General features: G+C 45.0%; 1 protein-coding gene across 1 annotated transcript; it reads right to left on the reverse strand.

Annotated features, from left to right (window-relative positions):
• Positions 1-32,722: 32,722 nt before the first annotated feature.
• LOC148477470 (matrix metalloproteinase-18-like) lies at positions 32,723-46,629 on the reverse strand. The gene is made up of 10 exons (XM_088456749.1): positions 46,471-46,629; positions 44,140-44,369; positions 43,907-44,055; positions 43,693-43,818; positions 41,666-41,827; positions 41,403-41,538; positions 38,637-38,770; positions 36,588-36,747; positions 34,920-35,023; positions 32,723-33,438 (listed from the first exon to the last, which is right to left on the reverse strand). The coding sequence occupies exons 1-10, from the start codon at positions 46,573-46,575 to the stop codon at positions 33,311-33,313; spliced, it is 1,434 nt and encodes a 477-aa protein (XP_088312875.1). The 5' UTR covers positions 46,576-46,629; the 3' UTR covers positions 32,723-33,310.
• Positions 46,630-72,089: the final 25,460 nt, after the last annotated feature.

The following is a 72,089-nucleotide window of genomic DNA, read 5'->3' on the forward strand; positions in this document are numbered from 1 at the left end:
TGGTTAAGCGAACAGTGGGTACAATGGCACTTTAGAGGCCACTAACTATGTTTTTTTATGTCCCTGTACAGGTTGGGAAATGCTTTTCAAGTGGAATACAACGGCAGTTTGGAGTGGACAGTGGGAACAATGGCAGTTTGAAAGCCACTAACTATGTTTTTTTTACTATCCCTGTACAGGTTGGGAAATGCTTTTCAAGTGGACTCTTTGCAAATGATTATTGTTTTAGAAAGGACTACTAGTAGTCTTCCTGGTCCCCTTCTGGGATGAAAATCCACTCCCAGCAGCAGAAGCAAGCATGGTGCTCAAGGATTCTCAAGAAAGACACAATGTAAGACTTAAACCTCAGATCTTAAATCTTGCATTTGCTCTGTTTGGCATGTCCACATATATATATATGTGGTTAAGTGGACAGTGGGTATAATGAAATTTTGGAGGCCACTGATTATGTTTTTTTGAATGTTCCTGTACTGGTTGGGAAATGCTTTTCAAGTGGAATCTTTGTTAAGGATTATTTAACAGTCAATTGTTTTGGAAAGCACTGCTAGTAGTCTTCCTGGTTCTTCAGGAATGAAAATTCACTTCCAGCAGCAGCAGGCATTGCCCTCAAGGCTTCTTTTGTGGCAAGGACTGATGTGAATGAGTAAAAACATTTTTTTTAAATGCCTCCCCCTCCCCTTCTCCCTCATAAATTTATTTCAGAATCAAAAAATGAAATTAAATTTACTACCAACCATTCCTGTCCCTGCCTTCAACTACATACATACTGAAACTCCCTCAGGCCTCTTGAATAATACAAACATTTGTTTCCTGATGTGCCATGTTGAAAGTTGAACTGCCACATGTTTGTGCCACCCAATGCTGCCGCTTATCTTAGTCAACCAGCTCGCTTGGTGCAAATTTTGTGCCTAAACTGGATGAAAACAGCATTTTGAGATGTGAGGTGGTAAAAATTTACTTGAAATGAGTGTAAATTAACGTTATTGAGGTTAATAATACTGTAGGGACAAAAAAAAACAAATGATGTGATTTTAGCAGATTTTATACATTTTTGAAAAAAAAATACAGATCCAAAACCAAAACACGCAAGGGGCGGTTTTGGAAAACCAAGGGCCTGATTCAGACCCGCTCGCGAGCGCATAGCGCTCACAAGCAGGTTGATGGTCAGGCAGTGCGCACGCGTGAGCCCCGGAGCAAATAAGAACTTCACTCACTCATGGCTCGCAGCAAAACGGGGCGGCTGTCGATGTTGATCGACAACTCACCCCGTTTTGTAGGCAGGTCGGGGGGGTGGCTGCACAAACGGAAGCATTCCAGAAGGAACGCCTGCTGTTTGTGGGAGGCCCTACTGACATCACACGTGATGTCAGTAGTGAATTTCCTGCTCTATTAGAGCAGGAAGTTCGCTGGGGCTTGTGGTGGACGAGACCCTACCACAAGGGTCTTGTCACAAGCCCGATGGTCGCGATAATCACGACCATCGCCAGGCCACCCGCACAAGCTGTGGGTGGTCACCCACAGCTATGGGAGCTGCCTGGAGGTGGATTTTAATTTTTTTTTAATCCACCCTGATTCAGAGCGAGCGCTCGCAAATAGCGAGCGCTTCTGAATCAGGCCCCAAATCAGATTCAAAACACAAGGAGATACAGATTCAAAACCAAAACACGAGGGTCGGCACACATCTCTAATTTTGTTGAGCGTTGCTCTGTAGGACTTATTCACAACAGAGTCATTTTAATGCGGAAGGCCAGTCTGTCCACTGTTTTTCCATCTGTAGCCATACCTTTAGTATCGGGACTATCCCAGTTTGAATTAGTGTGGAAATGCGCACACACTCTCAACACACTTCCATGACAGTCCTATGAGAATTAGTTCTGTGTCATCACATGTTGGCTGCCCAGTTACCGCCCAAAAACGTTGCATTTCATGGAAAAAGTGCAACGGACCATCCATGTCCCTATGCATGGTGCTTTGCATGCGCAGTCAGCAATTGCTTTCTACGGCACTTGTGCAGTTTGCAGAAATTTACAAAACCCGTCCGCATTTCCACTTGCATCCAGCTCAGAATCAGGCCCTTTATGTGCTATGAAAAAAAAAAGGCACAGCACTAAATAGTGGAGATTAACAGATATATTCGCAGGATTTGTCAACCTCACATAAAAACGAAAATAAATAAATTGATCGCGCTTAAAATACCTATACCGGGACATGGAAACCAATACACCAGTAAGAAGTAATTATTTAATCAATTGTAGATACTCTAAGGGGCATATTCAATAGGCTGCGAGAAAAGTAAAAAACCCACACCTGCAAGGTTTTTCCTGCAGGTGCGGGTTTTTTGCTATTCTATTAGGTACATGTTTTGTTTTAAAACACGCGTCGGGAGGTTATTTTTGCGCACCTCCTGAGCAAGTGTGATTTTTCCTAAAATTGATAATTTCAGGAGAAATCACCGGGACTTGCTCTGACACCCCCGCGGCACCCCCCCTGAGGACTAATTGAGCAATTGGAAGTATCAGTATCAGGGCACCGCAGGCAGGGGGCGCTGTTCTCGCCTGTCAATTTTCTGTTTATTATCATTCTCAATTGTAGCTTCTTTTATCACCTGCATCTCCTGGCCACCCCTATCTCCTCCCTGGCCCTTCCCCATGAGGCCATGGCCCTTTTTCGGGTCTTATGTCCCTATTTGAAAATGGGGGAGGGGCGCCAATGCTCTTTCTGGCACAGGGCACCAAAAAGTCTAGTTACAGCTCTGAAATCACATCTCCTATATAAAGCTGGTTTAGGCCTTTCCTCCTTTCCAGAACTTTGTCTTTGCTGATTGCAGTCAGGCTCATCTTGGTTCCCTGAGTAAGACATGGCAGGTCTCCAGACATGCAGAGGCTCCTGCTGCGAGCAAGAATGCAGTGGCTAATTTATTGGTGCCCAGAAAACAGTGTTTAGATGGTCTGACATGCCTGCGTATGTCTAGCTACCCCCCTCCCCCCCGATACTGCCCCCCAGGGCTATTAGTACACATCTATATTGATTCTCTATGTTAATGTATCTTTTTCTGGGGTACAGACTGATTTCCCCAATTCTTTCAGTACTTTTCACCTGTTCCGCATTCGCCTATTTCCGTTTTCGCCTGTTTTGCAATTGAATTAGGCAAAAAGCGGGGACGAGCACGGAATAAATTCGCCTCTGAAAGAGGCGTTGTCCTGGATAGTGGCTTGACACTTAAACATCAGGTATCAGCCACAATCAAATCCCCATTCTTTCATCTGAGGAACATTGGCCCTCATTCAGAGCCGTACGCTCTGAGCAGAGCGCACTCTCTGAATGAGGGCCGGCCTCCATGAAAATGGAGCGTCCTTCTGGACGCTCGTATAGCTGTGGGTCACCACCCACAGGCTATACGAGCGTGCATTTTGATGGCCGCGATGGTCGAGACCATCGCGACCATCGAAATTGCGAGCCGGAGCCTGCGGTTGAGGTTTTCAACCGCAAGCTCCGGAGTGATTTTGGCTCTATCAGAGCCAAAATCACTCCCCCTGACATCACTAGTGATGTCAGTGGGCCGGCTTCTGACGGGAGGCGTTCCCGTGGGAACGCCCCCGTCAGGGAGGCACGCCCCCGGCACGCCTACCAAAGGGGGCGTGCTGTCAATCAACATTGACAGCACGCCCCCTTTGATCGGACACAACGAGCGAAGGACTTTCCTTCGCTCGTCGAGTCTGGCGCATGCGCACGACGGAGCTCCCTCCGTCGTGCGCATGCTCAGTGCACACCATCGACCCACTTGCGAGCGGACAGCCGCTCGCGAGTTTGTCTGAATCAGGCCCATTGTCAGAATCAAGCACTTAGGGCCTGATTCAGAGCCGCTCGTAAGCGGCCGCTCGTTCGTTCCGACCGATGTTCGCACAACTGTGCATGCGTACGGATTTTAATACGCATGAGCGAACCAGTCAGTGCGGCCGAAAATCGTGTGCTCGCTAAATAGCGAATGCGGCGTTTGTGGGTGGTAACAGGGGAAGGTGCTTGAAAACGGGGTGTGGAGATCCGAACGCAGGCGTGCCTAAAGGTCAAAATGGGCGTTTAAAGGGTGTGCATAATTACTAAAGCAGCGTCATCGACCACGTCACTTGGTTGTTTTATACTTAGAACTGCTTGCATGATTGTGGTAGGAAAAACCAACCACAAGAATAGCGAGCAGTTCATACGCCATCAGATGTACTCGATTAATCTAATAAATAGCGGACATGACGTATGATGCGAGCGGCCAGGGGGCGTTTTTTTCAAAATTATGTTTGCATGTTTTGTTCGCTCGTTCAGACATAGAGGCGTGAACAGACCGCAAAGAGCGAACGGTTAATTTAAATGACCAGCCCCTTTTTCTGGATGAGCGAGCGCAAATAGCATCCGGCTCTGAATCAGGCCCTTAATTCCCTCAGAAGATCTGCCTAAAGTCATACATGCATTTATATCATCACGCCTAGACTACTGCAACGCCCTCTACCTTGGACTCAGAGCAAAAGAATTGCAGATGGTACAAAAAGCAGCTGCCAGGCTATTAACCAACTAGCCCCGTTCCAGCCACATAACACCCACTCTCTACTCCCTTCACTGGCTGTCTGTCAGATGGCGAATTGTTTTCAAGATTGGCTTACTAACTTACAAAGCTCTACATGATCATGGCCCAAGGTACCTAAAGCAGCTTCTGATTCCTTACTGTCCCACTCGATTACTGCGATCCGTTGATGAAGGACTATTAACAGTACCTAGAATCTCCCGGAATTCGTCTGGGGGTCGAGCTTTCAGTTATGTGGCTCCAACCTTATGGAACTCACTTCCCCGCACAGTTCCAGAGGCCTCCACTCTAGAATCCTTCAAAAATAGACTCAGTACTAACCTCTTCACCCAAGCATTTCACTAATGTCCCTTGTTTAAGCTTATTTTGTGTTTTGTACTGTAAAGGCAAATGTAAAGCACTTTGAGTCCTTTAGGAGAAAAGCGCTATATAAATAAAATCATTATTATTAATTATTATACGGCAGATTGGTGCAAGATTTTTTTCTGTGCCTTTCCACACTGAAATCGTGACTGGTTGGTTCCCTTTTGTCACAGACGAATGGTTCATACAACTAAACCTTCCTTGAAATATGCTGTATATAATAGTGAAAACTCCATCAAAATCCGTGGTTGAAGAGATTAGCCCGAATGAACAGGCTGACCTGTAAACTGGGTACTTTATTATATATAAATATATATATATATATATATATATATGCTGTATTTATTCTGTGAAGGAGCTATAGCCACCCTGTGATAAATTACCCCACCGAGAACTCTCAATGACTCCAGTGTGCACCAGGTGCAGCAGACACTAATCCCTGCCACTAAAGATACAGGGATCTGTATTAGGGGTGTGCACCGGCCACTTTTCGTGTTTTGGTTTTGGATCTGGATCTATCTTCGTGTTTTGGATCTGGATTGGTTTTGCCAAAACCACCCTTCCGTGTTTTGGGTTCTGGGTTTTGTGTTTTGGATCTGTATTTTTTTGAAAAAAAAAGCATAAAAACAGCTAAAATCACAGTATTTGTGAGTTTTTCTGCTCCTATGCTATTATTAACCTCAATAACCTTAGTTTCCACTCATTTCCAGTCTATTCTGAACACCTCACACCTCACAATAGTGTTTTTATGTCCAAAAGGATGCACCGAGGTAGCTGGATGACTATGCTAAGCAATACAAGTGGGCAGCACAAACACGTGGCCCATCTAGGAGTGACACTGCAGTGGCAGACAGTATGGCAGTTTGAAAAACTAGGCCCCAAACAGTACATAATGCAAAGAAAAATAAGAGGTGCAAGATGGATTTGTCCTTGGGCCCTCCCACCCACCCTTATGTTGTATAAACAGGACATGCACACTTTAACAAACCAATCATTTCAGCGCCAGGGTCTGCCACACTACTGTGGCTGAAATGATTGGTTCGTTTGGGCCCCCACAAAACAAGCTGGCAATTAATCTGTCCCTGCACAAACTGAGTTCCTGCGGCAATGGTCATGGGCGCAGCCATCTCTGCTGAATCACCTGATAGATCCTTATCCAGTGGTAGCTGTGTCAGTTCTCAGCTGACTTGCTCATCCTATGGATAGCTACCTGGGGGTATAAACAGGACTCCAGGTGAACAGGAAATTGCCTGATCAACTTTGTTATTCCCAGATGGTTGCTGTTTGCTGCTTGCTTGTTCCAGGCTTCACATGCAATCTTCCAGAGACTCTTCACAGTGGTATTTCCAGTGTATACTCTGTACATCCCCTATGTACTGAGTCCTAGTGATTATTTCAAGTGCCTTAGCCTGTGTATTAATTACAAGTGCCATATCCTTGTGCAGCAGTGTGATAGAACACTTTTACCTGTGTACTATTTCAAGTGCCTGTCGAAGCTGGATAATTGGCTGAGACAAGATCAGTTTAAAATTGGATCACAGTGACACCATCTTGCGACTGGCCGCAAGACGCCATCTTGGAAATGAGATCGGACACCATTTTGTGAATGGCCGCCCAAGCGCCATTTTAGATAAACTCACACTTTAGTACATGTGGCGATATTACTATTAGCATCATGCAATTGCATCTTTCACCATTTCTCATACACACATTAATACGCACAATTGCGCTGTTAACTAGTCACATATTAGCGAATGCATAAGATCCTGTATGAAAAACGCTGAATATTAGCTCCATGCACACGCATCTGCCCCAAGTTACCTAGCGTTTTTACATCAAACCCCACATACTCACACATTACATATTCACATACAAGGTTCCATAAGCTTTAAGGTATAAGATTTAAGTATGCACATTTATTATAATTGCTAGGAAATAAAGATTATTTCATAACTAAGGTTTTATACGTGATAAGTAAGCCATGTTTGGTATTGTACTGATGAGTACTCTCTCAACAGTATTCCGGTAATAGCGATGGAGAGATCGCAACATGCATTCTCAACTTATGGACCGCAGAGACTTCAAGCAACAAAATGTACATTATATGACCAACTGTTAGGATTTGCATGAGGCGGGAAACCAGAGACCACCAGTTGTTAGAGGCTGGACTGTGTCTATTTGAACCAACCAGTTAAATGCCTTGTAACATATGCCCTCTCCTTTAGGACCAATGGTATTAGCAACAAACTTCTCTATTGTGCTGTTTATTTCTGGGGGGTATAAATATGTGTGCTCTGACCCTGGGTGCCTGGTCTTCGTGCTGAATGCTGATTGACGAGGGGTTTCTTGCTGATGCCTACATCTGGTCCAGAGCGCTGCGTATGTATAACTGTACTTGGGTCTGTATAATTCCTTTGCGCTAAATTGTACTTATAAGTAGCGTGTAACTGACTGTACTTTTACTTGAATAATACTTTGTGCTTTGGAACCACAGGTTCTAGGTCTGGAGTCTTTATTTACTGTATAACTGCGTACGCAAAATAGCGCCATCCTTAGAGGTTTATAGGCAGGATATCAGAAGGTATAGGCAGGGGTGTATAGAGGTTCAAAGGCAGTATCGTTATGCCTTTGCTGTCTATTATTTACAAGAGCCATATCCTGGTGCAGCAGTGTGACAGAACACCTTTGCCTGCGTACTATATATAAGTGCCTTATCTCTTGGTGCAGCAGCGTGTCAGAATACTTTTGCCACTGTACTCAGTACGCATAGTAGTGTACAAGTACGAATCCTCCTTCTCCTCTAGTCAGCACCATATCCTCATTCTCCAGTGTTAGCTGCAGAACATACTCCTCGGTGGATTTCCTTTCTCTGGTCTCCCACAGCACCTCTTCAGGATACATTTCTATTATGCTTACTCTGTACTATTGGTACAGATATTATAATTCCAGCGGGCCAAAGTAGTGTGTCTTTCTATATTCCCACTCGCATCGGATCCATGACCTGGGGACCGCGACCTGGTTACCGGGTGCAGCTGAAACCCATGTCCCGCTTGGAGGGGTCACTGGTGAACACCTCCCTGCAGGTTAGACTCCGCACCCTAGGTCAGGTCTCATCAACAACCGATGCTTGTGGATGGGGAGACTGGACATCCAAGCCCCTCGCTCCTGATTTCTTCCATAACCGGGGACCACAACTTCCAGCCCCTCGTTAGGGGACTCCATGACGCTAAGCATGACACTTTGGCTAAAAAAGTAACAACAAGCAGTCCAGCTTCAGCTAGCTCCCTTCACTCTACTGGATTCAAGCACCTGGCATCTTCACCACCAACACCTTCATCAACAATATCCTCAATCATGAAGTGATTGGTTTGTTTGGGCCCCCACAAAACAAGCTACCAATGGGCAGCTGATATTGTTGGCAATGATCTCTACATGAACAAACTGGCTTTACAGAGGTAAGATGTTTTCACCATCATCATCATCTGATTCCTCACCCTCATCAGTGTATACATCATCTTCACACAATATTAATTTGTCCCCGCTGGAATCCACCATTACAGGTGCCTCTGTAATTTTTGTACGTAAATGATCGTAAACGTCTTTCTCATAAAATTTGTAGTTCATTTTGATGGACATCATCTTTTTCACATTTTGGGGAAGTAGCCTCATAGGCCGATCACCGACAAGGTTCCCAGCTGTGCTGAAAACTCTTTCTGAGTACACACTGGAGAGTGGGCATCTCAAGTAAAGCAAAGCCAGTTTGTGCAAGGGCCTCCAAATTGCCTTTTTTTTCTTCCAGTAGTCGAATGGATGGTCTGACATGCCTATTTGGATGCTATAATTAAACATTTTTAAATAGTCCTCAACCATTCTTTGAATGGTGACCATATCAGATGGAGTCATGGTAGAGGTGTCGTTAATTGTAGGCAATTCGGACCCGACCAGATGTTAAAAGTTAAAACTTGATTGTGTTGACTCATCTGCATCACAGTGGGTGTTTTGAAAGTTTTGTTTTTTTCTCGGCAGATGCACTTGCTGGAGAAACTGAAGGGGAAGCCATAGCTGCCTCGCTTCACTTGCCACTTGAGCTGACATTTGCTTACCAACAGCTCTTTATATCTCTTCAGATCTGTGTCCATTGGGAAGAAAGACACAACGTCTTCATCCCTTCTGGGATGAAAATCCACTCCCAGCAGCAGCAGGCATGGTGCTCAAGAAAGACACAACATAAGACTTAAACTTTAAATCTTCAATCTTGCATTTGCTCTGTTCGGCTTGTCCATATATCTGTGGTTAAGCGAACAGTGGGTACAATGGCACTTTAGAGGCCACTAACTATGTTTTTTTATGTCCCTGTACAGGTTGGGAAATGCTTTTCAAGTGGAATACAACGGCAGTTTGGAGTGGACAGTGGGAACAATGGCAGTTTGAAAGCCACTAACTATGTTTTTTTTACTATCCCTGTACAGGTTGGGAAATGCTTTTCAAGTGGACTCTTTGCAAATGATTATTGTTTTAGAAAGGACTACTAGTAGTCTTCCTGGTCCCCTTCTGGGATGAAAATCCACTCCCAGCAGCAGAAGCAAGCATGGTGCTCAAGGATTCTCAAGAAAGACACAATGTAAGACTTAAACCTCAGATCTTAAATCTTGCATTTGCTCTGTTTGGCATGTCCACATATATATATATGTGGTTAAGTGGACAGTGGGTATAATGAAATTTTGGAGGCCACTGATTATGTTTTTTTGAATGTTCCTGTACTGGTTGGGAAATGCTTTTCAAGTGGAATCTTTGTTAAGGATTATTTAACAGTCAATTGTTTTGGAAAGCACTGCTAGTAGTCTTCCTGGTTCTTCAGGAATGAAAATTCACTTCCAGCAGCAGCAGGCATTGCCCTCAAGGCTTCTTTTGTGGCAAGGACTGATGTGAATGAGTAAAAACATTTTTTTTAAATGCCTCCCCCTCCCCTTCTCCCTCATAAATTTATTTCAGAATCAAAAAATGAAATTAAATTTACTACCAACCATTCCTGTCCCTGCCTTCAACTACATACATACTGAAACTCCCTCAGGCCTCTTGAATAATACAAACATTTGTTTCCTGATGTGCCATGTTGAAAGTTGAACTGCCACATGTTTGTGCCACCCAATGCTGCCGCTTATCTTAGTCAACCAGCTCGCTTGGTGCAAATTTTGTGCCTAAACTGGATGAAAACAGCATTTTGAGATGTGAGGTGGTAAAAATTTACTTGAAATGAGTGTAAATTAACGTTATTGAGGTTAATAATACTGTAGGGACAAAAAAAAACAAATGATGTGATTTTAGCAGATTTTATACATTTTTGAAAAAAAAATACAGATCCAAAACCAAAACACGCAAGGGGCGGTTTTGGAAAACCAAGGGCCTGATTCAGACCCGCTCGCGAGCGCATAGCGCTCACAAGCAGGTTGATGGTCAGGCAGTGCGCACGCGTGAGCCCCGGAGCAAATAAGAACTTCACTCACTCATGGCTCGCAGCAAAACGGGGCGGCTGTCGATGTTGATCGACAACTCACCCCGTTTTGTAGGCAGGTCGGGGGGGTGGCTGCACAAACGGAAGCGTTCCAGAAGGAACGCCTGCTGTTTGTGGGAGGCCCTACTGACATCACACGTGATGTCAGTAGTGAATTTCCTGCTCTATTAGAGCAGGAAGTTCGCTGGGGCTTGTGGTGGACGAGACCCTACCACAAGGGTCTTGTCACAAGCCCGATGGTCGCGATAATCACGACCATCGCCAGGCCACCCGCACAAGCTGTGGGTGGTCACCCACAGCTATGGGAGCTGCCTGGAGGTGGATTTTAATTTTTTTTTAATCCACCCTGATTCAGAGCGAGCGCTCGCAAATAGCGAGCGCTTCTGAATCAGGCCCCAAATCAGATTCAAAACACAAGGAGATACAGATTCAAAACCAAAACACGAGGGTCGGCACACATCTCTAATTTTGTTGAGCGTTGCTCTGTAGGACTTATTCACAACAGAGTCATTTTAATGCGGAAGGCCAGTCTGTCCACTGTTTTTCCATCTGTAGCCATACCTTTAGTATCGGGACTATCCCAGTTTGAATTAGTGTGGAAATGCGCACACACTCTCAACACACTTCCATGACAGTCCTATGAGAATTAGTTCTGTGTCATCACATGTTGGCTGCCCAGTTACCGCCCAAAAACGTTGCATTTCATGGAAAAAGTGCAACGGACCATCCATGTCCCTATGCATGGTGCTTTGCATGCGCAGTCAGCAATTGCTTTCTACGGCACTTGTGCAGTTTGCAGAAATTTACAAAACCCGTCCGCATTTCCACTTGCATCCAGCTCAGAATCAGGCCCTTTATGTGCTATGAAAAAAAAAAGGCACAGCACTAAATAGTGGAGATTAACAGATATATTCGCAGGATTTGTCAACCTCACATAAAAACGAAAATAAATAAATTGATCGCGCTTAAAATACCTATACCGGGACATGGAAACCAATACACCAGTAAGAAGTAATTATTTAATCAATTGTAGATACTCTAAGGGGCATATTCAATAGGCTGCGAGAAAAGTAAAAAACCCACACCTGCAAGGTTTTTCCTGCAGGTGCGGGTTTTTTGCTATTCTATTAGGTACATGTTTTGTTTTAAAACACGCGTCGGGAGGTTATTTTTGCGCACCTCCTGAGCAAGTGTGATTTTTCCTAAAATTGATAATTTCAGGAGAAATCACCGGGACTTGCTCTGACACCCCCGCGGCACCCCCCCTGAGGACTAATTGAGCAATTGGAAGTATCAGTATCAGGGCACCGCAGGCAGGGGGCGCTGTTCTCGCCTGTCAATTTTCTGTTTATTATCATTCTCAATTGTAGCTTCTTTTATCACCTGCATCTCCTGGCCACCCCTATCTCCTCCCTGGCCCTTCCCCATGAGGCCATGGCCCTTTTTCGGGTCTTATGTCCCTATTTGAAAATGGGGGAGGGGCGCCAATGCTCTTTCTGGCACAGGGCACCAAAAAGTCTAGTTACAGCTCTGAAATCACATCTCCTATATAAAGCTGGTTTAGGCCTTTCCTCATTTCCAGAACTTTGTCTTTGCTGATTGGAAGTATCCAATTAGCTTAATTAGTCCTTAATTACTTACCTTCTGCAGCACTGTCTTCTGCATCTTCTTCTGCATCCAGCGTCAGGAGCCGGCTCTTCTGCAGCAGCGGTGAGTATGTCAGTGTGTGTGGTGTATGTAAGTGTGTATATGTGTGTGTATCTGTGTGTGTGTGTGTGTGTCCCGGTGTCCGTGTGCCCCCCCCCCAGTGTCACTGTGGCCCCCCGTAATGGGCGCTGGGAGAACTACATCTCCCAGCAGCCCTTGCTCCACCCACCAGCGCCTGGGACTCCCAGCAGCCCCCTTTCCAGTAAGAAGAGAGCGTGGAGGCCGCCGGGAGCTGCGGAGACTACTAGAGACCTCCTTTAAGGTAATTGCTGGGTTTTTTCAGCAAAATATACGTGCCGTGATTTTGGAAATTGAATACCGCGGGTATCGGGAGTGCGCATACTCGCAGTATTCCTAAATTGGATGCGAGGGGCATGAGATTTTTGACTCGGTAAACCTCGCGCCCAATTGGATATGCCCCTAAGAGCATGAGATTATATGAAAGACTGTAACAAAAATATGTTACTACATGACATGTAAATAGCATCAGAAATGTATTAAAATGTTAATAGATTAAGAGCTGATCAGGCTCAATAAATAAAAACAAAGAAATACGAATAGATAAAAAAAGAAAGTCCAGCTTGTAAATGAAACAATATGTAGCAATATTAGCATAGCCTCCGGACTCCAAATTTTAATTCAGCACCCGACTGGCATATGTAGACTCAGTTACTAGACAACCTATTCATTCACTGGGGACCTATGTTGGATACTGTAGCTATCACCATAAACAGTGTAGTTCAAAGGATTGTCGCATTGTATAAAATCCACTGATTACACAGCAGTAAGTCGGCACCACATAGGACATTTCAAGCTGAACAGCGTGTAATATTCACCTGTATTTCACTGCAGGGATCCTGGGTTCAAATGCACACAGGGTTGATGCTAGATCCTATGTGGCTAAAGGACCTCTGTGACGTATCAACCACGTGACCGCTGCAGGAGGCTGGACCGCTCCTGTGTTACCATCCACTAGGGCATAGAGGAGGAATAAATATTTGTGACGAGTGTAGCGAGCCACCTTGCCCGAAGCGTGGCGAGCGTAGCGAGGGGCCACTTTTGGCCCCCCGTTCTCATACTTGCCCCTCCCCCTTTCAGCGCCGGTCACGTGGGATGTGACATCACAGGACCCCTGCAGCCCCCTATTCTAGTTATAACCATGCACACAGTTCAAGACTCAAATCATGATCCTCTGCTGACAATATCAGATAGCGTAGGTTCAGCTATAAATATGACACAGCCCCCTGAAGGTGACAGTAGCCTGTGAGCGAGTTGGGGATGCCTTCCTCATGCACAGGGCTTCTCCTCAAATAGGCTTCCAGCTGTAACACCTGTAGCAGTTGGCGGGGATACTGGGTCTAGTGTGCACAGTGATTAACCCACCAGTAACACTGCTCCTTCGGTGCACATCCGGCCACACACCTCCACAAAGCAGCGGCAGCTCGTTAGCACAGCCAGACAGGTGCATTCCCAGCAGTCGGCTTGTATCCACAGGGGGCAAAAGTGAAAGGCGTAACGTGTAGCTTTCCCAAGTCCAGCGGTCCTCCAGTGACCTTCTTTCAGAGAGCAATAGCACGCCTTTATGTGTTATCCCATAGTGGGATACACTGGTACTGTGTTTAAAATGTTTAAGATTTCAGAACACATCATATTTTATATTTAACACAGTAAAGTACTGTCAGGAATGCACTGTAAGGAGACGGATTTGCTATGGTCAGTACGGGTTTGGCGCAGTTCATCTCAGGGGTGCGTGACCAATTGAGGTGCAGGTTTTCAAAGGCCCTCAAAGTAAGCATCAGAGGTAGCCGGCAGGATATGAGAGAAGAAAGGAAGAGGTAGCACAATTAGGGAGGAGCCAAGAGAGGTCCTATGAGACTGGCACTGGAGGAGGTAAGACAGCTGAGATGCAGCTATTGTAGCTGATGATCTAAGGCACAAGGCACCAGAGGTAATATAGCAGAATGTCGGAAGCACAGAGGGTCTGATTCAGCAAGAAACGCAAGTGAGAGAACACACGCACTCGGCCGCTGCGAATATATGTAAATCAATGCATACGCATGGCAACCGTAGCATAAGATGCAAATGCCCAGCACTACACAATACCAAGACAGTGGAAACATAGAGAACCATCGGAACTATACACACAATGGAGGTTGACCTGATCTCGTACAGGATGCTGGCCACTTCCTGCGTGCATTGAGACATCTGTGTATGCTGCCGCACTGCCTTAATTATGCATGCCGCTACAACGGCATCCCAACGCACATGCACGCTTGCGTTCGCCCAACCACCCCGTCACCACCCACAAATGGCACTTCCTGTCAATCAATATTGGAAGGGTTTGCGTACACACTGCGTGTAGTCTGCGTACCCTTACCCGATCGCACTGGCTAGTTCCCGCACGCACAGTGTGATGCATGCGCAGTGCAAAAACATCGGCCAAGTGCATGCGTTCTCTCATTTACGTTCCTTGCTGAATCAGGCAATGAGGGCCTGATTCAGACCTGCTCGCAAGCGCTTGAGCACTCGCGAGCAGGTCGATGGTGTGCTCTGCGCATGTGCAGCGGCTGCACTGTGCATGCGCAACCCCCGGAGCAAGAGAGAAATTCACAGGGCACCGCAGGCAGGGGGCGCTGTTCTCGCCTGTCAATTTTCTGTTTATTATCATTCTCAATTGTAGCTTCTTTTATCACCTGCATCTCCTGGCCACCCCTATCTCCTCCCTGGCCCTTCCCCATGAGGCCATGGCCCTTTTTCGGGTCTTATGTCCCTATTTGAAAATGGGGGAGGGGCGCCAATGGTCTTTCTGGCACAGGGCACCAAAAAGTCTAGTTACAGCTCTGAAATCACATCTCCTATATAAAGCTGGTTTAGGCCTTTCCTCATTTCCAGAACTTTGTCTTTGCTGCTTGCAGTCAGGCTCATCTTGGTTCCCTGAGTAAGACATGGCAGGTCTCCAGACATGCAGAGGCTCCTGCTGCGAGCAAGAATGCAGTGGCTAATTTATTGATGCCCAGAAAACAGTGTTTAGATGGTCTGACATGCCTGCGTATGTCTAGCTACCCCCCTCCCCCGCCGATACTGCCCCCCAGGGCTATTAGTACACATCTATATTGATTCTCTATGTTAATGTATCTTTTTCTGGGGTACAGACTGATTTCCCCAATTCTTTCAGTACTTTTCACCTGTTCCGCATTCGCCTATTTCCGTTTTCGCCTGTTTTGCAATTGAATTAGGCAAAAAGCGGGGACGAGCACGGAATAAATTCACCTCTGAAACAGGCGTTGTCCTGGATAGTGGCTTGACACTTAAACATCAGGTATCAGCCACAATCAAATCCCCATTCTTTCATCTGAGGAACATTGTCAGAATCAAGCACTTAGGGCCTGATTCAGAGCCGCTCGTAAGCGGCCGCTCGTTCGTTCCGACCGATGTTCGCACAACTGTGCATGCGTACGGATTTTAATACGCATGAGCGAAACAGTCAGTGCGGCAGAAAATCGTGTGCTCGCTAAATAGCGAATGCGGCGTTTGTGGGTGGTAACAGGGGAAGGTGCTTGAAAACGGGGTGTGGAGATCCGAACGCAGGCGTGCCTAAAAGTCAAAACGGGCGTTTAAAGGGTGTGCATAATTACTAAAGCAGCGTCATCGACCATGTCACTTGGTTGTTTTATAGTTAGAACTGCTCGCATGATTGTGGTAGGAAAAACCAACCACAAGAATAGCGAGCAGTTCATACGCCATCAGATGTACTCGATTAATCTAATAAATAGCGGACATGACGTATGATGCGAGCGGCCAGGGGGCGTTTTTTTCAAAATTACGTTCGCATGTTTTGTTCGCTCGTTCAGACATAGAGGCGTGAACAGACCGCAAAGAGCGAACGGTTAATTTAAATGGCCAGCCCCTTTTTCTGGACGAGCGAGCGCAAATAGCATCCGGCTCTGAATCAGGCCCTTAATTCCCTCAGAAGATCTGCCTAAAGTCATACATGCATTTATATCATCACGCCTAGACTACTGCAACGCCCTCTACCTTGGACTCAGAGCAAAAGAATTGCAGATGGTACAAAAAGCAGCTGCCAGGCTATTAACCAACTAGCCCCGTTCCAGCCACATAACACCCACTCTCTACTCCCTTCACTGGCTGTCTGTCAGATGGCGAATTGTTTTCAAGATTGGCTTACTAACTTACCAAGCTCTACATGATCATGGCCCAAGGTACCTAAAGCAGCTTCTGATTCCTTACTGTCCCACTCGATTACTGCGATCCGTTGATGAAGGACTATTAACAGTACCTAGAATCTCCCGGAATTCGTCTGGGGGTCGAGCTTTCAGTTATGTGGCTCCAACCTTATGGAACTCACTTCCCCGCACAGTTCCAGAGGCCTCCACTCTAGAATCCTTCAAAAATAGACTCAGTACTAACCTCTTCACCCAAGCATTTCACTAATGTCCCTTGTTTAAGCTTATTTTGTGTTTTGTACTGTAAAGGCAAATGTAAAGCACTTTGAGTCCTTTAGGAGAAAAGCGCTATATAAATAAAATCATTATTATTAATTATTATACGGCAGATTGGTGCAAGATTTTTTTCTGTGCCTTTCCACACTGAAATCGTGACTGGTTGGTTCCCTTTTGTCACAGACGAATGGTTCATACAACTAAACCTTCCTTGAAATATGCTGTTAATAATAGTGAAAACTCCATCAAAATCCGTGGTTGAAGAGATTAGCCCGAATGAACAGGCAGACCTGTAAACTGGGTACTTTATTATATATATATATATATATATATATATATATATATATATGCTGTATTTATTCTGTGAAGGAGCTATAGCCACCCTGTGATAAATTACCCCACCAAGAACTCTCAATGACTCCAGTGTGCACCAGGTGCAGCAGACACTAATCCCTGCCACTAAAGATACAGGGATCTTATTAGGGGTGTGCACCGGCCACTTTTCGTGTTTTGGTTTTGGATCTGGATCTATCTTCGTGTTTTGGATCTGGATTGGTTTTGCCAAAACCACCCTTCCGTGTTTTGGGTTCTGGGTTTTGTGTTTTGGATCTGTATTTTTTTGAAAAAAAAAGCATAAAAACAGCTAAAATCACAGAATTTGTGGGTTTTTTCTGCTCCTATGCTATTATTAACCTCAATAACCTTAGTTTCCACTCATTTCCAGTCTATTCTGAACACCTCACACCTCACAATAGTGTTTTTATGTCCAAAAGGTTGCACCGAGGTAGCTGGATGACTATGCTAAGCGACACGAGTCGAGTGGGCGGCACAAACACGTAGCCCATCTAGGAGTGACACTGCAGTGGCAGACAGGATGGCAGTTTGAAAAACTAGGCCCCAAACAGTACATAATGCAAAGAAAATAAGAGGTGCAAGATGGAATTGTCCTTGGGCCCCCCCACCCACCCTTATGTTGTATAAACAGGACATGCACACTTTAACAAACCAATCATTTCAGCGCCAGGGTCTGCCACACTACTGTGGCTGAAATGATTAGTTCGTTTGGGCCCCCACAAAACAAGCTGGCAATTAATCTGTCCCTGCACAAACTGGCTCTACGGAGGCAAGATGTCGTCCTCATCCTCCTCATCCACCGATTCCTCACCCTCTTCAGTGTTGTGTACATCCTCATCCTCACAGAGTATTAATTCATCCCCACTGGAATCCACCACCACAGGTCCCTCTGGAAGTTCTGGAGGCTGGTCTCCCTGGAAGAGTTGATAATTAATTTTGATAATATAAAATCTTCTTCAAGACAGCTTGTAGTGAAACAAAGGTAGATTTATTCAGCTGGACCAGTCACAAGATTGTGCGCACAGACGTGGACCATGCACATTGAGTTATCAATAAGATATCCTATCTTTCATTAGGTTACAATACATTTTATGCACTCCAATGACAATGATTAATGAAAAAGGTGTACATAATTACATTGCAATACATCATATTACAGAAACATGATTTGTTAATCCGTTATCAGAAGGTGTGACAGGGAGGTGACAAGGAGGTGAGGGGATAGCAAGGGGCGTTCAGGGGAGTGGGCAAATAAAGCAAGTCCAGGGGAAATTACTGGCCTACGTGACGAGAAATGCAGAGTCTTCACTTTAGGGGGTATAAAGTAGTTCATTATAGTTCATAAGAGTCTCTAGTCAACAGGTCCATTGTCCATCTTGATTTCCAGGTGGCATGATCATTTTAATCATTTTAATCAATACAGTATCAGGATAAGTTTCTATTACCATCTCCATATCTCATACTTTCAACGTGTCCTTATAACTCATAGTCCAGAATAGAAATTAAATTACTTCTTATTATGTGGTTAACCAGTGCTCGAAGTGTGCCAGTATGCAACGGTATGGCATACCGGCACTTCAAGCACTAAACTTTTTTCAAGTTGCAGGGACAGAGGGCGGAGGCGTGGATTCAGTGCTGTGCAGGGAAGCTACATACCACTGCCCATCTGTCAGTGACTGACACATTGCTCACAGGAAGACAGCCCTAAACTAAAGCCAGCCGCAGGAGTCTGGCAATGTGCTGCCGCCCGCCCACTAGTGTCTGTCCCTCCGCCGGTGCCTGTCCCCCGCCCAGGGCTGTTTGTAAAGGTTTGATGATGGCTTGCTGCCGCGGCCGGTAACAGCCTCCACCCCTGGCCCATGAAACGAGCACACGGCCGCGGCAGGCAACAGCCGCCACCTCCGGCCCATGAAACGCGCACATGGCCGCAGTGGGTAACGGCCGCCACCTCCCGACCCCTGAAGTGTGTACTGCGGCCGGCAACAGCCACCACCCGCCGGGCCATGAAGCGTGCACTGCAGCCGCGGCAGGTAACAGCCATGACCCACTGCCGCTGTCCGGTAACAGCCTACACCTTCCCCGGGGCCCTGTAGCGTGCATTGCGGGTGGTGGGTAAGTGGTAACAGACAGCGCCCCCCCACAGGCCACAGTAGCTTGCAGGGCAGCTGCAGCCTCCTCGCGCACAGCTCTGTCCGGACCGGGTGATGTGCTGCTCCTCCCTCCATCAGCCACGACTCCTGATAGAAGCAGTGGTAAGGTGGCACTTGCCTCAGCCTAATATATCATAAAAGAACATACTTTAGTACATTGCTTTATACTAGTACGGTGTGCATAACATATTTCTTGTGACTGTACATAACCATATTATGTAGGACAGGATGTAGTCGGTAGCCCGGCGTGCTGACAGGTTGGGATCCTGGCACCAGTATCCCGACTGTCGGCATAACTATTGGGGTGCACGGGGAAGGTAGCGTTAGGTAGCGGGGTTAGGTTTAGGCATTAGGGGGAGGGTTATGCACCGGGAGGGTTAGGATTAGGGGAAGAGCTAGATACCCTATAGTTTCTGTACGATGACGGCATCAGCCAGTGTCCAACGTCATTCCCTACCATCCAAATGGGCATAGAGGGGGAATATATTCTTGTGGCAAGCCACTGAGCCCGCAGCATGGCGAGCAAAGGGAGCCCTCAATGGGCCAACCTTCTTATTTTTGTGGAAAGTGTGGGCAGAAACCTGCACTTCCGCCCTCACTCACATCACTTCCAGGTACGGCTACTGAAGGGGATTTATACTCTTCTTTAGGATTAGCGTGCAGGGAGGGGGAGGTTAGGTTTAGGCATCGGGGAGGGGGTCTTAGGTTTAGGGTGTGGGGAGGGGGAGGTTTGGTTTAGGCACTAGGAAGGGGGGGGTTAGTTTTAGGGACCGGGGAAGGTTAGGGTAGCGGTAGGGAAAACACTTACTTTGCGTTCCTATGGGTGTCGGTATTCTGGCTGTTGGTATTCTGAACAGCGGCATCCCAACAGGTGGGATATCATACCCAACCATGTAGGACATATATAAGTAATTTACAGTATGTTCATGCAAGGTATTATAGTAATGTATAGACAATAGATAAAACTCAAGCAGAAGAAGCGGTACTAAATGAGTAAAATGAATGCACATAACTGTTCTGGTAGTAACCAGAATAACTGTAGAGCAAACAGCAATCTCCACAACAGTGTATGTTTACTTATTTTCTGCGGCAGGTGCCTATGTGTTTGTTTTTTCCCTATGGGTGCCAATGTGTGTCTTCGCAGTCGGACTTTACCTCACAACTCTTGGAGGTGCGAGATAAAATCTGTGTAAAAACCACCAAATCAGGCTCGCGAATGGGAAAAAAACCCTGCAGCTAATTGAGTACCTATCTATGGGCACGATTCTATTCAACGCGATGTAAATAGCACCGGGAGTGAGCTCCCGGAGCTATTCAATACACCGCGCTGACAAATCCAACTAATGATTTCTTCTCTCATCCCTCCAGGGATGAGAGAAGAAATCCGACAAAAGTCCCGGCGCGAGGCTGTTTTCTGCTTTTCGCGCCTGGAAAACAGCCTCGCGCCGGGAAGTTAGGTCGGGGAATGGCCGTTATCGTGCCTAAACACCCTGTTTAAGGCACGAGAACGAGCCTTCCCCGACCTAACATCGCGATGAATTGAATAGCTCCGGGAGCTATCTCCCGGCGCTATTTACATCGCGTTGAATAGAAACGTGCCCTATGTGTTTAAGAGGAGTGAGAGTTGCAAAGGGTGAGTGATGAAAGGAAGGAATGAGAGATGGATGCATGATATGCCCCCATTTTGAGTAGCCACACCCCTCATTGCACGTAGCCATGCTCCTCGTTAGGCGTGGTCATGGCCATTTTTTTGCACGCACCAGTGCATCTCCATACCCCCACTTCAAAATTCCCACTTCGACCACTGTGGTTAACCCATTCCAAAACTTTGTGGTCACTGCAATAGTTAGCTCAAGACAGTTTAATGCATTCACATAAAATCACTTTGTAAAAAGAATATTTTGAAGCAATACAGAGGTATTTCATTTCAGCCTTAACAGTCCTCCCTGTTGTTAATTTACTTAACACCATAATCATCAAAATTTAGATACTTCTTCTGTCTTTGAGAGATAGAAAAAAGGAAATTAGAGTATTATAGGAGATAGTACTATACCTGAGGGCCTACGCCTGATTCACTCCCGAGTCATTGAGATGGTGAGGGGCATACCATCTTCCTCAGGATATAGTAAAAGAGGAGATGCGACAGTGGACATGAAAGCTTTTAATCATCCTCATGAGTCTCAGAGGAGGTACTGCCTTTTGGACTAATGTTCCAGTTATATGTGCGTGCAAGAAATAAGCAGGAAAGAGGGGAATAGGAGTATGTATATGTATCCTGGGACTGAAGTTGCACTCATTCTTGTTACTGGGATATATATATATGTACCCAGTTTCAAAATCAACTGCTGTGTTGGTGCACTATGGCAGGTAGGCTCCTAACCCTGACATGCATTAAGACAAATACTGTTTTAGCCCATCATTACAGTGTAATATATGTATAAACCCTCTGGCAAGAACTTGATTCATCCTACTAAAAGCATTCTAGTCAATACATTTTATTCATACTTTCTGGTGTATCCTAAGATGATTCTCTTTCTTTCCAATGTGGTTATAATTGTCAGTAATATTAAAACAACACATCCCTCCATGATGTTCACATACACTTCCAACTTTAGTAATAATTAATCCATAGCTACCCTGTTTTGTAGCATCCCTTCCCTTAGATCCTTAAGTTCTTGAATTACAAGTGATATCAATACTGGTTATCTCATATTATCTCATATATCTATTTTCTCTTGTTATGTCCTGGTGAAGTGGAAATGAGCAGTGTCAACAGTCACATAGGAATCATAGGTGGGTGTTGCTACCTGGCTTACCACAGCACTCGACTCCAGATCTCCAGGCATTCGGGCAATTACTACCATCCATGTTACTAAAATCAAGCTTATCATAAAATACGGTCCAATGATCCTTTATGCTATTTCTTCTTTGTGGGGTTTGGGTTGAGCAGGACAGCCTCACCTGCCCCACTCTCCTCTATCACCCCCTTATCATACCAGGCCATTTCCTTATTCACTGTTTGAACAGTCCCTCCAAAGCTGGGTCAGATTAGCCTCCTCGTTAGCTTCGTCTTGTAGAGAGCTGACGGGTACAGATTCGGTTACCCTCTTACAGTGTGAAACATGATCTAGGTAGGCTTCTCAGCACCCTTTTCTGCAGTGGAGGTGGTCAGGAACACCAGGTACGATCTACAAAGGAACCCTGATCATAGAGAAATTATGTGCTATTAGAATCTCACCAGGCTTCAAATCATGACAGTTCATCTTCTGGGAGCAATATGTAAGTAATTTCCCAAACAGTACATTAAATGGAGGCCTAGGAGTAACCCGGATGCTGTGCAAGACTATAGATAAGGCATCCACCCACTTCATTCCTGTATCCCTCGTGACTCTTGAAACATGAAATTATTTTATGGTGGCAATGGTTCTTTCCACCTTATTTTTCCTCGGCTTGGGTCCTGTAGGGACTTTAATTAATTAATTATTTTTTTTTTAATTATCCTAACATATCCTAAAATGCTTACCCTGTAAAAGTGTACTCTAATCAAATGTTATTTTAAGTTCTTGGACAATCTTCCCTGTACACCTAGTAGTTAAAATTCCATATTTTCCTGTTATACCAAAACAATACACAACATCTAATATATTTCACATATCTATAGGGTGGATGCTGTATAAAATAAATCTGTATTGCCTGGAAAGGTCCTTGTGAAAGCTGTATACAGATGTATATTGTGTAGTTCACATCCCTTGTGCCTTTCACAAGGATATTTCCTGCTGTGAACAAGACTGGTACGCATGTTCCAGCTTTTCATATGTTACAGGTGTGGAAATCTGCAGTGGCGCAACATTTCCAATTTTAGGGACCACATCTTGCTCTGGTGTACGTCTCATAGCGGCCTCTTTTAAATTCATGTATGAGTCTTCATAACTAGTGTGTTTGCACTTCTCCTGGCAGTAGTAGTTTTCACTAGATATTGGGCTATACCTGTAGAGTATAAGAATGATAAACAAACACAAAAAAAAAAAATCTCTCCAAAGTTTGATAACTCGCTAATCACGTCTACTCCACAAGTTACAAACTAGATTCTATCCTTGACGCTACTTAATCCTATGTTCATCACATTCGATCCCTCTTGGTTTCCATTCTCAAACTCAGACTTTCTCTAGTATCCCAACCTTTGTTCAGACAGGCTTGTCACCTTCCAGATCCCTGTTATCCAATCATCTCCATTCCATTCCCTGCAGTTCATCTATACTTCACATACTTTCTCTTTCTTTTCATATCCTTCTTGGTTATCGATTATCCTCCTCCACCCCTTGTGACACACATGGCACACAAACTATAAGGTATTTTTAGCAGTCATACAAGATCAACAGTAAACTGTTCTACTTTATACTTCTACACAGTCCCAATACAATAGGTAGTTTAAACTGTTAAAAGATGGTTATATGTCATCATGCAGAAAGCATTAACATTTACTTCAGTTCTGTGGAAACAAAACAATAATGTTAATGTTTTTGAAAAGGGCATATAACAAACATGTGTTGTTTTTTTTTGTTTGTTTTGTTTTTTTCCTCTGGCGTAAAGTTGGGAAGAGAAACCTTGATCATGATCATATAAAGGAAAAAGGGGAAGAAAAAAAAAAAATAGCGCTTAGGTTTATAACGCTCCATGGAGGCTTTTAAATACATCTTAACTACAGGTACCTTTTTTAAAACACCTTAAACTTAACTCATATAGTAACATAAATAGTGTATGGACATCAAACATATACATATACTATATCTGGGTTCAACAAACTTAAACAAAAGTTTTAGAGACAAATTATGTGATAGGGGTATGATATTAGTATCTGGCTATATTTCTATATTATTATCATGTGTTATGAATGTAACTCAGCAACTCCTTTGGATTGCTTTAATCTATCCACTAATTGCTGACAATAATCACAAATTAATTGGTCAGGTATGTGGTCAATAACTATATACCAATGAGTTAGAGAATGCAAAATGTTAACAAACCCTGGTTGTATTTTAGTCTGAGTGGGCCCTTGAAATTTCACATTATTAACTGTTGTTTCTTTAACAATTGAATTAAGCAAATGTGTTCCACGTGGGGATTTCCAATAAGCATGACCTATTATTTCAATGAAAGCATAACAGGCAGGTACATGTGGAGTGGGTACAGCGAGTAATGGAGGGACGCAGCTAGGCTGGTCTCTACTTCTAGGCCTACCCGATACTACAGCTAAAGGAATGTGGCACTAATATATGAGTGCGCTCAATGTCGAGGCATATGTTTATACTTTGGTCAGATGTTGAAAACAAATTTACATTTAGTGCTGGAAGACAGGTGTGGGCAGTAAATGTAGTAGCATACAAATGTTCATGTTTTGTTCTATGCATCAGAAATCAATTTTTGGATTCCACTACGTAGCAGCAGTATTCGGTGGAACTTGGGGTCCTCTGTCTTGGTACCTTCTTTTAGGGACAATGCCATAGTACCTAGAGATGTGTCTTTGTTCTGTAGTGTTATCACATTTTAGAACATCCAAAGTAGGATTGTGCCCGTTAGGTTGTACTTGGTACTATTGTAACTTCAATATTTGTAATAGATCAAAGTGTTGCTGTTCTCTTTGTCTGTGCATATTAGCTATGTATTGCATATTTATTTATTTATTTATTTATTTTCATCTACAGTGCTCATTTTCCATTGACTTAGTTACCTTTGACACATATCTAATATTTGCAAATGTTTCTTTGTCTACTTATATTTTACTATATCCAGTATCTGATTCTCAAGGTATTTAATAACTAGTGGGTCAAAGCTGCCAGTCTCAGGGAAAGGGTGTTCACAGCTCCTGGTGATGTCACTCCATTCATGCACCTTTTTCACGCAATCATCACCATATTTAAAACGCATACAGCTAACAGCCGTCCCTTCTGGACACTTTGAACCTGCAGTTCCCATTTCAGACTTAACACAAACAATGATATCTCTGATTACCTCAATCGGTCACGATCAGATACTGATATCTATAGTTATTGACCCTGTCCTGCTTGCCACATTCGGCGCTCTAGCAGTCAGTGAGGGTCCTATCTGCGCGTCCGCAGATCTTATAATCTACAAGTCTTTAAATACATTACACACAAATCCAGCCTTTGTAGCCTTATACCATAAAACATAAAATCCTGAGTGCACTAATACCTTCATGCACATATCATCACACTCAGAGCAGCGAAAGCTCCCTCCCTGATCTGATGTTATCAGAGAGCAAACAAAGACACTGTCCTGACCTTTGGTACCAAGCAGTAGGTTTTGTAACAGTGAAATGTAGTTTAAAGACATTAGGCTAAGGGAGATGTTTGGCATTTATGCATTACAGACATTTGTTGCAGTACAAGCACTCACCCAAAACGGGTTCATTTTTCCTTGCCAGGAAAGATACACATATCAAGAGTCTCCCAGACGACAGAAACAGCAGATCCAAAATTATTTAGAGAAAAATATATGAAAATTAATTACCTTAGTGATGCCCGGGCAGGGTCCACCCCTTCTGTCAACAGGGAGAGTCAGAAACGATATGTAGAGCGATCCTGGAGAAGATAAGGACGAGCCCCCACTTGATAATATAAAATCTTCTTCAAGACAGCTTGTAGTGAAACAAAGGTAGATTTATTCAGCTGGACCAGTCACAAGATTGTGTGCACAGACGTGGACCATGCACATTGAGTTATCAATAAGATATCCTATCTTTCATTAGGTTACAATACATTTTATGCACTCCAATGACAATGATTAATGAAAAAGGTGTACATAATTACATTGCAATACATCATATTACAGAAACATGATTTGTTAATCCGTTATCAGAAGATGTGACAGGGAGGTGACAAGGAGGTGAGGAGATAGCAAGGGGCATTCAGGGGAGTGGGCAAATAAGGCAAGTCCAGGGGAAATTACTGGCCTACATGACGAGAAATGCAGAGTCTTCACTTTAGGGGGTATAAAGTAGTTCATTATAGTTCATAAGAGTCTCTAGTCAACAGGTCCATTGTCCATCTTGATTTCCAGGTGGCATGATCATTTTAATCCTTTTAATCAATACAGTATCAGGATAAGTTTCTATTACCATCTCCATATCTCATACTTTCAACGTGTCCTTATAACTCATAGTCCAGAATAGAAATGAAATCACTTCTTATTATGTGGTTAACCCATTCCAAACCTTTGTGGTCACTGCAATAGTTAGCTCAAGACAGTTTAATGCATTCACATAAAATCACTTTGTAAAAAGAATATTTTGAAGCAATACAGAGGTATTTCATTTCAGCCTTAACAATTTTTATGAACATCATCTTCCCCACATTTTGTGGAAGCAACCTCCTACACCTTTCGCTGACAAGGTTCCCGGCTGCACTAAACACTCTTTCGGAGTATACACTGGAGGGGGGGCAACTCAGGTAAAATAGTTCCAGTTTGTACAGGGGCCTCCAAATTGCCTCTTTTTCCTGCCAGTACAGGTACGGACTGTCTGACATTCCTACTTGGATGCTGTCATCAATGTAATACTCCACCATTCTGTCAATGGTGACAGTATCATATGCACTGACAGTAGACATGTCAGAAATTGTTGCCAGGTCCAAACTTGGTCCTGCCTGCCCTGCATCACCACCAGCGGGTTGCTTAGGATACCTAAGTTTTTTCCTGGCAGCCCCAGTTGCGGGAGAAAATGAAGAAGGAGCTATTAACGTGTCACGTTCCGCTTCAGCTGACAGTGTTTTCACCAGCAGGTCTTTGCGCCTCTGCAGGCTTGTGTCAGCCGGAAAGAGAGACACCACATAGGCTTTAATCCTAGGATTGAGCACGGTGGCCAAAATGTAGTGGTCTGATGTCAACAGATTGACCACCCTTGAATCCTGGCAAAGCAAATGAAGGGCTTCATCCACAAGTCCCACATGCCGAGCGGAATCGCTCCGTCTTAGCTCCTCCTTCACTTTCTCCAGCTGCTTCTGCAAAAGCCTGATGAGGGGAATGACCTGACTCAAGCTGGCAGTGTCTGAACTGACTTCACGTGTGGCAAGTTCGAAGGGCTGGAGAACCTTGCACAACACAGAAATCATTCTCCACTGCGCTTGAGTCAGGTGCATACCCCCTCCTTTGCCTATGTCATAGGTGGATGTATAGGCTTGAATGGCCTTTTGCTGCTCCTCCATCCTCTGAAGCATATAGAGGGTTGAGTTCCACCGCGTCACAACCTCTTGCTTCAGGTGATGGCGGGGCAGGTTCAAGAGTGTTTGCTGGCGCTCCAGTCTTCGGCACGCAGTCACTGAATGGCGAAAGTGGGCAGAAATTTTTCGGGCCACCCAAAGCGTCTCCTGCACGCTACTGTCGCTTTTCAGAAAATTCTGCACCACCAAATTTATTGTGTGAGCAAAACATGTGACGTGCTGGAATTTGCCCAGATGTACTGCCCGCACAATATTGGTGGCGTTGTCAGATATCACAAATCCCCAGGAGAGTCTAAGTGGGGTAAGCCACTGGGCGATGATTTCCCTCAGTTTCTCTAAGAGGTTGTCGGCAGTGTGCCTCTTACTGAAACCGGTGATACACAGCGTAGCCTGCCTTGGAACGAGCTGGCGTTTCTGAGATGCTGCTATTGGTGACGCTGCTGTTGTTGCTGTATAAGGTGATACATCTACCCAGTGGGCTGTCACAATCATATAGTCCTTAGTCTGCCCTGTTCCACTTGTCCACATGTCCATGGTTAAGTGGACATTGGGCACAACTGCATTTTTCAGGACACTGAGGACACTTTTTCTGACGTTTCTGTACAGTCTCGGTATCGCCTGCCTAGTGAAGTGGAATCTAGATGGGATTTGGAACCGGGGACACACTACCTCCATCAATTGTCTAAATCCCACTGCACTAATAGCGGATACCGGACGCACGTCTAACACCAACATAGCAGTCAAGGCCTCAGTTATACGTTTTGCTTCAGGATGACTGCTGTCGTACTTCATCCTCCTTGCTAAGGACTGTTGGAGGGTCAATTGTTTAGTAAAAGTAGTGGTGTTCCTACTTCCTCTCAGGGATGATGAACGACTCCCAACAGCAACAGCAGCAACGGCAGCAGTAGGCGTAGCAATGCAGGATCCTCCAGAGGAATCCCGGATAGGAGAGTCAGTCATGCCAGTGACATGGCCTGCAGGACTACTTCCGATCCTGACTAAGGAGGAAATTGACGAGGAGGGAGTTGACGGTGTGGTTTGCAGGCGCTTGGATACAACAGGACGAAGGGATTTAGGTGTCCCTGGACTGCTTATGGTCTTAGCCAAAGTTTCTGAACTTGACAGTAACTTTTTATGAATGCGCTGCAGGTGACGTATAAGGGAGGATGTTCCTAGGTGGTTAACGTCCCTACCCCTACTTATTTCACATTTACATATGGTACATATGGCAAGACAGTTGTTGTCCGGATTTGGATAGAAATTTTGCCAGACCAAAGAGGTGGAATGTTTGGTCTTCTGCCCAGGCATGACCGTGATGGGCTTTTTCATCCCACAGACAACAACTGTCTCCCCCGGAGCCTGATTTAAACACATCACATCATCATCAGAATCCTCCTCGCCAACTGCCTCCTCAGCGCCAGCTACACCAGTATCTTCATCCTGTTGTACTTCAACAGTGACATCTTCAATTTGCATATCATCAAGTGGACTGTGGGTGCTCCTTTCAGCACTTGCAGAGGGCGTGCAAATGGTGGAAAGAGCCACCTCTTCCCGTCCAGTGCTGGGAAGGTCAGGCATCGCAACCGCCACCACACTTGGACTCTCCTTGGAGATTTGTGATATCTTCTTAGAATGCACAGTTCTTTGCTGTGCTTTTGCTAGCTTAACTCGTTTGATTTTTTTAGCGGGATGAGGGCTTCCATCGTCATGTGAAACTGAACCACTAGTCATGAACATAGGGAAAGACCTTAGCCGTTCCTTGCCACTCCGTGTCGTAAATGGCATATTGGCAAGTTTACGTTTCTCCTCAGATGATTTAAATGTTTTTTTTAAGGTCATTTTCCTGAACTTTGTCATTTGGGATTGTATATGCCCTCTACTATGACATTGGGCATCGGCCTTGGCAGACGACGTTGATGGCATGTTATCGTCTATGCCATGACTAGTGGCAGCAGCTTCAGCACTAGGAGGAAGTGGTTCTTCATCTTTCCCTATTTTTTTTTTATCAGAGAGAGTTTGGTCCTCCATTTATGTTATATTGATATATATGTGCGGCTAAGGCACACACAAACACAGAAAATAATTTTTTATTATTGTTGGAGACTAGTGCACTTTGTGGGTTACACCACCCTTTAAGAAATGAGCCAGCCAGCTCTTTACTTATGGGACACAGGCGCACGCTTGGTGCTGCTCCTTTGTTGATGCAGGTGCAGCTACAGTGCACACAATTCACAAAGACAGAAAAAAAAAGAAGAATTTTTTATTTTTTGTGGAGCGCACTTTGAGGGTTACACCACCCTTTAACAGACAGACGCATGCTTGGTGCTGCTGCTTTGAGGATGCACGTACAGTGCAGACAATTCACAAACACAGAAGAAAATATTTTAGTTTGGTTGGAGTGCACTTTGGGGGTTACACCACCCTTTTACAGACAGACGCACGCTTGGCGCTACTTTGTTGATAACCATGCGGCCACAGTGCACACAATTCACAAACACAGAAAATAATTTTTTATTTTGTTTGGAGTGCACTTTGGGGGTTACAGCACCCTTTAACGGTCAAGCCAGCCGGCCCTTTACTTATGACACAGGCGCACGCTTGGCGCTACTTTGTTGATGCACGTGCGGCTACTGCGCACACAATTCACAAACACAAAAAAATATATATTTTTATTTTGTTTGGAGTGCCCTTTGGGGGTTACAGCACCCTTTAACGGTCAAGCCAGCCGGCCCTTTACTTATGACACAGGCGCACGCTTGGCACTACTTTGTTGATGCACGTGCGGCTACTGCGCACACAATTCACAAACACAGAAAATATTTTTTTATTTTGTTTGGAGTGTACTTTGGGGGTTACAGCACCTTTTAATGGACAAGCCAGCCGGCCCTTTAGTTATGGGACACAGGTGCACGCTTGGCGCTGCTCCTTTGTTGATGCACGTGCAGCCACAGTGCACACAATTCACAAACACAGAAAATATTTTTTTATTTTGTTTGGAGTGTACTTTGGGGATTACAGCACCCTATAATGGACAAGCCAGCCGGCCCTTTACTTATGGGACACAGATGCACGCTTGGCGCTGCTCCTTTGTTGATGCACGTGCAGCCACAGTGCACACAATTCACAAACAGAAAATATTTTTTTATTTTATTTGGAGTGTACTTTGGGGGTTACAGCACCCTTTAACGGTCAAGCCAGCTGGCCTTTAACTTATGGGACACAGGCGCATGCTTGGCTCTGCTCCTTTGTTGATGCACGTGCAGCAACAGTGCACACAATTCACAAACACAGAAAAAATTTTTTATTTTGTTTGGAGTGCCCTTTGGGGGTTATAGCACCCTTTAGCAGTCAATCCAGCCGGCCCTTTATTTATGGGACACAGGCGCACGCTTGGCACTACTTTGTTGATGCACGTCCGGCTACTGCGCACACAATTCACAAACACAAAAAAATATATTTTTTTATTTTGTTTGGAGTGCCCTTTGGGGGTTACAGCACCCTTTAGCGATCAATCCAGCTGGCCCTTTATTTATGGGACACAGGCGCACGCTTGGCACTACTTTGTGGATGCACGTGCGGCTACTGCGCACACAATTCACAAACACAAAAAAATATATTTTTTTATTTTGTTTGGAGTGCCCTTTGGGGGTTACAGCACCCTTTAGCGGTCAATCCAGCCGGCCCTTTATTTATGGGACACAGACGCACGCTTGGCACTACTTTGTTGATGCACATGCGGCTACTGCGCACACAATTCGCAAACACAAAAAAATATTTTTTTTATTTTGTTTGGAGTGCCCTTTGGGGGTTACAGCTCCCTTTAGCGGTCAATCCAGCTGGCCCTTTATTTATGGGACACAGGCGCACGCTTGGCACTACTTTGTTGATGCACATGCGGCTACTGCGCACACAATTCACAAACACAAAAAAATATATGTTTTTATTTTGATTGGAGTGCCCTTTGGGGGTTACAGCACCCTTTTGTGGTCAATCCAGCCGGCCCTTTATTTATGGGACAGAGGCGCACGCTTGGCACTACTTTGTTGATGCACATGCGGCTACTGCGCACACAATTCACAAACACAAAAAAATATTTTTTTTTATTTTGTTTGGAGTACCCTTTGGGGGTTACAGCACCCTTTAGCGGTCAATCCAGCCGGCCCTTTATTTATGGGACACAGGCGCACGCTTGGCACTACTTTGTTGATGCACGTGCAGCTACTGCGCACACAATTCACAAACACAGAAAATATTTTTTTATTTTGTTTGGAGTGTACTTTGGGGACTACAGCACCCTTTAACAGTCAAGCCAGCCGGCCCTTTACTTATGACACAGGCGCACGCTTGGCACTACTTTGTTGATGCACGTGCGGCTACTGCGCACACAATTCACAAACACAGAAAATATTTTATTTTTTTTTGCACTTGGGGGGAGCACCCCTGATGGACAGAGCACCCCCTGGACAACACTGCAGCACCCCTTTAGGACTGGGACTCTGCACAGGACTTTGGAGTGGACACAGCCCCTATGGACAACTGACTGCACAACACAGTCCAGCCAGTCCCTATGGACTTTGGAGGAGTGGACACAGCCCTTATGGACATCAGCAGCACATCACAACACAGCCAGCCCCTATGGACTTTGGAGGAGTGGACACAGCCCTTAAGGACAACAGCAGCACAGCGCAGCACAGCACAGCACAACACTACACTGCACTGCACTACACTACACTACACAGCCCAGCCCAGCCAGCCCTAACTCCCACCCTCCCTCTTCACTGTCCACAGCCGAGTGAGAAAATGGCGCCGATGCGGGTACTTTATATAGGATCCAAAACCCGCGAGACCCGGAAGGCGGGATGATGACGTTTTGCCTCGATTTCAGGTCCGAGTCAGGCGGGAAAAGTCGAGCCTGACTCGGATCTGCCTCGGATCGGGGGGGCTCGGGGGGGTTCGGATTTCAGAAATCCTAACCCGCTCACCCCTAATCTGTATATACTGGAGGCATTAAGTAGGATAAAGGCTGCAGTGCAAGCAGAAGGGTGCTTACTCTGTAATGTGAGGGCTATCACGTAGTTTTGGGGACACTCTTCACATGTTGGCATGGGCAAATAACCAGTACATAGCAGCCCCATGACTGTAACACTGAGCAGCCCCACCAGTGGCGTAAATTCATCCCAGACTCCCGGAGGCAAGTTATAATTTGGTGACCCCCCAAAAAAGGGAAAATAAATATGGTGCATATCTATCTATCTATCTATCTATCTATCTATCTATCTATCTACAGTATATATATGGTTTAATAAAAAATAAATATTTTGTTTTGGTAAATGAAAATGTCATTATACACCACTAAAAAGTGTCAGAGCAGCGACTGATAAAATGCAGTTTATTAAAAGATACAAGTCAAGCATGACATACTAGTATAATGAGATGGCATTGGAAGTACTGTCATAAACCGGCAGAATTAGTAAACGGAGATGGCAGTGGATGCAAATGAGGTATAAAGTGCAGCCAAAGCTACAGTATAAGGACTTGCTGGCGATAAAAGCTACTGTACACAATTATATATATATTTCCTCAACACCTCTTCTCAATTTTTACTTCAGTCACTGACTGACCACAGATTACGCAGCACATTGCAGAAAATATTTTAATATTGAAGTGAAATTTAAAACCTACATTCCCTATCCCACAGATACAATGCAGTACATTTTTCACTAGTCAATTAGCCATCCAGGAAGCACCCGGAGTACCTCAGTCAATTTGATTTAACCATCTGTGCTCAACCATCGATGCCTCTAAAACCTAAACTGTTGGGTGCCATTAGGACCACGTTTAGGAACCTCACCCATAGAGTATACATAAAAACTCCACACAGATGGGAATAAAACCATGAGCTAGGGGCTGTGAGGCAGGAATTGTTGTGCTGCCAACAATACAAGAAGGTTTTATGTTATTTACTTCTGGAAATATCTCTGCACGTTATTGCAGTTCAGCCAGCTGTTGTTCTTTAATATACGCGTAACTCTCTTCTCAGCAGTGCTGAACTTGTACTGCTGCTGTCCATCAAAGAAATACAGAAAGCCTAATATGGATTAAAAAACACAACATATATTTACATATATACTGTATATATTTAATTTTTTTACAAATATAGTCAAATAAATGCTATTGGGCCTGATACGGCTTGGATCGCAGTTGCTATAATGAATGCAATCAGCCGACTGTTGCGTTCTACGCATGCGTATGCCTCACAGTGCGCATGAGCAAACCGGCCACTGTGATCGGTACTGCGATCGCAGAGGCTATGCAGACCCATCGCAGAGTGATTGACAGGAAGTGCCGCTTGTGGGTTGTGATGGGGAGGTGGTCGGTCGAACTCAGGCGTGCCAGGTCGTTCGCACGTCGTTTCAGGGGCGTGCATAAATTATCCACTGTGACAGCCTACGCAGCCTGAGGTCTCATAGCGTGCGTAGCTGTTAGCAATTTCTGAGTAAGGCTTGCGCAACTGTGCATGAGGCTGCGATGGTACTCTATTGTACCGGTGGTTTCGCTATTCTGCTAAGTATTACGTGTGGAAAGTAAAGTGGGTGTCCCTGTGCACTGCTGCAAGGGCATTGAGATCGCAATTTATTAGCAAGGATTAACATACTATCGCAGTTGAACTGCGTGTGTAATCACAGCTGCGATCGCAATAGCGATCCAAGCTGAATCAGGTCCATAGACAGAGGGTGTGTGGGTTACAACTTCAAACGGAACAATCCCTACTAAATAACTTGTGTCTCTTAGAGACACTTTTTGCTACCAAAACTGATCTACAGATATGTCGAAGATGTATTACCTATACCAGTGGCGGCTCCAGAGGTGGGGCTGCAGCGCAGTCCAAAATTAAAATAGGGGAGCCACACCAACTGCCACCCCAATCGCTGACAAACATCACCAGCCGGGACTCACTGGCAGATGGTGTGACTAGTGATGTCAGTGGGGCCTCCCCCAAACGGTAGGCGTTCCCATGGGAACGCCTCCGTTTGGGCTGCCACCCCCCCGGCCCGCCTTCCAAACGGGGCGAGCTGTCAATCAACAGCGACAGCTCGCCCCCTTTGGAAAGAGACCCGCTACGACCAGCGCTGTCGGTCGTAGCGGGTCTCGCGCATGCGCACGAAGGAGCCAGCTCCCTTGTGCGCATGCGCACTAGACAAACATCGAGGCGGCCGTGCGGTCGTAGACCATACGGCCGCCTCTGAATACAGCCCAGAATCTCGGGGGTAGATTTACTAATGCTTCTAAAAAAGAAAAGTATTGCCCATAGCAACCAATCAGATTTTATTTCTCATTTCTCTATTGCAACCTAGAAAATGATAGGCACGATCTGATTGGTTGCACATGACACATTTAAAAACGTTAGAAAATTTACCCCCAGGACTGTTAAGGCCTACTAATTTTCTTCTCTAATCTTCAGTATTTTGATCATTCTATTGGTTGTTAAAAAACAATGTCATTATAAAAGTAAAAGCTAATTGTGTAACAAAAACTAGACATTACATAGAAATGATATTATTTACTTACTATCTTTTTGGAAAGCGGCATGGATTTTGGTTCCAATGCCAGGGAAGCCGTCTGTTATTTGTTTAGGAGATCCGGCGTCCATGCTCTGTGTTGCCTCATTGTAACTGCAGAAATATTATAAGATTATATACTGTGTAGTTAATTATAAAACCAGTCAAGCTAAAGGTTAAAAAAAAGTCTTGAATTGCCATTAACAATATATAGCCTAGTTACTTTGCTTATTCTTTCTATAGAAAAAACAAAAAAACAACATATAGCTGAGCTGGTAAACCTCCAAAAAATCAGCCGGTGTTAGTGAAACATATACAGTATAAATTGTTCATAAAATGTTGCAGTAAAAAATACATAGAATGTGAAGATTGAAACAATATAACAATATAGGTTTCAGCTTGAATAAGTCCACAGCAGTGGATGAAACGTGTTGCTGCCCTGAGTTTACTGTATCCTGCCCAGTTCATATCTTGCATGTGGTCCAGACCAGTGACAGGAAACACTGCATTGTAGAAAGACCGATGCATTGTGTATCCAAACGGTTTCAGTGCCTGATTAACTGGTGGCACTGACCCTGAAATGCAGCACTTTGGAGGTTATAGCCTGACATCCAGGGTTAGGGATGGACAGGGGCTCTAGATTGGCCCTGGCAGTTCCCCTGTGCATGCACCGATGGCACACGTGCGCCCGCAAGAGAGGCGTGGCCTTGTCTCGAGGGGATGTGGTCAAATCTCACAGGGGTGTGCATATAGTCACGGGGCCTGGCCTCGTGGCATGCCAAGTCTCTCTCTCTCCTGGCCAATTAGAGCGCTGGGAGGCGGAGCTGCTCAATTGGGCATTGGCCCTTCCGGTATTTGCCAGGAGTGCCAGGTGGCCAGTTCGGCCCTGACCAGGCTGACTAAATCCCACTACACAAAGACATTCCGGCAAACACAATTGCGATGCTTTCCTTAAAACTGGATAAGCTGCCACTGCGATTACTGAAGCCACTGGCAAGCGGTAATTAGATCCCCGGCGTTTATCATAATCCTCTCCTCTTTTACAGCACATTACGCAATAGGACTGCCACTGATTAGGATACAGATAAGTATAAATTGAATTACAATTATCTGGAACTTATCTTATATTATATACACATAATAGAACAAATATTAATGATCTAAATACCCAAGAGATATCAATTCCATTTACTGAGGACTTTTTTTCAAGAGGACATTTAAATATATAAGTCTAAGATATAATTTCTGGCAAATTAAATAATTCTACATAGAAACCTATATTGTTACATTGTTTTAATTTACGGATTCTATGTATTTTTACTGTACCGTTTTATGCAAGAGGTATTTCATGTAATAAATATATGTTCTCTAGCAGCTGATTTTCTGGAGGTCTTGCAGGGCAGTTATATGGCTTTTTTGCATGGTATCATGTGGGGTTAGCAATACTCCTTTATAGACTGCAGCAGGTAAATAACCTTTATCTTAATTGTGACTTAGTTGCTTTGAAAACATTTTCTTCTTTCTCTACAGTATCTACAGATCTTGGAGTTTGTAAATTTACGATTTAAAGAAATAGTGTATAGTTTGCTTTATTGATTTATCTGTGACCGGTAAAAAAATGTATTCACAATTTAATTGTTATTCTGGAATTTAAAACGAAGTATGATACTGATCTGACCTCCAGTATTTGTCATCTACAAAGAAATAGGTCTTTCCTGATGTTTCGTCATGGACAGCGGCATCAATTTTCTGAACGGTCCGTGGAAAACCCAACTGGTAAATGCTCTTTGGAGAATCCTCTACTACGTTAAAAGCACTCACAATCCAGTATTTATCACCTAAGGAAACATACATTGTATTCTATGTCAATAGTTACTCATGACTTGCTAAGGATGTTCAAAAATGTATTGTATTTTTAAAGTTTACGTCTATCTAGACTGGTTCTGCATATTTATATATTAACATTTTACATAGTGTTCTAAAATAACTATCAACAAACACATTTTTTTCTATTTCAATGGATAACATTCTTTATGTTCTTATTATAATATCTATCATAGTTAGAGATGTGCAGTTTGGTTTCCTGAGATACAAACACACGCAAATTTAGGGGTTCCGAGTCTAATCAAGTCCTAGTTCCAAATTCACTTTGGGGTTCCGAGTCGAACCAACTCTTGGTTCTGCTGTCAGTTTGGAACTAGGATTTAAAAACGGAACTTGTTGTGGATTGCATGTAAACAGGTCCAAATCACATGAATTATACATTTTTAAAAATAATTTTTCATCAATTTTTAAGGCATCTAAAGCCGAATCCGAACCAAAACACTTGAGGGTGGTTTTGCCAAAACCAAAACACGATGATTAATTAGAAACCAAACCAAAACATGGGGGTCTGCACCCATTTATAATTGTAATAGCATATGTACCGGGACAGATTAATCTTATAGCTTTTGCCAAAGACCATCATTTTCTATGATCTGGTTCGCATGAGTGGTTGTCTGTAAAAATGTGACATTTCCGAGAAGAATTATCATTGTTAATTTTTTTTTAAAATTTAGATCCTAATCAGTAAATGGTTGGTGCACAAGAGCAAGTCGTAGGGGCTACACTATGTGACATGCTTTATATTTTAACAGTTAGTGAGTTAGTAGGAGGAGCTACAATGGCTGAGATTCTTTTGTTATTTTAAGCACCAATAGGAACATTCTTAGCAGGGCCATCTCTTCCATTGGACTTGTTGGGCAGTTGCCCAAGTGCACGAAGATTGTAGGGGCCCGTAAATCCACCCCCCTGCAGCTGCGGGCAGTTGGTAAATTTGTGATATTTTTATAAGCCGGCCGCCGCTGCACTGTATTCTGATCTAACCTCCCCCACCCCATCCTTCCCCAGTGACGAGTACTCACCTCAGTCCCAGTTTCACTTCATCTGCTGGCTTCAGACCAGTGAGACAGAGGCGCTGATTCAGAGCCGGACGCTCTGACAGAGCGCTCGCTCTGAATCAGGGCCGTCCTTCTCTTTTTTCAGAGCGGCCTCCTGGCCGCTCACATAGCTGTGGGTGACCACCCGCAGCTATAGCGAGCGGTCAAAAAGATGGTCGCGATGGTCAAGACCATTGCGACCATCGGGCTTGCGACGAGACCCTTGTGGTAGGGTCTCGTTGCCGCAAGCCCTGGAGTGCTTTTGGCTCTATCAGAGCCGAGAGCGCTCCCACTGACATCACTTGTGATGTCAGTGGGGCCGTTCCCAGATGGTAGGCTTTCCCATGGGAACGCCTCCGCCTGGGCAGCCACGCCCCCGGCACGCCCACCAAAGGGGGCGTGCTGTCACTCACCATCGACAGCACGCCCCCTTTGTAGCGAGACCCGGAGCGACGGTTTGGCCGTCACTTTCCGGGTCTCGCGCATGCGCACGACGGAGCCGGCTCCCTCGTGCGCATGTGCACTGGGCCAATATCGACCCGCTTGCGAGCGCTCAGCGCTAGCGAGCGGGTCTGAATCAGGCCCAGAGTCTCTCTGCATGTGTGGGAGGTCTGATGGGCATGCAGGAGGGTTTCATTTTATTGACCATTTACATTTTTTCCCATGAATGGGTGGGTAGAGGCCCCAGTGCTTTGCTTTGCCCAGGGCCCACACTGCTGTTAAGACAACCCTGATTCTTAGAGTTACTGATTACAAACCAGCTCTACAGAATAATTAAAGTTGGCTTAAAAACCCATTAAAAAAAATACCTTTGAAGATAAGCACTTGATCGTTTTCCACATACTCATAAGCAGCCTGAATGTGGGTCGGGACTGAGGACCAGAGTGATCTGATTGAATGATGTCCAACCTCCGAATTCTGGCTAATTTGGCGCCATAAAGCTCTGTTGAGCAAAAACACCCATTGGTGCTCTTAACTTTAATCATAGCGTAATTTTAACAGTTTCAATTGAAACAGTTCAAGTCACACTCATTATCACAAGGAAAAAGAAACTATAGCCACAGGCACTATAAAAGGATATCCAACAATAAACAATACAAATCTAAAATGGTGTGTTTCAACAGCTGCTGTTAATAGATTGCTAGCTAGAAAGAAGTACAAATAAAGGAAAATAACAGAACACAATACACAACAACCTTTTAAAAACTTAAATGTAAGAATAAACAAAAAAAGGTACAATTATGCCATTAAAAAATTCCAGTCAGTTATTTTTACATACACTTAATTAATCAATTGATACCCATATCTAAAAGGACATAAATAATAAATTACACATACACATAAAAATAAACAAGTTAAAGAAATAATAAGACAAAATAAAATTGCTATGTGGTATCTAGGACCATACTGTATACCACGACAGATAATCAGACAGTTCAAAGAATGGCAAATGTGTATCACCTGGTGATTAAATGCTGATTTGTTTTTTGGCTTTAAAGCACCACAATTTCATGAATCAGCAGGATAGTTATACGTATTTTATCCCATCTGGTCCGCATTAGTAAATTGACAAATAAACGGAGAGCACTTTTCAGACTTGACATGCATATTTTGTTCTCTAGGTCAGACTTCAGATAGATATATGTTGTAATGATGCCTATAGCCACTTTCGGCTAAAGGCTTAGCAGGTCTTAGTGACTGAATACAGAGGTGAGCGGTGAGTAGCCCTTGATAGTATTTAGCTGGAATCCACATAATATTCACTGATGTTCAGCTAGAGTGCCCTATTGTCTCACCGGGTGCTAGTGTTCAATAAGGTGAGGGTCAAAGTATAGTAACCCGGCACTCACCAATGTGATGGAAAATATCCTGTCACTCAGCGTGGCATGGTCCGCCTTAACTCACCGCATCCTCTGCCTTGTGCGGCTGTTACTGAGCGCCTGCTGTATCCCAGGTACGATCGGTGAACAGGAAGGTGCAACCAAGCCGAAATAAACACTTATGGTGCATACACACGTAACGATTTTTTTAACGATTTGTCATTAACGACATCATTATTGTTCAATCGTTCAAAAAAATCGTTCAGTTTCTGAGTTATAACGATGAACGATAATCGCTCAAGCGCGCTCCCGTTTGTAGTTTGTAGTTATCGTTCGTCGTCCATTTCAGACTGTCCAACATAACGATTTTCATTAAGGGATGGAACATTTTTCGTTCATTGTTGTAAAAATCGATCTTTACAATTCAAAAATCGTTCACTTTTCCAAGATAAAATCTGACAGAAAATCGGAAAGAAAATCTGACAGAAAATCTGACAGAAAATCGTTGGTTACAAAATCGTTACGTGTGTATGCACCTTTAAGGTGCGTACACAAGGGACAATTTTTTAAACGATTGGTCGTTAACGATATCGTTATCATTCAGTCACTCAAAAAATCGTCCATGTTCTGCCCTAAAACGATGAACGATAACTACCAATGCGCGCTCCCGTTTGTAGTTGGTAGTTAACGTTCATCGCCCAAACCTCCCGTAAAACCTGACAATATTGTCAGGCTGAACATGTTCGGGGATGAGGGAGGGAGCCCGGCACTGAACGAAATCGTTCTTGGTTTCGTTCAGGGTTTGTGCTCAGTGTCGTTGATGACGCTGAACACACCCCTGCCAAGGACACACAGGACGATTTCGTTCGTGGAGTGAATTGTCCTGTGTGTATGCACCTTAAGTGCTACTATAGCCACAGCAGTAATCAGATAATAATGTTCGCTAACGTGTTTCTTCCCAAACAGGGATTTCCTCAGAGGGGTGAGACTCTCAGAGACACACACCGCTCTGAGGAAATCCCTGTCACTACAACATATCTCTATCTTAAAGTCTGACATAGAGACTGGTTACTGCACAACAAAATATGCATGTGGAGTCCTAAAAGTGCTCTCCGTTTATTTGTCAACTTACTACAGCGGACCAGATTGGATAAAAAACATAACTAACCAGCTGATTTATGAAATTGTGGTGCTTTAAAGCCTAAAAAACAAATCAGCAATTTACCAAATTATGAATCGGCCAACCCATAAGATTGTGGTGATCTATAAATTAGCAACTTTTGTTTCAGTGTTATCAATTGTAACACTAGTTGATACAAATTTGCCATTCTTTGAACTGTCTGATAATCTACCCTGACATATGATACCACATAGCAATTTTATTTTGTCTTATTATTTCTTTAACTTGTTTATTTTTATGTGTATGTGTGATTTATTATTGATGTCCTTTTAGATATGGGGATTGATTGATTGATTGATTTATTGTATGTATAAATAAATGACTGGAATTTTTTAATGGCATAATTGAACCTTTTTAATGGCATAATTGAACCATAATTGAACCTTGAACCTTTTCTTGTTTATTCTTACATATAAATATTCACCACATTTAAGTTTTTAAAAGTTTGTTGTGTATTGCGTTCCACAGCGCTGTTATTTTTTATTTATTTGCACACTCATTATCACAAGCCCTGTTACATCTGGAAGATATAAAAAAGCAAATGTGGAAATTCAGAAGCCTTAATTAAACCTTACTCGTCCTTGAAGAATAAGATTTCCCCACGCAGAGTCGTTACCGCATCAAAGGTCATGTCGGGCCGACAATTGGATGGGTCGTTGGGCTGGTTTGGCTGATCAGGCACAGTTGGCTGGTCAGGGATTACTCGTGCTCCTGTTATAAATCAATATATGTTCTATTAGCCTTTTAGCCATTTCAGAGCATCCGATGTGATAATATATAATAATAATAATCTGTTATATGTTCTCTCATACACATGTGTGGTATAATGCTTTCTTACCATACAGTGACTGAATTCCTTTTATGTCATCTGATGAAAGGCGGAATTCACTGGGCTCAGTAAAACTGTAGGTTGGGAACATCAGGGCACCGGGATCTCTGGAGTGTAAGAGTCCAAGGGAATGGCCCAATTCATGGGCAGCCACAAGGAACAAGTTGATCCCTTTAGAGAAAGAGAATAACATGTACTAAAGTGACCATCATATATCCTGATGCTTTTTAATGACTGTTTGTTCAAATTTAAAGTTTAGCTTTAGTTTAAAGGTTAAATCTATTTAGTCCAGCAATGAATGGAGGCGTTTGGTACCATCTTGATTTGATGAAAATTCATGTTTCTGGGGGTTTCATGCTTTACATGTAAAGCTTTTTATATTCTTGTTAGTATTTTATTATTAGTCTAAAGTACTGTACATGGCAAAATCAGGAAAAGTGTTTTTAATAATGTGCGATGGGATGCCTTCATTAAGTAACCTCAAAATGCAATCAACCATTTCTCCCAAATATAGCAATATATAAAATGTTATATAAGATTTACTTTAGTTGTAGAGGCACGACTGCTGGTGTGAAAGGACTGAACCTGAAGATGATCAACTGTCACTTATTTATATATTTATTACCAGTTATTTATATAGCGCACACATAATCAGCAGCACTTTACAGATAATATTTGGCCATTCACATCAGTCCGTGCCCCAGTGGAGCTTACAATCTATATTCCCTACCACATGCTCACACACACTAGGGTGAATTTTGTTGGGATCCAATTAGCCTACCAGTATAGTTTTGGAGTGTGGGAGGAAACCGGAGTACTCTGAGGAAATCCACGCAAGCACAGGGAGAATATACAAACTCCACACATTTAGGACCGAGGTGGGAATCGAACCCACGACCCCAGTGCTGTGAAGCAGTAATGCTAACCATTACACTGTCTGTGCTGTCACTTCTGATTGGCTGGTAATATCTAGACCCCTCCCACTAAATTACTAATGTGGCTGCCATATTACGCACATGAAGTCGTGGCTATCAATTCGCATTATTTAATTATTTGCATTTAGACAGCGGCCGGTAAGAAAATCCCCAATTTGTTTTTAAAAGGGAAGACACTAGTGCACGTAGGGGGGGTTCTGAGTACCCAGAAACCCCCCCTGACAGACTGGAGAGTAGGCACCATCTTCTTAAGCCCTGCCTCCTCGTGGCAAAATGCAGCAATTCACGGGTCAATCGGGAGAAGGCGGAGCCAATATGACCTGATTCCATTAGATGCATTTGGCTCCGCCCCCTCATGATTGACCCGAGAATCGCTGCATTTTTTTGCCAGGAGGAGGGGCCTAATGACATGGTCTGGCAGGTCCCATCCTTATCAGGTCTTATCCTGCAGCTGCTGCAAGATAAGTGTGACATATGTATGTGTGTGTGTGTATATATATATATATATATATATATATATGTATGTGTGTGAATGTTATATATATATATATATATATATATATACAGTATACACACAGTATATATGCGTGTGTGTGGAAACCCCCTGTAAAAATTCTGCATTTGCCCCTGGCAGACAACAGGTTTATTGATTTTAGAAAATTTTAAGTACTCTTAGGAGCATATCCAATTAGCCGCTGACCAATTAGCGGGTGATATCCTGCACGCTAATTACCAGGGGGTACACTTTTCCTCGAAAAGCCAGCATACAAATGCACTTTTCAGTGGATTACCGCACGTTACCAGATATTTTACCGCATGGGGAAAAGACTAAATAATTGAATTTATGCATCTGAATAGCCACCGCCCAGTCACAGCCCAGGAATGGCCACACATTTCCAATACATTCCTGAGACCGTGCGTCGGTGATGTGTCGCTGTGCGCACGCACCATGGGACACATCTGCCATTTGCGTGAATGTCAGCAAAGTGTCCGGCTCAAACTCTTTCCCACGGTTTTTAAAATATTACTTTTGTAAACTGTCCCTTTAAATAACATGCCATAGTAGTTCATTTATATTAAGACAAGAGAGAAAAAACCCACCAACATATCTAAGTGTCCACATTTCATCCTCATCAAAGTGGACATCTCCGCCAATTCTACCGCCGGGAGCATAAGCATGTGCCAGTGTTCCGTATGGGCCATCAAATGGGTTATTGTCATTGTGAACTATAGGAAGAAGAATAACAGTGACTTGCTACAAGTTTTAACAGCGTTGGGTTCTCTTACGATTTATGGAATATATTTTGGATCATACATCGTGGCTCAAATGAAATCTCAATATCAGAAACATCATTGTAAATCCGGGTAAAGGTAAAGGAGACCACGTCACTCCAAACCAGGAAAGCTCTCTGGATAGCTAAATCCACCTCATGTATGGGCATGTCCGGTGAATAATTCACAATTCTAAAAATAAAAAATAAAATAATTATTTCAGATTTTATTCACCTGTTGTATTATGACCAGCAATGTACAGAATATTTGTGTTACCTGTATGTCAGATCTCTCTTCTTCCACGTGGGGTTTCCCGGGAAGGTGCTGTATTCAGCCACGTCAACAAACCCGCACCTTGGTTGCTGCATCATTTCCATGGTGTCCGAGTCCAGTTTTCCTGTCACCTTCAAATTGAAAAACTGCTGCATCTCGCTGATTTTTTCCACAAATTCTCTGGCTGGGTGTACACCACTCGACTGAAGATTGTAGAAATTTTTCAAATATTCCTACGATTGTGTTAAAGAAGATTAAATTTCTTTCCTAAATAATCTTTTGTAGGTGCTAAAATAATATGTGAGTAGCGTTCAATAAAATAAATATTGAAAATGAAAATGCAATAAAATTGCAATTAATTTGTAACAATATAAAAAGCTTTTTTTTTTTGCATTTGGAGATTTACTAAAGGTCAAATCGAACGTAAAACCAAATTTTACTCTAATCCTACTCAAAATCGAACATCGGAAAAACATCGGTACTTTTACATAGACCAACACACAAATCCCTTATTTACTATGATTCAATTTGAAATTGAACACAAAATCGAACTTCAAATCCCCAACTGAATAGACTTGCTTCATGCTTTCGATTTTAGCATGAGCAGGTCAGATTGACACAGATACATGCATACATCTTACTGTAAAAAGCTTAGTGTAAAAAGCTTAGAAAGAGTTAAATTTAAATAAAAAATGACGTGGGGTCCCCCCTAAAACAGAACCAGCCCCGGACTTATCATAGCTAGTCCTGATTGTGTAAGTACAGGGGAAAATTGGGTAGGATTCCCCCTGTACTTAGCACAACCAGCACTGGGCTCTGATCCTGTCCTGTTTTGGGTCTGGAATTACAGGGGAAAAAATTTATAGGGTTCCCCTGTAATCTCCAGAACCAGCACCGGACACTTTCTAGCAGGGGTCTGATGCCACAGCCAGGAAAGCCCTTTCACTGGGCCTCCCAGCCAAAGCATCAGCCCTGACCACTAGTCAGCCCAGGCCAGGGATCCCAGGGGAGTTGGGGACCCCCCCAATAAAGGAGTCCCCGTATCCAGGGCACTCCTGGCCTAGGCTGATAGCCCGAGGCTATCCCCACCACACCTGGGTATGTTGGATGGTTGGTAGTGTAGGTGTAGTGTAAAAAAATAAGAGTATAAACATTGTCTTTACAGTAGAACTGCAGGTCCCAGCAAACCTCCCCTTTATGCTGGTACTTCGAGAACCACAAGTACCAGCATGCGGGGCATTAAGGGCCTGCTGGTACCTGTAGTTCACCTGTAAAGAAATGTTTAACTAAACACAATACACACACCGTGATAGTAAAGTTTTAATACATCCATACACACTCACACATACTAACCTACATTACCTGGACTGGTCCCCTTCTTTCTGTAGGCATCCATGGTCTTGGTGAAATAAAAAAACGAGAATCGTGATCCACGCCTCTGGCAACAACCACAATGGTTATTACCTCCAGAATGAAGAGCTCAGATGCGGCTCTACCCTTTGCAGAGCAGTATCTGAGCATTCATTGGCTGAGAGAGGTCAGTCCCTGCCTCTCTCAGCCAATGATCGGCTCCCTCCATTGAAGTAATGAAGAGGCGCAGGGTAACTAAAGTTTATTCTGCGGTTCCCACCATTGACTTCCAGAGTCATCTACAGTTTTTTTAATATAGCTGAGCAAGTTGTCAGCAGCGCTTTCACCAGTCACACTAATACTGTTTGGATTGAATATCTACTGAAGCATTGGGTTGAACTGCTCTTTTAGTGTGAAAGAGAGCGACAGCTGAGAAGCGTAATCATAACGAGTCCTAAATTAAGAACAGAATTGAACGCATGCACATTTGAGGAATGTATCTTGCATGTTTTCGCTCTGCACATGTGTCTGGAGCCAAGCAAACCATGCATTCGGATAGAGAACAGACAGGCAGCGCTGATGAATGATGCTGGAGAGGTGAGTATAATTATATGGGTGCACACCCTGCACCCATTATAGATACACCAATGGCCTAGGGGGCAGCACTGTCACTCCCCCGCGGTACCAGCATTTGATTTGCAGGGTGCTGTAGGCACTCAGCTGCTTCCTGCTCCCAGCTTTGCCACTCCCTCATCATGACATCACAAGCTCAGGGGTGGGACCATCACAGGGCAGAATTTCGTCCTGCTACAGCCTTGGTCATAAGGACGAGGTAAACATAATATAACTCATTTCCAAACAATTATTTGTCCCTGTATAGTATTCTCTTACACAGTAATGATAATAATTAACACAAAACATACCCATAGCGATAATAACATATCATAGTATATCTCTAATTGCAGATGATTTTGATATACTCACTTCAGCATATTTGGCATCCCTCTCCTCACTGTCTGCATCAGATCCTATTGGGAGAGCTGAGCAGTAAGCTGCAGAAAGTAACAGCGCTAGAAACAACGCATCCATGGCCGGTTCTGTTCGGTGCCGTAATGCTCGTTAAGGTTTCTTCCTTACCTCTGACTTTCTGTGAGCAGAGTGAGTCTATTTATACAGTACCTGGACACTTCTACAGATATTGACTAACTGTGTACAACTTCCTCCAATCGCAACACAATAGCGACATGCATGAATTGTCAACAAGTTATTGCAAAAGGAAATTTGACTTGTGCAACATGAATGTATGAAAAATAATTCAGAAGAGACTTGGAAGTTAAACAGAGAAGATGCTGTATGTAAGTGCCAAAAAACAAGCCACAAACCATGGTTTTCATAATTGTACGCAAATCTGAGTGCGGAGGGATCGGGCAATTTTATTTATCACACTGCGCATGCGTCGCGGTCTGTATACGCAGCTGAGAAAAGTGATTACTTTGAGATCGAGTCAAGGTCTCTTCTCACCTACGGATGAATGGGTTTTATTGGGGGTCGGAAGCGTTTGTTTGGGGAAAGCCCCACAAAAATGCAGCATTATATTGCTCTCTGGTACCCACATCCTGATCATTGGGATTTCCCTGCATCATTCTGTAGCTACCAAAGACACGGAACTGATTGCATCCTGTGCAATGAAATAGTTCATAAGCAGTGGCGTCGCTAGGGGGGTGCGGGCAACGATGGGTGACACCATCCGAAGGTGGTGACTCCAAAATAGAGCTGCTCTGCTATTTTGGTGTCACAGAGAGAGGCTGGGGTCTTCCCAGCAGCTGCCAGAGTGCCGAGCAAGCCCCCAGTGTGCCAAAAATGGTGGGCATGACATGCATTCACGCAAGTCATGGTGGGCATGACATGCATTCATCTGGTCAAGAAGGCTGGTAAGGGGGCTGCCCAACAGCTTCTGGACCCTTGGGCAAGCCCCCAGTGTGCCAAGAATGGGGGGGGGACAACGTAACATGCAGTCACGGCCCTAAAATGGCACACGGCAGGGGGCATATCTTCACTGCTGTGAGGCCACACTCGCTTTTGGGCATGCAGACCACCATGCCGTACCGGGTGTCACCATCTATTCATCTCTTCTGCAGCTGTCCCATGCTGTTAGCTGCAATGCAAGGCTGTACAAGGCAGCTACAGATAACAGGGAGAACCCCCAATTGCTACAGATGGAGAAGGTGCCAAATACCAGTTTGCCCAAAAGTGGAAGCATGAAAATGTTACTTCTAAGTCAAACCTACCTATTATCTCTTTGGAACCACCATCTGTAATAATAAAATACTGCAGCTATACCTATATTTCTTTTTTTTTCTGTGTCAACTTTATGTGGTTTATTTTATTTTTATTAATTGAAGTGTTTTAGTGGCCACTAATTCAGAAGATTCCACCCTTCTGTTATAGAGTGGGCTATATGAAGGCACCATGCTGGCAATATAATACATAGGTACAAATTCTATTCACTGGGAGAGCTGCATCTCTTGAGGGCCACCTCTTTCCCAAAATGAATATTTCCGGATCCACTGTATAAAGGACTAGTTTTCCCATTTAAAAGTAGTTCTGCTCCTAGTGCACAGGATCATGTTACTGTACCTATCAATTCAATGCATTTGCAGTAATGGTTCAGTCAATTGGTCTTCCTTGCAGAGGCCTTTATAGGGCAGGACGAATGGGGTGCGTGCCCTGGGTGCCATGGCAGACACGGCAGAGGGGGGCGCCACCGTCCAGAGCAGTACAGTCTGGCATGATGCATGACAGTTTGCCTCTGCCTGCCCCCACAGCCCGCCTCCACACACTCGGCAGCCCACTGAAGCCCACCTCGGCAGACACTACAGTTCTCCTCAGTCTAGCCGCCTCTGTCCACCCTACAGAGTCTGTCCCCCGCAGACAGCCTCCACGCGCCCACCTCAGCCCAATCGTCCCACGGGCCATCTCAGTCAGCACACACTGACTCCAGTTCTACTCAGCCCACCCCACAGTTACCTCCACCCATCCTGTGGCCCATCTCTGCCTGCCCCATGGCCCACCACTCCTTTCATCCAGTATCCACAGTAGTATGCCCGGCTACTGGCCACAGATGTGCTGTAACTACGACCAAGACAGAGGTTCCAACCTGCAAGTAGCAGAACACCTCTTATACCCACTTTGTGTTGGGAGGTATTCTTGTACAACTACGTTATTAAAAGATGTATTATACAGCACTTGTACAACTACGTTATTAAAAGATGTATTATACAGCACTTGTACAGCTACGTTATTAAAAGATGTATTATACAGCACTTGTACAGCTACGTTATTAAAAGATGTATTATACAGCACTTGTACAGCTACGTTATTAAAAGATGTATTATACAGCACTTGTACAGCTACGTTATTAAAAGATGTATTATACAGCACTTGTACAACTACGTTATTAAAAGATGTATTATACAGCACTTGTACAGCTACGTTATTAAAAGATGTATTATACAGCACTTGTACAGCTACGTTATTAAAAGATGTATTATACAGCACTTGTACAGCTACGTTATTAAAAGATGTATTATACAGCACTTGTACAGCTACGTTATTAAAAGATGTATTATACAGCACTTGTACAGCTACGTTATTAAAAGATGTATTATACAGCACTTGTACAGCTACGTTATTAAAAGATGTATTATACAGCACTTGTACAGCTACGTTATTAAAAGATGTATTATACAGCACTTGTACAGCTACGTTATTAAAAGATGTATTATACAGCACTTGTACAGCTACGTTATTAAAAGATGTATTATACAGCACTTGTACAGCTACGTTATTAAAAGATGTATTATACAGCACTTGTACAGCTACGTTATTAAAAGATGTATTATACAGCACTTGTACAGCTACGTTATTAAAAGATGTATTATACAGCACTTGTACAGCTACGTTATTAAAAGATGTATTATACAGCACTTGTACAACTACGTTATTAAAAGATGTATTATACAGCACTTGTACAGCTACGTTATTAAAAGATGTATTATACAGCACTTGTACAGCTACGTTATTAAAAGATGTATTATACAGCACTTGTACAGCTACGTTATTAAAAGATGTATTATACAGCACTTGTACAGCGAGGCTGAAGTTGGCTTCTTATTCATTTTCCAGCTTCTTATTCAGAACATGTTATATTAAAACATTTTTATCAGATAGAATCAATAAGCTTACATTGAATAAACAAAATATGGTATCTATTACACATATTACAATTGTATTTTGCTTGGCCCACACAGGTTTTGGGCATGAAATACGGTGGTAAAGTGGGCACAGGGACCAGATTTTCTTTATTTGTATAAGTAGCTGTAGTTGTGCAAGGGTTAAAGAGCCTAGGGCAACAAATTTGACACTTGGAATCCACAGAGGGGGGTCACTTACATATGAGAACCATTTGCAATTGGCCTTGCCCAACAAGGTTTTAGGCATGAATAGGGCAGTAAAACGGGCATAGGCACCAGATACTGTATTGCCATTTTAAATAAGAAGCTGTAATAGTGCAGGGGTTTAACCCCATTTATCTAGGGTTGGGTATGGGATCCCGGCGGTCGGGATGGTGACGGTCAAAGTACCGTCAGCGGCATCCTAACAGTTAGAATCCCGACAAGATAACGTAAGTACCATAACCTACCTCTCCCCACACCGCAAACCTAACTATCCCCCCTTTTTGCCTAAACCCATAGGCAAACGCAGGGGGGGTTTCCGTCTGCCTGGAAACCCCCCTCCCCAGCCCACACCATGGCCCTGATTCAGAGCCGGATGCTATTTGCGCTCGCTCGTTCAGAAAAACGGGGTGGCTATTTAAATGAACCGTTCGCTCTTTGCGGTCTGTTCACGCCTCTATGTCTGTACGAGCGAACAAAACATGTGGTCGTAATTTTGTAAAAGTCGCCCCCTGGCCACTCACATCATACGTCATGTCCGCTATTTAATAGAATAATCGAGTACATCGAACAGCGTATGAACTGCTCGCTATTCTTGTGGTTGGTTTTTCCTACCGCAATCTTGTGAGCAGTTCTGACTTTAAAATAACCCAGTGATGTGGTCAATGACGCTCCTGTATTAATTATGCACACCCATAAAACGCCCATTTTGACCTTTAAGCACGCCTGCGTTCTGATCTCCACTCCCCGTTTTCATGCACCTTCCCCTGTTACCACCCACATACGCCTCATTCTGTCACTCAAAATAGCAGGCATTCGCTATTTAGCGAGCACGCGATTTTCGGCAGCACTGACTGGTTCGCGCATGCATATTACAATCCGTACGCATACGCAGTTGTGCGAACATCGCTCGGAACGAACGAGCGGCCGCTTACGAGCGGCTCTGAATGAAGCCCTGAGTTTTATAGCAAGTAACCAGTATATGAATCTATATAAGATTCTATCATGCTTTTAGCATTTTTTTTTTTTTTTTTTTTTGGGGGGGGGGGGTGTTAATTTATCCTGGGTGTCAAAATGCCTAGTTACGCCTCTGCTTCCATGTTGTAGAAATAAATTGTTGTTACAGGAGTAAATAATACTAATAATATTATGAGTTATAATAGTAACACAAATAAGCAAAATTTGCTTTCAACTTTGCTGATTTGTTTGGTATTGGTACTTTTTATTCTCATTACAGACAGTATAACTTAATTAAATAAGTTCATAAGAGCTATTGGGGTAGATGTATTATAGCGGCACTTACCGTGCCGCTATAACGCTTCCCGCTTCGCCTCTTTACCGAGGCGAAGCAGGAAGCACTACCGATGAGATGTATAGACATGTATAAACATGTTAACTCCCCCCTCCGGCGCTATCCGCTAGAGACAGCAGCGCATCAACCTAGTGCTGATGCGCTGTGTCTCTGTCCCGACCAGCTCCACTGAGCATGCGCGGGATCTCGCAAGTATCGCGAGATCCCCGTGTGGAGCCCTGGAGCCGGCAGCCGCTGCAGCAGGGACAGCGCTGTCCCTGCTGTGGGGATAGGCTAGCGCCAGGCTGTAGCTGTCTATATCAACAGCTACAGCCGGCCGAACGGTCAAGCGTTATGACCGTTCGTACATGGCCCTGCCGTTCGGCGCTGCTATCTTGTAAATAGCAGCGCCGATAATGACAGGGGTGCATAGCGCCCCTGCTATTTACCGCCCAAACCCCCGATCATACATCGGGGAGAAGCGGTATCAGGGCACCTAACGTGCGCTGATACCGCTTCTGGGCTTCGTACATTTCCCCCATTGTGCGCTTTCCAATTACTTTCTTCTACAGTTAATATGCAAATGTCGCAGATGCCGCAAAAATGCAGATGCAGTTTTTGCAAATCCAAGCAACTGCGTACAAGGGCGTGAGGGTAACCCTGTGGTTTAGATGCCGGAGCCGCTATAACTGCTATTGGGATCTCAGGTGCAGTCTGTGACACCCGAAAATGATTGCAACACACCTGTGTTTTTCACCTCCACTTCCCGCAACCTCCCACAAATGCTTCCCAAATGTCAATTACTTTGCGAGTAAATAGTCACTGCACTCTGAATCTCACCCTAGTTGGCATGAAAGTTTAATATTTGCCATCTCTTTATATTATGTCACTATTAACGGCACTTTTTTTTTAAACGGTTGTCACATTGCATGTTTTGTTCTATGCAAGAGTTACACAAAGTTTCTACATAATATCCTGTAGTAGTATCCAAATTGGTATTGTTGCAACGACGCTCACTACATGTTAAACCCAAAATACAAAATAGTTGTTTGTTTTTGGTTGTTGACGTGTGTCTGACCACATTATTCTTATCAAATGTTAATGTCCTCCTTATCCAAGTGCATGTAACATAGTAAATCATATCTTAGTCAGTGTAAGATGAGTTTGCTTATAATGAGTCCATAAATGTAATGTTCAATTAACATGGTCAATATGCAGAGGTCATATGCCTCTGAGGAAGTACTCATAAGACAAAGAAACGCGTTAGTCTTCACCTATTCACTCGCTTGGTTGCATCATTCTCCCCATTCACAAGTTTGCTCCTGAAAGTTCCCAGAAACATGGTACTTTTTATTGTGTTATGCGTTTTTGATTCATTCACCATCGGATTTCCATTTTCGGCATTGAAGATTACACTGTGAATACCACACTGTGGGCCTGATTCACTACCGATCGCAACTGCAATTACGCACGCAATCGGCCAATTGTTGCATTCTGCGCATGCGTAAGATCACAGTGCGCATGCGCAAACACTCCACTGTCATCGGGAGTGCGATCGCAGTAACTACGCAGACCCATCGTAGAGTGATTGACAGGATCTAATCTAATTAAATCGCATCATATTGGCTCCGCCTCCACCATATTCACCCGCGAATCGTGGCAAAATTGCCGCAAGAGGGCTGGGCTTTAGAACACATTACCTGCACTCCAGTCTGTCAGGGGGGGTTTCTGGATACTCAGAAACCCCCCCTGCGTGCGCTACTGATGACAGCCGCTCTTATTCTGTGATCTATGGCAGTTTTTTAACTGTGTGGGGTTTTTTTTGCATTTTCTTAGAGTCTATGGGGTACATTTACTAAGATGAAGTGATGTTGTCCATAGCAACCAATCAGTTTCTATTTCCCATTTATATAGCACCTTCTAGAAGATAATACCTGGAATCTGATTGGTTGCTGTGGGCAACATTACTTCTTAATAGAACTCCCATCTTAGTAAATTTACTCCTATGGGAGAGATGTACTAAGCGTTGGATAGAGGTAAAGTACCAACCAATCAGCTCCTAACTGTCACTTTGCAGGCTGTGTTTGAAAAATGACAGAGTTGATTGGTTGGTACTTTATCTCTCTCCACCTTATCTCTCTTCAAGGCTTAGTACATCTTCCCATGTAGCACCATTAGGGGTCTTACTATTGTAGTATATGCAGAGAAGTAGACAGTGTAATATGTACGGCACACAACAGCTAATCATCACATAAATACACAGCATGAATACAAATTGTAGTGAAACCACGGACAGGAAGGGAGTCCTGTAGCCCAGGCAGTGGTGGGGCAATTTTGTAGAATAAGACATGGTCGAATTATGATAATAAAATGTCCACTATGTTATAAAATAGATCTCTGAGCATCTGATTCAGAGGTGGACGCCCCTGTTTTTTTTTTTGTGTGGAGTCACAGCGGTGGTAATATGCAAATGCTAACTTCAGCCTACACCTTGTATACTAACATGCGATGGACTGTGCAAGCCCTGAGGTGCCCACTTTCAATGTCTCGGGATAGTATAACTCCTTCGCTGCTCCTGAACACTCCACCATGGGTGCTCCAACACGTCCTCCATCGACACTTGCACCAGCCTATGACTGGCGTGTCTTCTTCTAAACTTCGGCTAAACATGGTCTCTGTGGCTGCTGCTCTGTATTTGGAAATGCAGCCGCGATCACTTAGACGCCCATGGAACCCCCATAACATGCCCATGAGACAGACTTTATTGTGCAATCATTTCAGTCCACCTCCCAGACACCGCCAAGGAACGCCCATGGTGTTGCCTCGCCCTCCCTAATGCCAGCACCTCCATACACAACAGTGGACTCTGCCTACACTCAGTGGTATGCATGCTCCATAGGGGGTCTACCGGATTTGTCATTCATGAGTAGTAGCAAATAATTTGCTCAACTCATAAACATCGGCATCGCGTCCACCTCTGAATGAGGCCCTGAATCGCTTATCCCGGTCTCCTTTTCTGGTCTTTCTCTCCATCACCATCTGGGTTAGACGCATTACTCTAATTCAGCATCCCAAGGTATGCATCGGCAATCCCAACTAGTACTAACTTTTGTTATCCAGGAACCGTTTCTGTCTGCGGTGTGTGTATTGTGTGACAGCTGCGGTTTGTCAGAAAGTGTTATCACCCGTGTTAAATTCTTGATCGTTATGGCAAATTTCTTGACCCTGTATTTAACCCGATTTTTATCACAACTTAACTTTCAGCACTTGTACCTTGAGCGGACAAATGTGCTTATATGTGGCTGGTTTTGTAAACGTGGCCAATATGGGTTGCACATCGTCCGTAACAGTAGGCTGTGGCATTAAGAGATGCTCAGGGGCCTAATGTGTTCCAAGGGATAATTCCCTTCGGCATTATGCCACCCCAACCAATCTGAACTGTTCACAAAACACGACAGATCCATGTGGTTTACTCCAAATTCTAACCTTACCATATGCACATCTCAGCCAAGATTCGTCAGGCCAGGCAGTGTTTGTGCATTCTTCAACTAGCCAGTGAAGCTGACCCTGTGTCCACTGTAGCCCCTGCTCCTTGTTCTCATCTGACAGGAGTGGTATGGAACAATGGGGTGGTTTCCTGCTTCTATAGCCAGGGGCGCAGAGAGGGGGAGGGAGCGGGTACAGATTACCCGGGAACAGGCTTGCTGCAGGGGACTGGCGGGGACCTGGGTCCGGCACCGCTCCCCCTCCCTCTCTGGGCTGCACTGGGAGACTGCTCATAGCTGCTAAAGCAGCAGCTGGAGCAGTCTCCTATGCCTATGGGGGGAGCGATCACGCTGATCGCTCCCCACATTGGCTGTCAGGCAGGCTGAGGGACACACAGCACCCCCCTCCCCTCCACTGAAAAAAAATATGCCACGTCCCCTGTCACCTGGGCCCGGCTCGGCTGTCGTCAGCCCTGGCTGTAGCCCATCTACTTTAAGTTCCAACATGCCCTTCTGCATGCCACTGTTTATTTCAGTTACTGTCACATCGTTTTCACCTTCCTGCTATTTTCTAATACCAACCCAGGCTCGTAGGACAAGGACTAGATATTTCTATACTTTTAATACTAGCGAAGTCTGCACAGATCATAGTGATCTGTGCAGTGCTTTGTTGTCTATTATTTAGTTTCTCTATATGCTCCTTTGGTGCAACATTCACCCAACTTACTTCCAATGCATTAGCCTGTGTGTTGTAAACCTCACTGTATTTTTCTATCTCTCTTTCTTTCTTTAAATAATGTCATTCTTTCAAATGGTCCTCTATGATTTCATGAATCTGCCTTCCTTGTTTCCCAGCTGTATACTATGTCATTGTAGATTGACACATTTTTTGGATATAGTTGCTGCATTACCTGTTTACCGTTGTGCAACACAGTTACACCAGATTGCTGACTGAGGGCCTGATTCAGAGCCGCTCGTAAGCGGCCGCTCGTTCGTTCCAAGCGATGTTCGCACATCTGCGCATGCGTATGGGTTTTAGTACGCATGCGCGAACCAGTCAGTGCGGTCAGAAATCGTGTGCTCGCAATATAGCGAATGCCTGCTAATTTGAGTGACAGAGTGAGGCGTTTGTGGGTGGTAACAGGGGAAGGTGCTTGAAAACGGGGAGTGGAGATCCGAACGCAGGCGTGCCAAACGGTCAAAACGGGCGTTTAATGGGTGTGCATAATTAACAAAGCAGCGTCATCGACCACGTCAGTTGGGTGTCTTTTAGCCAGAACTGCTTGCATGATTGCGGTAGGAAAATGCAACCACAAGAATAGCGAGCAGTTCATTCGCCTTTCGATGTACTCGATTAATCTAATAAATAGCGGAGATGACGTATGTTGCGAGCGGCCAGGGGGCGTTTTTTATAAAAAAACGTCCACATGTTTTGTTCGCTCATTCAGACCTAGAGGCGTCAACAGACCGCAAAGAGCGAACGGTCAATTTAAATAGCCAGCCCCTTTTTCTGGACGAGCGCAAATAGCGTCCGGCTCTGAATGAGGTCCTGAGATTCCAAAGATGTATTGTTGAAATAAATTGCATAGATGTTTGTATGCCTTATTTGGGGTACTCACTATAAGATATATACGATATATCGCTCTGATGGGGGTTGGAGTGACATATAGTGCAGATCATACAGTGTGTATGCCCAAATTGCGTGTGCACGCTGGTCATTCATCGCTTGATGCAATGAAAGAAACAATGCTGCTAAATGCAACATGAAACGATATATCGCGCCGTCATACACCGGATTGTGCAGTGTTTACTTTGCATACAACATATTGCGTCGTACAGTCGCTGGGTACATACATCATATACGGTGTACCTAGCTTTACATACACTACACTACATGGTCAAAAGCAATTGGACCCCTCTTTCTACTTAGTGCATTTGTCCTTTTCAGCCATACTTACAGTACTGCTGACAGGTGCATAAAATGACGTATACAGTCATCCATCAGCAACAATACCTCAGCCATGAAGCTGTAAGCTACAAAGCTCGGGACCTCCGAGTCCTGGTGCTTATTGCGTGTTAAAAAACATCTGTCCTCAGTTGCATCATTCACTACTGAGTTTCCACATGCTTCCGGGGGCATAGTCAGCGCAAGGACATTTTGTCGGTAGCCACATGGATTGGGGTTTTCATTGGCCGAGTTGACACACACAGGACCTCATTCAGAGTCGGTCGTTGCGGCCGCACGGTCGTATGCCACCGATGTTCGCTAAAATGCGCATGCGTAAAGTTCGCAATGCGCGTGCGCAAACTAGCGGCTATGATCAGAAATTTCTCTCTCCTTGAACACAGCCAGGTCGGTAGTTTGAGTGACAGATTGCAGCGTTTGGAGATCTGAACGCAGGCGTGCCTAATTATGCGAACGGCGTTTTAAGGGAATGCATAATTAACAAAGTAGTGTCATGGCACACGTGATGGGAGGTTTTACACTGACATGATCGTAGAGCTTAAGAGAGGGTATGGTCAACCTTTAGCTCTACGACCAGTTCCGATGGTTTCCGATGCTCGCGATTAATCCTTATATGGCCGGAGATGACGTATAATGCGTACGAGATGGGGGCGTTTTTTTAGCGAACCGACCGCATCCTCCCCTTGGTCGGCCAGCTAACGATCCGACCTTAGGGACACAACATGCGTGTACATCATTTGCATATCCGGCCCCTTTTCCAGTACGACCGTGCGGCTGCAACGACCGACTCTGAATGAGGTCCACAATCCTCAGTTCACCATACACAATGCCAAAGGTTGCCTGTAGTGGTGTAAAGCACACCATGACTGGGCTCCGGCAGTCTGAGCATGGCGGATGTTTGGTGGAGGAGGAATAATGATCTATGGAAGTTTTTATGATCTGACCTGGCCTGGCCCCCTTAGTTCCAGGGGAATCTTAATGCTGCTGTATACAGTATATATTAGAAAATTATGTGCTTCAAATATTGCGCAACAGCATTTGGAACATACTTTCCTGTTTCAGCATGGCAAAGCAATGTCCATCCACAGTGGTTTGCTGAGCTTGCTGTGGGAAGAACCTGACTGGCCTGCACAGAGCCCTGACCTGGATCCCATTGAACACCTGTAGGGTGAATTGGAGCACAGCCTGCGTCCCTGCCCTTTTCACCCAACATTGGTGTCCTATTCCACATAGGGCCCAATTCTGAGTGGCACCTCTGGGACTTTGTGCAGATGCTGCTACAAGCCCCTCCCTGGTGCATATGAATGAGCAAGGAGTGAGACGCCCATGGTCAGCTTCTGTAGATGCTGCAATACTGCCTGGTGCGTCTTTAGACATCATAGAAACTTGCACCGGCCCTATGGTAGGTGCAGATTCCCAGTCTGAGTGCGGCCTCCTACTGTATGTGAGCAACTAAGTTTCTGCGTACACAACCATTATCAGCGACACGCCTGCAACACTCCCATAACACGTCCATATGATGGACCATCTCTGTACGGCTGAATAGCATCTTCCTGTCCCCACCCGGGAATGCCCAATACATTTTAATGTACTTCTCTGTGTGTGGCTGAGACCGCAATGGCGGCTCTGTACAAACACAATTGGGCGCAGTATATAAAGGTAATGGTAGTAGATTCTCCATACAGTGACGTCTTGGAAATGCCCAGACCTGCATCAGTTGTAATCTGACATCTCGTGAGTCCATTTGAGCACTGGCTAGGCTGCTCATGGTGAGGCAACATGAATTATTGCAGTTCGAATGGGGCATGATAGTGGGTGCCCAGCAAATGGGAGATTCAATTTTGGAAATGTGTGGACAGTCAACATTCCTCGATCTACAGTGTCACGTGTGTACCGGGAATACCTCATGGAAGGCATTACCTTACCACCCACCGTAGTTTGGGAAGCTGTCTGTCTAAATTCCAGCATCGTGATATAGACGGTTGTCGGGATTTCGGCGCCTGTCTTTAGTCCCGCGTTGGTGTTTAGACGCCGGGATTTAGTCAGATCGCTTCCTGGCCGTCGTCATTTTGACTGTATTCCCTTGGTGGCAGGTGTGAGAGGGGGTAATCAATGAGAAAAGGCAGCAGCCAACGACTGACCAGAGAGGGCAGGAGGGCATGTGGAGGGAAATGAGGTTGGAGGCACAGGGGGAGGTGATTGAAAGAGCTTTGTAGGTGAGGTTGAGACATTTAAACTGGATCCTGTAAGAGATAGGGAGTAATTGGAGAGAGGAGACAAAGGGCCTGATTCAGAGCCGCTTGTAAGCGGCCGCTCGTTCGTTCTGACCGATGTTCGCACATCTGCGCATGCGTACGGATTGTAATACGCATGCGCGAACCAGTCAGTGCGGCCGAAAATCGTTTGTTTGCTATATAGCGAATGCCTGCTATTTTGAGTGACAGAAGAAGGCGTATGTGGGTGGTAACAGGGGAAGGTGCTTGAAAACGGGGGTGTGGAATTAGATCGCAGGTGTGCTTAAAGGTCAAAACGGGTGTTTTAAGGGAGTGCATAATTAATACAGCAGCGTCATTGACCACGTCACTTTGGTTTTTTTTACCCCGAACTGATCGCAAAATAGCGTTTGAAAAAACTAGCCACAAGAATAGCGAGCAGTTCATATGTGCTCGATTAATCTAATAAATAGCGGACATGACGAAGGATGCGAGCGGCCAGGGGGCGTATTTTTCAAAATTACAACCGCAAGTTTTGCTCGCTCGTTCAGACCTAGAGGCGTGAACAGACCGCAATTAGCGAACGGTTCATTTGAATAGCCACCCCTTGTTTTAGAACGAACGACCGCAAATAGCGAGCGGCTCTGAATCAGGCCCAAAGGCAGGATGGCATGATAGAAAAATCTGTCTATCTGCAGTGTTAAAGAGAGATTAAAGAGAAGAGAGGTGGTTAAGGGGAAGACCAGATATATATTTATATTGCTAGACAGTATTATCATCAACATAAAAAAGGGCTCAAAAAAATATACATTTTGCACAGCGAACAGAACTTGACATGGATCAAGCTGTGCAAGAACTGCTTATGTGCTGATATTATTCAAGGAGAGAACAATAGTTAAATGCACTAGGGTATCACCAGGAATAAAGAGTAGTACATATGTGTCTGATTTAAGACAGTAGATGTGAATTGATAGTGTTAAGTTTCAGTACACAATATATTCGGTCCCTAGAGTTTAAAATGCAATAGGGATTACCTTGCCGGTGACAGTTTCTACCAATGCTTCCTGGATTATTTTCCATATACAGCTATTTATTTGACAATGGCTTTGAATATAGCCTATAATGTATGCTGCCTGCCCTGACTGTTGGTCATTATCCATTATGTGGGGTACACACATACTTACCTATTTGCTGGGCAGCTTTCCGGGAGCAGCAGGAGGGGACCTGCTGCTCTCCTCTTCGGGGGGCGGGGCCAGACGATAGACGGCATTAGGCCCCACCCCCTTTACAGAAAACCCCCGTGATTCGCGGGTCCGTGAGGAGGGGGCGGGGCGCCCCTTCCCGACAGACACGATAATTTCAGGTAAAATCTCCCCATCCTGCCCACTTCACTAGGAAGTAGGCGGGATGCGGGATATATGCCTACTCTTCCGGGATCGCGGGGGGTTACCCAAAAAATCGGGAGCCTCCCGCGATTCCCAGGAGAGTAGGCATGTATGGGTACACACTTGACCAACCAACCGCCCACCGACCAAGTGACCGATTTGGTAAACCTACATACTTACCAATCGGTCGGTTGATATGTCTGGCCAGACACGTCCACTCAGTTGTGATGTCATTATCGGTAGTTCCTGCAGCCATGATAACAGGTTGTTCAGTCGCCTCCTACACACCAGCAGATGCACAAAATATACCTGCAAGATATATCGCATCTGTCATGCTGAACAGGACGCTATTGCAATTCGCACACAGACTGAGCGATTTTTGCCTTTGCGCATGTGTATACATCACAGTGCGCAGGTGCGAATGTAGCTGTGCAATCCCGCAGCGATCACCGTGCGAGCCCGCAGACCACGGAGGTCCATTGGAGATTGATTGACAGGAAGTGACCATTTGGGGGTGTTGACGGGGGGTGATTAAGGAAATGCAGGCGTGCCTGGGCGTTTGAACGCCGTTTCATAGGCGTGCATAAATTAGCCATAGCAAAGTGCATCCCTGCGTGGCAGAAGAGCTTAATAGGCTGCGGCAGGTCAGACCTGCCACAAGGGAAAAATGGACGCTGATGTACTTCGAAGTTTCCGATATTTATGCATGTTTGCGATAGCTCATGCAAGTACGAAGGTAGCAGTGGGCGTCTTTATGCTCGGGTGATCTCTGCTAGCATTAGCATATTTACACAGCTGCGAGCGTGGGAATGTGCGGCTGCCTACGTATTACCGTCCACCGCTGAATGAGGCCCAATGTCATGTAATTCAGAATGTCTGCATCATGGGACAGTGGGCCTGTTTCAGAGCCGGACGCTCTTTCAGTGCGCTCGCTCTGAATCAGGGCGTTTTTATTTTTTTTGTTTATTTTGGCCTCCTGGCTGAGCTGTGGGTTACCCACCCACAGCTTTTGCGAGCAGCCGGGTGATGGTCGCGATGGTAGGGTCTCGTTCCCGCAAGCCCCAGTGAGCTTCCGGCTCTAATAGAGCCGGAAGCTCACCCACTGCCATCACTTGTGACATCACATTGTCTTTTAATATAATGTCAATTCATATATGTACACAAGTTTAATGTAAAAGCATGCCAGTCATATATAAACATGCATGTGCTGTTTGATAGATATATATATATATATCTATGTATACAGTGCCTATAGACAAAACATGTCCAGTTGATGTGTATATGTGGACTGCCCCCCCCCCCCAATGGAGAAACAGTGGAACCCGCTGTCCACTCTGGACACAGGGATTCAGTGGGCACGCGGCCAGGAGCGGGACATTGCTGCCGCAGCAGAGGGGAAACCTTCTCCCTCTGAACTTATCAGGGGGCCAGTGGAGAGAGCAGCGCGTGCGGTTGGTGGGAAGAAGTCCCCGCACACGACCGCTGACATATAAGGGGCCCGCGGAGGCTGCTGGGAGGAGGGTGCCTGAGGTAAGCCAGCCGTGAGGAAAGTGCTGTGCTTAAAGGAGAGCGGGACTTACCGAAGCCCGCTGTGTGGACCCATTGCAGCTGGAAGGTGTCAGCCGGGATACAGACAGCTGTGAGGACGCTACCGGCAGGAAGCTGTACAGGTAGGAGCCGCCCAGAGACCTCCCCTGGAGCTGATGACTGACAGCCAGGGGCCAGCCTGTAGAAGGGACCGCTGTCCGGATCCTCTAGGGTGCTGAATCTGCTAAGCTGATCCACAGGAGAGGTCTGTAAATAAAACCAGCACCACCCAGCATTACTACTTCAGTCATAAGCTGTCAGTTATATAGACCCAATAGCTTTCCCTCAAGGGCCAATCCTCACTGCAATATAACTATTAGGGTTGGAGTCCCTGTATCTTCTGTTGAGGAGATTGAAATCTAAGAGCAGCTACTATAAGAGCCCAGGATAGCTATATTCACTTCAGTGAATATAGTCAAACAACTTGTTGCTGCGGTAAGGTGCTATTACTACATATAACCTGAGAAACAGAGAGTAGGTCCTGTCCATTTACTAAACAGGAAAGGTATATTAAAGCTGCATTATAGCAATAAAAAATACTACAGAACTCAGGGCCTGATTCAGACCCGGTCGCAAGTGCTGAGCGCTTGCAACCGGGTCAATGGTGGCCCAGAGCGCATGCACACGACGGAGCCGGCTCCATCGTGCGCATGCGCGAGACCCGGATAGCGATGGGCAATCCGTCACTCCGGGTCTCACACCAAAGGGGGCGTGCTGTCGATGTTGAGTGACAGCACGCCCCCTTTGGTGGGTGGGACGGGGGGGTGCTACCATTTGGGGCCGGCCCCACTGACATCACAAGTGATGTCAGTGGGAGAACTTTCGGCTCTGTTAGAGCCGAAATCTCTCTGGGGCTTGCGGCAACGAGACCCTACCACAAGGGTCTCATCGCAAGCCCGATGGTCACTCGTTATAGCTGTAGGTGGTCACCCACAGCTATGCAAGCGGCCAGGAGGCCGTTCTTAAAAAAAAAGACCGGCCCTGATTCAGAGCGAGCGCTCTGTCAGATAATTACCATCAGCTGTAGACTACTAAAGAAATCCTCAAACCCGGGTTTGCAACATACAAGTCCACAACAACATTGGCAGATAGCATCCTTTAGTGAAGTAATATTATTGAGAACATTGGGGGTCATTCAGAACCACTCGCAAGCAGCAGTCCGCTCGCAAGTGGGTCGATGACGGAGGGAGCTCTGTCGTGCGCATGCACGAGACCCGGCAAGCGAAGGACTTTCCATCGCTCCGGGTCTCGCACCAAAGGGGGCGTGCTGTCGATGTTGATTGACAGCACGCCTCCTTTCGTGGGCGTTCTGGGGGCATGCCTGCCAGACGGAGGCGTTCCTATGGGAACGCCTACCGTCTCAAGCCGGCCCCACTGACATCACTAGTGATGTCAGTGGGAGTGATTTTGGCTCTGATAGAGCCAAAATCACTCCTGGCCTTGCGGTTGAGAAACCCGACCACAGGGTTTCTCTCACAAGTCTGATGGTCGCGATGGTCAAGACCATCGCGACCATCTTGTTGGACGCTCGTATATGCTGTGGGTGGTGACCCACAGCTATACAAGCATCCAGGAGGACGCTCCCATTTTAATGGAGGTGGGCCCTGATTCAGAGTGAGCGCTCTGGTCAGAGCGTCCGGCTCTGAATCAGGGCCATTGGCCCTCATTCAGAGCCACTCGCTAGCGGCAGTATGCTCGTTCCGAGCGATGTTCGCACATCTGCGCATGCGTACGGTTTTTAGTACGCATGCGCGAACCAGTCAGTGCGGCCGAAAATCATTTGTACGCAATATAGCGAGTGCCTGCTATTTTGAGTGACAGAATGAGGCGTATGTGGGTGGTAACAGGGGAAGGTGCTTGAAAACGGGGAGTGGAGATCCGATCACAGGCGTGCTTAAAGGTCAAAACGGGCGTTTTATGGGTGTGCATAATTAACATAGCAATGTCAATGACCACGTCACTTCGTTTTTTTTAACTCAGAACTGCTCGCAAAATAGTGGTTGAAAAAACCAACCACAAGAATAGCGAGCAGTTCATATCCTGTTCGATGTACTCGATTAATCTAATAAATAGCGGACATGACGTATGGTGCGAGCGGCCAGGGGGCGTTTTTAAGAAATAAACGAGCGTATGTATTGCTCGCTCGTTCAGACTTAGAGGTGTGAACAGACTGCAATGTGCGAACGGATCATTTGCATAGCCACCCCTTGTTTTTGAACGAACGAACGCAAATAGCGAACGGCTCTGAATGAGGGCCATTGTTTCTTCAGTAATAGGATATTGTGAGCAATCTACTTAGCTTCTAATGTGCACCAACGTAATGGGTTACTGGCCAGAGGTTAAGTGACGTAAGGGACATTCTGTGACTTAAATATTAATTCAACCTGGTATGAGAGTAGAGTCATTATAATTGTTGTATATAGAAGCATTAAGATATTTTGTTAACCCATTTATTTCACAGCTCAAGAAAGAAGCGTTCCTGATCAATAAAGCTTCTGCGAATGTATGTGTGAACTGTTGTTATCACTATTGTTGTATTTGTAACAGAGTCATAAGCCGAAAAGTTAATTGCTTACATTTATTGCTTTTCTAGGCAATTTATTGCAACTAAATAAACTAATCTTAGCGAATCTAGTATTTCCCTGTGTCAGTACCTGCGCAAGTGTCCATCCTTCACTTCTCTGCCTGAAGAGATCAGAGTGGACATCTCTGGAATAACTTTCAACTCGGTGAGTGTGTTACACCCCCAAATGGCAGGCGTTCCTTCGGGAACGCCTCCGTTTGGCCATCACCTCCCTGCCCGCCTCCAAAATGGATCGAGCTGTCGATCAACATCGATAGCCGCCCCTTTTGGATGCGAGCACCGGAGCGAGTGCTTGTTGTGCTCGCTCCGGGGCTCGCGCATGCCGCGCGTGCGCACTGGCCTACAATCAACCCGCTTGCGAGTGCAATGCACTTGCGAGCGGGTCTGAATCAGGCCCAGTGGCCTAAAGGGCTAATTCAGCAGAGGATGGAATTGCAAAGCTGCACGCAAGCAGCTTTGCAATTCCGTACTTGCAAATATGCAAATGCAGAAGGAGGTCTATGACACCCCCTGCTGCATTTGTGATCCCAGCACTGCGACCGCCATCACGATGGTGGACGGTGCCGACCAGATGAGTAAACCTCAGCTTGCGCAGGCTGGCCGGCTTGCGTGGCCAGAAAATTGCAACCCTGGACGCAGCCCCTGGCCTTGCCACTTCTTGAAAATGGGGCCATCATGCCCTCGTTTCCGGGAACACCGGCTGTTCCCACCCCCACGCCACCCTTTAAATGCCTCTGCCTGTCAGAATCCGTTCTGCGTATTCGCAGAAAAAGTCCTGTGCACACGCAGATTCCTGCGCAATGCTGAGTCATCCCCTTAATTCATGTAATCCCAGAACCATCAATGTCCAGCTACTTTATATGTCCTCATCCACAGCATTGTTCTAGGAAGTGCCAATGACTCCTTCATTATGAGGCAATCAGTCATATGGCAGAGATGATCACAGAGGGAACGTGTACATGCATCATGGTAATTTAAATATTATGTAAATATTTAAAAATAATTGGGCACAGAGTACTACAGTTGCCACAATACTCCAAGTTTTCTTTTTATTTTAAACAATTGTTATTCTGAGTAAAGGATGCAAAACACAATATGAATATATCTGACATTGTACAGTACTTGACAGTATATAAATAGTGAATATAAAATACAGCGAAACATCCACAAAAGAGAGATCAGAAGTTTTGCATAGAATTATTTGACGTGTGATGTTTCTGCCTGTTAAACTGTTGGTAAATAAACAATAAACCAGAAACAAAACATCAGCAGAAGGAAATTAAATGTCAGAAAATTAATTTAGAACTGCAAACTCATTATAATTTTTTTTTTTTTTTTTTTAGAGATAAAAGTGAAAATTTGGGAAAAGGGTAAAGAAAAAGAGGCAAAGAGTAGTCAGGATAGGTTAGGATAAGAGTGGGAAGGGGAGGTGTAGGCTAGTATAAGAGTGGGAGGGGAGGGGTAGGTTAGGATAAGAGTGGGAGGGGGAGGTTAGGATAAGAGTGGGAGGGGGAGGTCAGGATAAGAGTGGGAGGGGGAGGTCAGGATGGGAGGGGTAGGTTAGGATAAGAGTGGGAGGGTTAGGTTAGGATAAGAGTGGGAGAAGTAGGTTAGGATAAGAGTGGGAGGGGTAGGTTAGGATAAGAGTGGGAGGGGTAGGTTAAGATAAGAGTGGGAGGGGTAGGTTAGGATAAAAGTGAGAGAAGTAGGTAAGGATAAGAGTGGGTGGGGTAGGTTAGGATAGAGTGGGAGGGGTAGGTTAGGATAAGAGTAGGAGGGGTAGGTCAGGATAAGAGTGGCAGGGTTAGGTTAGGGTAGGAGTGGGACAGGTAGATTAGGATAAGTGGGAGAGGTAGGTTAGGATAAGAGTGGGAGGGGTAGGATAAGATAAGAGTGGGAGGGGTAGGATAGGATAAGAGTGGGAGGGGTAGGTTAGGATAAGAGTGGGAGGGGAGAGGTAGGTTAGGATAAGAGTGGGAGAGGTAGGGAGTCAGGGAATGAATTACACCCAGTTACAATGTTCATAAAATCAAGCGTGACCATACCATACAAAGTGTACAAATAAAGATAAAGTATGGATATATCCTCGATATAAGGTAAAGTTATGCAGTAGACACCAGAAGGTATTTTCAAAATACCTAGGAAAGTGGGGAACCCCCAAAAAGGGTTGCCCTCCTCCGGGGATACCCCATGGCTGGGGTGAAGTCAGGGCAGGCTTGCTCTGACCTGTAGTCCCACTGTAAAAAACAATATTTTTAACTGTATAACACACATTAACTCTGGGGTATTCTTGGGTGGAGGGCAGAAATACACTGGGGCTTTAGATCAGCCCTGGCATTAAGCTTGCAAAAAAGGGGGCATGCCCTCATCTCATGTGGGCGTGACCTTGCCTCACGTGGGCATGGTTAGATCTAACTGAGGTGTGCCGCAAGTCATGGGGGCCTGGCCTCAGGGCATGCCCCGTCTCACAGTATCCCAGCCGAGCAGTGCGCGGGGAGGTGGAACTGCTCAGCCAGGATTCAGACTGGACCAGCCCATCACGACATCAGCCATTCTGGCATTTACCAGTCCGGCCCTGGTGGAGGGACCCCTTTTTTGGAGGGTCCCCATTTTCCAAGGCATCCCAGGGCTGACCAGTTTGAGGCTGGTTAATACGATGGCAAGGGTGCCCCGTGATATGGTCCCCCTGCTATGGCAGTACCTCCTGGCTGTTTGAGCCAGGTGCTGGTTACTGGAAATCTGATGGAACTCCATACTGTTTACCCCCCTAATTTACAGTACCAGAACATAATCAGAGGGCTGGTCATGCGTTTTTTGGGGGGGAGGGAAGTAATAGAACACACAATAGCCGTACAGATCACACTGTTAAAAAACACACGCAAATCCCAGCTATGTCCAGTGTTAATTCTCGGTCAAACAAGATTCTTAGTAAATTTACCACTAAACAGTAACAGGTATAAATTAGATGACCATGAATTCAAATTATTTAACAAAAATGTCTCCCAGGAGAAAAGTAATGGAACACCGTGGCTGTATGATAAAACAATGGAGTTTATACTAATTTTAGAGCATTGTCAGACATGTGTCCGCTTTGGGCGCCCAAAGCGCTGACTTATCGCACATTCCTGCTCGTCTGCCCAGGGGCTGCGAGTAGCAATGTGTGCTCCCGCAGCTGTATGTGCCCGAACAGAGCAACAATTGAATTGCTCTGTCAGGCACCCAGCACCATCAGCCGCGGGCAAAAACTATTGAATCACCCCCTATATGTGTGTAAACAACAAAAGTTTATTTTACCAATGATTGAGCAATATAGAATCCTGCGGATATTGCATGATGTCCACAAATGATTACTCTTCGTCCACTCATATAACATATACTCTAATTTTCTTGCACAACCTGTATTGCTCATTTTAGGTATGTCATCATAACACCCCCGGCCGTGTAGCTATTTTTATTAATTTTATGTACAATGTAACATAAGCCAGCTAATTATTCATACAAAACTATGCTAAAGGACACGCCGTTCTGTGTTCCACAGGAGCTACTGTAGAACAATGGCCTGTTCCTGAGTCGGTCACCAGTGGGTTTGCGGGCACATCTGCGAATGTGCCGCAGAAAGAAATCTGTGACTGCGCATGTCCCGAATCAGGCACAGACTTACGAGGATGGAGATGGCAATTGCACACAGAATGATCAGGACCACTCTTTCAGTGACATGGGCATTTCTGGATGGTAACTGGGCGGCGACAATGATGATGCACAGAACTTAAACAACTGGGGAGAGCGCAATGGGCGTGCCAGCCAGCTTCAGGAGCGTGCGCATGGAGATGGGACACCATGTTTAGATGGACCTTTTCGCACCCAGCCTGGAGTGGGTGCATGCCCAGATGCTAATGATGGCGGCTGCGGTTGCGGACGTGATTGGCATGGCATTCCACATGCGGACGCATGGATGTTTAGCATGCACGGTGCATTCCTGCTTTGGCAAAAGCTACAGTAGTAAGTGTTGAAACTGGAGAACGCTACTGCGCATGCTTCTCGTAGGTTCCTCCAAGGAGACATCAAGCCCTTGCCAAGGTGTGTTCCGCCATCTTGTCACTAGCTCCTCAGTGACCTGCGTTTACTGCCTATCCAACCCTTTAAGATGTAGAAAGCATTTGCATCCGGCTGGTGGTCTGTACGCTCCACTCCTCTCAAGCTCTGCTCCATGCAACGAGTCTGTGAATGCATAACTGTGAGTACAGCTGTATATTCACATTGCCATTAAATAATCCTACACCACTGGTTAAGTACTAGACTGTTCATTGTCTCAGGGCATCCGCTGGTATGTACATATATACCACCGCCGTCTGTACACACATATAACAACAGTAGGTAGGCTGCCGCAGTTGTACGGTGAGCCAGCTGCAGATCGATGCATCGGACTGAGAATCAGGCCCAATGAGAGAAAGCAAAAACGATATGCAAGACTGCACACCTGAAACTCAGGACCAAACAAGGCAAGTTTTAGGATAAGAAATTTGATTGCCTACAAGTCTGTAATAATTCTATCTTACAAACACAATTTTTGTCCCCAAATGAGCTATAAACACTTATATAACTTATATAAATTTTATATTTTTTTATATATGCTTGTGTTTTTCTTTAACTGCTGTGTCCACATCATATTTATCTTTGCATTACAGCTATGCACACCAAGGACTCTATTTATTAACATTTTTTTTACTAAAATAAAGTGAAAAAGGGTGTTTTCACACCCTTTTCACATTATTTTAGTTTCACCTAAAGTTACTAAAGGGCAATTGGAGTAGAATTCGTAAACTTCTACTCCAACCCCTAATTATCACTTATGTTAGTAAACAGATCGCATTTCCCATATATGTCATGGGAAATGTGATCTGGCCAAAGTTACTAAAAATAAAATGTGAAAAAATACCGGGGGAAGCCCTGTGATAATAATGCCACCTGGATGTGGTGTTATTCAGGGTCTCCCCCATTACTGGACTCCTGCTCTACTCTAACAGGCACAGCAGAGCCCGGAGCCGGCCCCAGTGATCAGCTGTGTGGTCTAAACAGACCACATGCTGATCACTGCTAAAAAAATTGTAAACAAACTAACAGTCCAGGGTCGGTGATCGGGGCTCCGGTGATGTCCTCCAATGCTCCGGTCAGCTGGTCTCCCATCCTGCACTGTGATCGTCAGCTGACCGGGTCCCAGTGCAGGATGGGAGACCAGCTGACCAGAGCCACGGAGGACATCACTGAAGCCCTGATCACCATAGGTAAGTGAAATGAAGGGGGGTGGAGGTCGCGATCGCGGGGTGGTGTCTCGATCCCGGGGGGGTAGCGGCAGCCTGTCGGCGCATGAACGGCAGCTTGTCACTGTACTTTGTCCGAAAATATATAGTGATAAGGCTGCGGAGGGGATTCGCAGGGACAGAGCTTTATCACAAGCTCTGTCCCTGCAAGGGATTTTTAATAAATCTCTGTGATATTGCCTGAATTCACAATGAAAATTCAGTCGGTAATACCACACTACAATCTGCATTTTAATGCGGATTGTAGTACATAGGGCCCCAAATACCTACACATCCACTGCCCTCTGTCATTAATACTGAGTTATATATGTGAATACAGTATATAGATGGAGGTATGAGTATTTAACCACATGAAAGTTGACTTAACCATGAACTGGCTTTATTAGATTGGGAGATCATGAAATGTATCAAACCTTTGAAAGAGATAAAGTGGAGAGGTTGCCCACAGCAACAGATAAGCTGCTCACTGTCACTTATTTAGCACAGTCATAGGCCACTTGATGCACTGTGGAAGCCGCATAGGGTGACCCTCTAACCTCCAATAGGTCTGAACATTATTTAAGTCTCACTAGCAAGTTAAAGTACATTAAATCAATGAAAGAGACATCTCTGTGTAATACTAATAACATACCTGCTTGACTTGTACAAGGATTTGGTAACTTTGAATGTCGACACCATAATGTCCACAGGTACAAAATACTGACAGACAAATCGTGGACATGTTCAGAATGTCAACAACCACAATGTCGACATGAAAAATGTGTTGACATTTTGAAGGTGTCAGCATTTTGGGTGTTTACATTTCAATCATGCCAGCGTTATCACAGACAACATTATAACAGTTAACCTTTGTGATTGTCGACATAAGGTCTACATACCCTTTCCAGCAGTCTTTAAAAACTATAACAGACAAATATGACAAGAAAGGAAGAAGGAGTTGGGGGGGGCGTCTGTTGCCCATCACTGCTATGAAAAGAAAGTTAGAAGTTAATTGGTTGCTATGGGCAACTTCCTCACTTGATCACTTTCGAAGGTTTGATAATACTTCTCCCCCAGGGTGCAACATTAGTTGTACAGCAGCATGTACTGTACAGCGGTGGCGGTCTCTTGTGCTGATATGCAGCGTCTTGCTAGTCACGGGCTCTGACATACACAAGATTAGCGGAGCGGCCTGAGTCAGGAGGTGGCCAAATCGGCATCTTGCCGGGACCGATTTTGTTCATACTGAGAGGAACCACTTGAGCGTTAATCCGTTTTGGTGCGTTTTTGGACTATTGGTCGCACCATCGAAGTTTGTACCAGCCCTATCGCATGTGCAATTTCATTAACTGAACATGTGCCCTGCATCCTTAGACACAGTCACTGTCAGCAACACACCTGAGACTGCCTACCCACCCCATTACCTCCGTTCAAATTCATTCTGTGTCTCTGTGTGGGACGCATGCGCTGTGCGACTTGGACGCATGCACAGTACTTCCAACTACGCCCAGCTGAATGCATTTTGGCATTGCATGCAGTTAATGTGCACCCCTGAATCTGGCCCACAGTTTCACACACACGCTGAGGAAGGGCCGGCTCTAGGGGTGTTCGACTAGTGCGGTCGAACAGGGGCGCCACCCATAGAGGGCGCACCCCTCCCCAACATCCCGATTTCAGCGGCAAAATACTGTCCCGCTGTTCCACCCTTGGGTCGAAGTGGCCCGCGGGTGGTCCAATCGGGAGGTTGGGGACCACCACAGCTGTGCGGCGGTGCCATACCCCGGAGTCTGACTGCTTCCCCCATGCGCGTGGCATCCATTCAGTGATGGGAGAGGGCTGGGGGAAGCCCAGCTAGTGAGGCTCCCCCCCAGCCTGACGTTATTTGGAGGCATGCCATGCAGGCAAGCCTCCAAATAACGTTATGTAAGAGGCGTGACCTATGGGAATTAGGCCATGCCCCCATTTTTGATGTAGGGGCGCACTAGAGAGAGCTGGCACAGGGTGCTCCGACCCCTGGAGCCGGCCCTGCGCTGAGGAACGGGACAGCTGATGACATCATCAACTGTGCAACACCCTGTACAGAGGCAAAACGTCATCTTTCATGGAGTTTTTTCTCATGAAAGATGATGTTTGTCCATGAAAGATGATGTTTTGCCTCCCTCTGAGACCAGATATTTGGTGGGAAAAAATCTGAATTTGGCAGGAAATTCCGAACCGATCTGGGGGTCTAAAACACAGAATAGTGTTAATAATTGAAACAGCAGTTGAGGTTATCTAAGTGAACAATTATGACCAGTACAGAATCACGGATATGAGGAAAAGATGTGGAGGACATTCTAAA

This window comes from Taudactylus pleione, unplaced genomic scaffold (assembly GCF_031769625.1).
Source record: "Taudactylus pleione unplaced genomic scaffold, aTauple2 ptg000711l, whole genome shotgun sequence".
NCBI classification, from domain to species: Eukaryota; Metazoa; Chordata; class Amphibia; order Anura; family Myobatrachidae; genus Taudactylus; species Taudactylus pleione.

What these genes read in the sequence shown, in the direction of transcription:
- LOC148477470 (XM_088456749.1), bottom strand. Translation starts at nt 46,575, where the DNA reads ATGGATGCGTTGTTTCTAGCGCTGTTACTTTCTGCAGCTTACTGCTCA. An exon ending in GGGATGCCAAATATGCTGAA is followed by an intron (nt 44,370 to 46,470) that starts GTGAGTATATCA and finishes ACACAATCGTAG; the next exon opens with GAATATTTGAAAAATTTCTA. An exon ending in AGGAATTCAGTCACTGTATG is followed by an intron (nt 41,539 to 41,665) that starts GTAAGAAAGCAT and finishes GATTTATAACAG; the next exon opens with GAGCACGAGTAATCCCTGAC.